The 72,089-nt window shown below is 47.0% G+C and overlaps 1 protein-coding gene across 1 annotated transcript; it reads right to left on the minus strand.

Annotated features, from left to right (window-relative positions):
• Window positions 1–16,303: 16,303 nt before the first annotated feature.
• si:ch1073-83n3.2 (uncharacterized) lies at window positions 16,304–51,777 on the minus strand. Its single transcript, XM_068019320.1, has 5 exons — window positions 51,587–51,777; window positions 36,255–36,513; window positions 26,421–26,454; window positions 20,139–20,250; window positions 16,304–19,106 (listed from the first exon to the last, which is right to left on the minus strand). The coding sequence occupies exons 2-5, from the start codon at window positions 36,464–36,466 to the stop codon at window positions 18,802–18,804; spliced, it is 663 nt and encodes a 220-aa protein (XP_067875421.1). The 5' UTR covers window positions 36,467–36,513; window positions 51,587–51,777; the 3' UTR covers window positions 16,304–18,801.
• Window positions 51,778–72,089: the final 20,312 nt, after the last annotated feature.

Genomic DNA, 72,089 nt, shown 5'->3' on the forward strand with positions numbered 1-72,089 from the left:
ACCACCCAGAAACGGACAAACTCACAACATCCCAGGTTGTGCTCCAAATCTGTGCTGAATTGGCTGATGTGGGTCAGAGGGGCAGTTGAGGTGCTATTGTTAGCCTCAGTGTCCTAGGCCAGGGCTCCCCCCACCCAAGCTCTGTGTGTGTATGTGTAATGTTGGGGTGCGGACAGGTTGGGACTCGACTCTGATGCTTCCCACAGTTGAATAATCTGTGGAAACGTACTGCTGAGGTTCAGACTTATGAATGGGCACTCGGGTGGGACTTGTGGGCCCAGAACCCAATTAGAAAGGATGGGAGAACCCAGTAACATCTGCATAAACCACCACCCCCCAACAGGAACTGACCCCCTCACTACACAAAGTGCTCCAATATATGTTCCAATAGATTCAAGGAAGGACAGATTAAGATAAAAGTATATACGTACCACACCCCAAACCACTCACATAAATGGAGCGCTTATATAAAGGAGACTCCTCAATAGGCTGTGGTGAAGTGAACACTGTTCTGCACAGCTTGTAGACACACCCAAAGATGCAACAAAGAAACTTCCATGAAATCTCAGTTTACCACTGAGTTAGTACAGACACATTGTCTCCTCAAGCTCCCTGTGGTGATGCCAGGCTTTATAAATCCCAGCCCTTCATTCTAGCTTCCTTTGTAGTTACTTACACCTCAAATTTAAAATTATTATTCCAGTGTTCAAATCCCTCTGTGGCCTTAATCCTCCCTACCTCTGTAACCTCCTCCAACCCCACAACCCTCAGATCGCTGCACTGCTCTAATTCTGGCTTCTTGAGCCTTCTTGATTTTAATCATTCCACCATTGGCAGCTGCGTCTTCAGCTGCCTAGGCCATAAGCTTTGGAATTCCCTCCGTAAACCTCTCGGCCTCTTTAACTCAGTTTGGTCATTGCCAGGGCCACTCAGCTCCTGACAAACATGGACACAAAAGCTGAACTCAAGAGGTGAGGTAAGAGCGACTGCCCTTGACATCAAGGCAGCATTTGACCGAGTATGGCATCAAGGAGCCCTAGAAAAACTGGAGTCAATGGGAATCAGGGGGAAAACTCTCTGCTGGTTGGAGTCGTACCTAGTGCAAAGGAAGATGGTTGTGGTTGTTGGAGGTCAATCATCTCAGTCCCAGGACATCACTGAAGGAGTTCCTCAGGGTAGTGTCGTAGGCACAACCATCTTCAGCTGCTTCACCAATGACCTTTCCTCCATCATAAGGTCAAATGTGGGATGTTCGCTGATGATTGCACAATGTTCAGCACCATTCGTGACTCCTCAGATACTGAAGCAGCCCATGTCCATATGCAGCAAAACCTGGACAACATCCAGGTTTGGGCTGATAAGTGGCAAGTAACATGCATGCCACACAAGTGTCAGGCAATGACCATGTCAAACAAGAGAGAATCTAATCACCAACCCCCCCCCGCCCCCCTTGACGTTCAATGGCATTACCATCACTGAATCCCCCACTATCAACATCCTGGTGGTCACCATTGACCAGAAACTGAACTGGAGTAGCCATATAAATACTGTGGCCACAAGAGCAGGTCAGAGGCTGGGAATTCTGCAGCGAGTAACTCACCTCCTGTCTCTTCAAAGCCTGTCCACCATCTACAAGGCACACGACAGCAGTGTGATTGAATACTTTCCACTTGCCTGGATGGGTGCAGCTCTAACAACACTGAATATGCTTGACACCATTCAGGACAAAGCAGCCTGTTTGATTGGCACCCCATCCACCACCTTCAAGATTCACTCCCTCCACCACTGACCATCTGCAAGATACACTGCAGCAACTCACCAAGGCTCCTCCAACAGCTCCTTCCAAACCTGTAACCTCTACCACCTAAAAAGACAAGAGCAGCAGATGCATGGGAGCACCACCACCTGCAAGGTCCCCTCCAAGTCACACACTCCTGACTTGGAACTATATTGCCGTTCCTTCACTGTCACTGGGTCAAAATCCTGGAACTCCCTTCCTAACAGCACTGTAGGTGTACCTACACCCCAAGGACTGCAGCAGTTCAAGAAGGCAGCTCACCACCATCTTCTCAAGGGCCCTTAGAGATGGGCAATAAATGCTGGCTTGGCCAGCGACGCCCACATCCCACAAACGAATAAAAAAAGCTCTCTCTCCTACTTTAAGATGTGCATTAAAAAGTACCTCTTTGACCAAGTTTTTGGTCATCTGCCCTAAGATCTCCTCCTGTGGCTCAGTGTCGGATATTGTCTGATAACATTCCGATGAAGCTAAGTTAAAGGTGCTACATGAATGCAAGTTGCTGTTGCGATCTACCAATGTAAAGCTTTGAAGGGGGGAGAGCTCGTTGCCTCTTTCCACCCAGGGTGGAGTGTGGTTTAGTATGAGACAGTCAGATACTGATTGAGGCTGGACTACGAGCCACTCCTCAAAATGTGATGGACTATTGCCAGCAAATGATGGACACTCTCCAGGTCGCCACAAACAAAAATGGAACAACAATGGCAGATAGAAATTCACCAGACCACAGGATGGAGTTCGCAAGGAATATTCAGAGCAGGCGGTAACACACTCCTACAGTGTACGCTAACACACCCACTGCTGCTGCAATATAGAATTCTCATTCATATAACCTCACAGAGTTCCATAGAATATGTCATTCACCATCACATACTACAACTGTAGGACATCTTAGAACAGAATACCTAGGGGTTTTGTTCACTCAGATAGTGCATTAATTAAAAGCTTTGTGTGAAAAGGTTATGATTGCATTAAATACTGCACAGAGTGTTACGACCGAGGCAGGAGGAGTGCACTATTTATTCTAGTCCCACTTCTCCACAGGCCACAACATATATTTCAATTTTTGCACTTAGTGGTACATGCAATCATATATCTATTTTTCTTCAGAATAATGCACGGCAACCAGGTTTCTTTAACAAATAACACAATTATCGGTTTATTATAAACCAAGTCTTAACCAATAATGAAGTAAAACATTCATACAAATTGAAATATTAAAGCCCCTTCTTTATCCTAGCCCTCTCATATACACACACACACATACACAGCAGTTAACCAGGAAAATAAAAGGATTTTTGTTTACAGCTGTTCGAAAGAAAACAGAAGAAGGAAAAATAAACTCTCAAGCTGAAAATAAGGTATGGAAAAATGTTCCTTGATGTGGTTCGGTGTCCCAAATGCGTACAGACGGCTGCCAGTGGGATCTTCCTAGAACGGTTCTTTCCAGGCGATGTTGATGATCAGTTTGGGTAGGCTTTCCAAGAGATGTAGCTACAGATCTCCAAATAGCTCTTACAGCAGGAAGGCAACAACAAGGTTTGAGTACCCACACATTCGATGCAAGGTTCCTTCTGAGATGCAAGCTTTCTCCAAATACAGGAGGAAATAGGAAGCTGCCACGTGAGAAATACAGGGTTTCTTTTCATGAGAGAGACTTTTCTCCTGGCAGGTCAAGAAGCAACTGGCTTTTTTCAACAGTTCAAATTGAAACCAAAGCTTTCCAGAAGTGAAGTCTCCTGATATCGATAAATCTTGGCCTGTCACTCCTTTGTGAACATTTCTCCAAGTCAAAAGCAACCTCTGCTGGGTGCCTTTCAGTAACTGTTCACAGTTCCAACTCAGTCCAAACCTTCTGGTGAACTCCTTTAAAAAAGAAAGTTCTAGCATCTATGGAATCCTTTTCAGTTTTAAAACACAAATTTTCAAAATTTAACAAAAAATGGAAACACTCCTAACAAGAGGAATTATGCAAGGATGTTAACCAATACAATCTCTCATAACTCACTTATATTACAGCATTGCATTCTGATGAAAGTTCATCATCCTGAAACGTCAACTCTGTTTCTTTCTCCACAGATACTGCAAGACATGCTGAGCATTTCCAGCGATAATATTTGCAGGAGGCCTCTGGGAGTGTGTTAATATTTGTAGAGCCTCCGTGGGAGGTGTGTTAACCATAGAATCATAGAAAACTTATGACACACTTATGTCTGTGCCAGTCGATGAAGAGCAACCCAACCTAATCCCACATTCCGGCACTTGGTCAATTGCCCTGCAGGTCACGGTTCTTCAAGTAGGCATCCAAGTACGTTTTAAATGTGGTAAGAGTTTCTGCCTCTACCACCCTTTCAGGCAGTGAGTTTCAGGTCCCTACCACCCTCTGGGGGAAAAAACATTTCCTCATCTTCCCTCTAATCCTTCTACCAATTGCGTTAAATCTATGCCCCCTGGCTTTTGATCCCTCTGCTAAGGTAAATAAGTCATCGCTATTTACTCCTCTAGGCCCCTCATTATTTTACACACCTCAGTTAAGTCACCCCTCAGCCTCCTCTGTTCCAATGAAAACGATTCCAGCTTATTCAATCTTTCCTTATTGCTAAAATCTTCCAGTCCTGGCAGCATCCTCGTAAATGCCCTCTGTACCCTCTCCAATCACAGAACTGTATTCAACACTAGTTAGACCACAGCTTGAGAACTGCATACAGTTCTGATCACGACATTACAGGAAAAATGTGATTGGTGTTATCCCATGCAAGTTTCACATGTTGGCCAAAGGTGGTGGCAGCTTTCCCTATACGGGTATCGAGCTCTGCATCAAGGGACAGATTGTCTGTTACCGTGGACCCAGGGTAGCAGAATTTGCTAACCACTTCCAGTGGGGTGTGATTTAGTGTGATCAGGGCATGTATGCAGCACCTTGTCCCATGACTATGGTTTTCTTGACGTTTATAGTCAAGGAGAACAAGGTACAGGCACGGGAGAGACAGTCCATGAGCCTTTGTAGTTGAACTTCCATGTGAGTGACTAGTGCAGCATCATCAGCGTTAGAGGACTTCTCTGGTCAGAATGTGATGTGTTTCTGTCTTCGCTTTCAGCCTTGATAAATTGTAGAGCTGACCTAGTGTGCAAGTGGACTCCTTCTATATCTGCAGGGAAGGTGAAGGTCAGGAGCATGGAGAAGAAGATACCAAACAGAATGGGGACTAGGACACAACCCTGTTTCACTCAATTCTTCAAGCTGGGTTGCTAAGTTGTCTAATTAGTCTTCGATCTATCTGATAACCTTCAAGCTATTTATCTTCGGTTAATTTAGACCAAACTCCTAACTCTGGAGAGAAGGAAACAAAGTCAAAATAATTACCAGCCCTGCTGCCAACTCTCTCTCCAGGTAAATGATAGGCCTTGCGCTGAAGTGGTTTATAATCTAAGCCCCGTTTTGGGACGATCCCGGATCAGGCGTACGCCCCAGATGATCACTCTCAGTTAAGGTTCAGAAAGACAGATCTCACAGACACTTGAATGGGTCTGAAGAACTGATCTAACTCTCCCCAAAGGAAAGGAACCAGCTGAGAATATTACCATCCTCTAGATAGGCTTTTTGACAAGTTTTAGCAAGATTATAACAAACCAGATATTACAAGGGTCTGGGCATCTATGCTCAATAATGTACCTCCCCGCTAAAGAGCATACAGAGATGGGTTCTCGAGTTAAGATACAGACGACTATATGAGGCAATATATTTTCTAACTTATATAAAAGTTTATTAAAGAACTGAACATGAAATCTACACTTTGATGAGTTAAATAATCACAACATTAATAGTTCTAGGAAAAGACAGTATAACCTTGTTCCTAGTAGAGAATCCAAGTTTTAAGTCTAAATAATGTTACAGTAAAATATTTAAGATTTCCATCAATATTTAAAGCAGCATTTTCCTTAAAGCCCTGAGTAGAAAGCTACAGAGTTTAGCGAGATGCGTCTATCCCAATCAAGGGATGAACTATCATCGCCGCACTGCAGTAGCTCGTACCTTTACTGTGAGAAAAGCTGGAATAAATTCAACAATTCTAAAGATCCACTGTGTGGTCCCAATATTTATACTGTTTCTAAGCTGCTTAACTAGTTTTTTTCAACGTATGGGGGTTGTTACCTCTCTTGCAAGTGTGTTGGTCCTCTTCTATTTCCCAAATAAGACTGCATAACTGTCAATTTCCAGTTGAAATCCACGTTATTTAATTTCTTAAACAAGGCTGAATTGGCAGGAAGCTGTGAGCACAGATGTTTGTCAATATCTCTCAAGCTGACAGGATAGTGAAGCTCTTAATGATGCTCTTCCTAATGACACAGAAGTGTTTTAAGATTCTAACTCATTTTCCCGGGTTCATTTAACAGGTGAATTAACTGCGGCTGTAGAAAATCATGTCATCCATTGTTCGGTTGTGTTAATTTTCAATGGTTATTTATGAGACTTGCATTGTCAGTACTTTTCCAAAGTAAATATGTTTATGTTTTTCAGAAGGAGTTCCTGTTTTTCAGAACCTGCAATCTTGACAACAATATCCTTGACTGCAGGGACATATTATAAGCATGCTTATGAAACCTTTTTTTTTAAACTTTCCAGGCAGATCAATCCTGCTTTTAATTTTTTTAAATCCCTATTTCATAGGAAAATAACTCTTTTAACTTTATAACCCCTTATTATGGCTGGAATCCTTCACAGAGCCTGGGCTTCAATTTGTCTTCTCCCAGTGCTCCCACTTCCTCTCACGTCTACTTCTGCTGCGGACTCTCTGTCCAGGTAATATTTGCAGAGAGTCTCTGGGAGTGTGTTAATATTTGCAGAGAGTCTCCGGTATTCCTGGGTGAATATCTCAGTTTTTTCAAGAGGTTCCTGGGAGTCTCTGACTGTCTTCTTTGTCTTCTTTGGGCCTCCTTATCTCGAGAGACAATGGATACGCGCCGGCGCATGCCTGGGCAAATTTATGGAGGTTGAGAGTTGCCCAGTCGTCAAAACCCCCCTCTCGGCCTTTCTGGTGGGGTCCAAAGGAGTGCAGGACACGACGTTTGGCACCAGTATGGCTGCAGGAACTGCCGGAAACATGCCAAAGGTGACACATGACCGCCTACGAGGTTCCGCTCCGGATTTTCTGTTAGGGTTTACTCCCTTAGCCTTGGTCTCTCCCGAGACGCCCACAAGGCAGTGGGGTTGTTGGGGCCCCTACACAGGTGTAGGATGGTGCCGGTGGGAGGAGGGGATGCAAGGGGGAGGGGTAGAGGGAGGAGGGGGGGGTGCAGGGGAAGGGGGTGCGGGGTGAAGATGGTGCGAGGGGGGGGCGGGCTGGGACGGGGTTGTGAGGGGGTGAGCTGAGAGGGTGGAGCAGGGAAGGGGACGGGGGTGGGGGGGGGGGTGGAAGGGGGGTAAAGGGGGGGGGAGGGGGGGTGGAATCTGGTGCAGGTAATAAGCCATTTCCTCAGTGCCCACCATCGACGTCCGGAAAGCTCAACCACGTCCTTCGGGAGGTGAAGCATCATTTGGCAGACTTAGAGGTGATTACATTTGCTAAGGGTTTTTTTTCTGCAGTGGTTTAAATAAAGGCATGCAGCATTGCCGACAGTGCGCTGCAGATGCTCTCCGAGCCATCTCCCGCGGGCGCTTTGAAGTTGCGGCCGGGGGGGCCGTTCGTGGATGTTTTGGGTGTTCGGGGCACCTTTTCACAGGACTTCTCTCGGGTCCCGCAGCTCCTTCTTCACCTCAATGGACTTACCGCACGCCGTGGCCGCAGACACTCTGGACAGTGAAGACAGCAGGATCGGAGATTGAAGTATCGGCAGCTGTTCTCGTCAGTTTCATCCGGATCAATTTCATTGAGAAAACAAAGAGCAGGTGTGGCTGGGGGAGGGCAGTGAGCCCAGGTAACATACACTAAACTAACTGTTAACTTTTAGATAGGGCTAAAATGAACTGATTTAAAGAGCCAGGGGAATTTAAACAGTTTAAGAGGGCAGATTGGGGGAGAAAACGTTAGGGATGGGAGCAGATGGCCATGGATAGAGTTGAACAGCAAGGGAGCTTCCTAGGGAGCTTCCAGCCCAGGAGCCATCTTGGAACCATCAGCTAAAACTATCATAACCCTCTATTCCCTTCTCTCTCATATGCTTGTATAGCTTCCCCTTAAATGCATCTGTACTATTCACTTCAACCACTCCCATGTTCCACATTCTCACCACTCTTTGGGTAAAGAATTTTCTTCTGAATTCCCTATTGGATTTATTGGTGACTAGCTTATATTGATGGCCTCTATTTATGCTCTTTCCTACAAGAGGAAACATTCTCTCCAAACGCACTTTATCAAAACCTTTCATTATTTTGAAAACTTCTGTTAGGTCAGCCCTTCACCTTTTTTCAAGAGAAAAAAAGGAGACCACCCCCCACCCCCACCTGCCTGCCTGTCAATCCCTTCCAGATATGTATACCCATGTCTTGTATTGTCCTTGTAAATCTTCTCTGCAGCCTCTCCAGTTCTTCTATATCCTTTCAATAATCTGGCGACCAGAACTGCACACAGTACTCTAAGTGTGGTCCAACCAAGGTTCAATACAGGTTTAGCATAACCTCTCTACTTTTCAATTCTATCCCTCTAGAAATGCAGCATAACTGCAAATCTTACCATCAGAAAGTTACTTGGTGTTTCTAGATTAGCTTCACTTCTATTTCTAGTTTACCCACACACAGAATTATCTGTAACATTCTTGCATTACACCAAATCCTTTGCATTACTTACTTGATTATCTGGGTCAATCACAGAATATGGCTCGGCCCCGCAACCGATTTCAGTTACTGGGTATCACTATTCAACTGTAGATGTAATCAGTTTCACGTTTCTGTGTTGTTCTGATTCTGTGATTCAATCAACGGGTTAATGAGAATCTTTGTCTGTAGATTTGCTTCCCTACTTCAGTCCACAGGCTGCGTCCTTGTCCCCTTTTTCCCTCCACACAGACTCGTGTAAGTTTACTGTTTATTAGTCAGGCAGCAGCTGACTGTGATTTATACATAAGAACATAAGAATTAGGAGCAGGAGTAGGCAATTCAGCCCCTCGAGCCTGCTCCGCCATTCAATACGATCATGGCTGATCTCATCTCGGCCTCAACTCCACTTTCCTGCCCGTTCTCCATAACCCTTCAACCTATTTCTAATTAAAAATCTGTCTATCTCCTCCTTAAATTTACTCAATGTCCCGGCATCCACCGCACTCTGGGGTAGTGAATTCCACAGACTCACGACCCTTTGAGAGAAGTAATTTCTCCTCATCTCTGTTTTAAATCTGCTACCCCTTATCCTAAAACTATTCTAGATTGTCCCACAAGAGGAAACATCCTCTCTACTTCTACTTTGTCAATCCCTTTAATCATCTTATATACCTCAATTAGATCTCCTCTCATTCGTCTAAACTCTAGAGAGTAAAGGCCTAAACTGCTCAATCTCTCTTCATAAGACAAACCCCTCATCTCTGGAATCAATCTAGTGAACCTCCTCTGAACTGCCTCCAATGCAACTACATCCCTCCTCAAGTAAGGGGACCAAAACTATACGCAGGTTCGGTCTCACTAATGCCTTGTACTTCCTTACTTTTATACTCTATTCCTTTAGCAATAAATGCCAAATTCCATTTGCCTTCCTTTAACCTGCTGTACCTGCACACGCGAGTGTGCTGTATGAACTAAATTTAGGGATTAGACTGCAATGAATTTTCGATTACAGCAGCCTCTACTGCTTCTAAATTGAGGCTGTGGCACCACACCCTGCCCTTACCAGTCATCTAGTCCTGGGAAACAATGGCAAAGCTCGCACGAGTTGACAAGCAGAGCCCAGGTCAAGCATGAGATTTAGCACCAATCAGTGGTCTGAAACTTTTCTGTATTGCGGGGGAAAGGGGACCCCCTACAAATGCTGAGTCTCTCCCAGCAAACCGTCTGGTAAAACTGACCCTCTCCCATGGACCCCGGTAAAAGCTGAATTTCCAGGAATCCCTGCAAAAACTGAGGCCCAAATAGTGCCGGGTGGAGGGGGGGTGGGGTGGGGGGGTGTTTACCGAGCTGTGGTGGGTGGAAACCGGATGCCTGAGTTTCCCCTCATGCTGGGGAGTTTTGACTCCACAGTGTGTTGTTTTTTTTGACAGGATTCCCCGCCTCAGTGTCAGCCTGATTGACAAGAACAGGCCAGAGCTGGCCAGAATGGGCTGGAGCGGGCCGAAACAGGCCAGAGCAAGGCAGGACAAGGCCGGAGCAGGCTGGAAAAGGCTGCAGTACCAGGTATGAAAATGCAGCTCTTAGTTGGAGCTTGGGTGGGGGTGCGGGTGGGCATCTGATCCCTGCTCCCAGGTGGGTGGGGGTGGAGATTGATTCCTGACCTTGGGAGCTTTCGGTCCCTGGCGCATGAACGGAGTGGGAGGGGGGTGTGGGTGTCTTTTGATGGGGTGGTTTAATAGTGGGAGTCGGGGGAGCCTGATCCCTGGAAAACAGGTATGATTTGAGGGCCAGGGCGGGTTAGAACTCCTGTTCCTCTTGGCCGACAAGTAGTGCTGCAAGGACACTTACCTTGTCCCCAAAGCTGAGTTTGTAAAGGCCTGGGAAACTCGGAGGGCCAGAGTTAAACCTGGAAGGGAAAGTCAATGTGATGCTCCCATTATAATATTTAAATGGACAATCCGCCTCCTCGGAGCAGGTTGACTGCCCACTCCCGATCCCGCCACCTCTTTCTGGGGGTTAAAATTCACCCCTAAGAATCATAGACTAGTGCAGCACAGAAGGGGGCCATTCAGCCCATCAGGTCTGTGCTGGCTCTTTCAAAGAGCAATCCTGTTAGTCCCACCCTGCCGCTCTTTCCCCATCCCCCTGCAATTTTTATCCTTCAAATATTTATCCAATTCCCTTTTGAAGGCTACGATTGAATCTGTATCCACCGCCCTATCAGGCAGCACATTCCAAATCTTAACCACTCGTCGTGTAAGAAAGTTTTTCCTCATGTCGCGTCTGGTTCCTTTGCCAAGCTCTTTAATTCTGTGCCCTCTAGTTCCGATCCCTCAGCCATTGGAAACAGGTTTTCATTATTTACCCTATCTAAGCTCTTCGTGATTTTAAATGACTTTATCAAATCTTTTAGCCTTATCTGCTCGAAGAGAACAACCCTAGCTTCTCCAGCAACAATAGTCCCACCATCAGTTACTCCTGGCTACAGAGCCGTGTCTGTCAAAGGAACAAAGGACTTGCATCTCGTGTAGACCTGACTTACATTTTCTCCCAAACTATAACTATCAAATTAAAACTGCTCCACAAAAAGCCCTCCAGGACAGACGTTACGTGGATCTTTGTCATTAAACGGGATGGTTTGATCGGTGCCAGATACTTTGAATGGACTGATAGATGGGTCCCCAGCAGGTACTCTCTGAGGAATCAAATCACATATAAAAGAAAGAAAGACTTGCATTTCTAAACCGATTTTCACCACCTCAGGATAGCCCAAACCACTTTACAGCCAATGAAGTACTTTTGAAGTGTACTTGCTGATGTAGTGTAGGAAACGCAGCAGGTAAAATTCACGCAGCAGGCTCCGACAAACAGTAATGAGTTATTGACCAGATAATTAGTTTCTAGTGACGCAGCTTAGCCAATTTCTTGCTGTGGTGGCATGACCGGGTTCCAATGCCACAGAGTTGTACCTGATTGGAACTATGCTGTCAACACAGAAGACAGTGTCACAACAGCTTGGAAGACGTATACGTACACCGTATATCTTGCTATATGACTACTGCTGTTGGTTACGTTTTAATTGTATATTCCTGCTGTACTTAATAAACCCTCTATCTTCATTAAAAGAAGTCAGAATTTGTACCTTGTGGGTAAAAGCTAATCAACATCCCACCTAAAATCTTACACAGCACGCAGTTTAAAGGCATCAGAATTAGCGACACTTGGAATGGAGAGGAAGCAAGAGTTGCTTTCAAGGAATGGCTACAGTTAGAGGCAGAGAGGCACCCAGGTTTATTGATGCCTCCCTGGAGATACTCCTCCAGGTGGCAGGAGAACAGCGAGAGGTGTTTTTCCCAGTCGACGAGTGGAAGAGGCGAGCAAGGCTCACAAAGAAGGCATGGCTGGAGCCTGCAGAGGAAGTTAACAGCTGTGGGGTGGTCACACGGACATGGCTGCAGTGCTGCAAGTGATTCAATGACCTGCTGAGATCTGGCAAGGTGAGTGGACCTCGTAATAGCAGCTTGTAGCCCCGAATGCCACAAAAGGCACCAATAAAATGTGAGGAGAAGCTGATGACCCAGGTACTAGGCCTGACTAGGCTCCAGTGCTCACAGCTCCTTACAGCAGGGGTCCCTGCTCGCTCAGTATTGATCACTGCATTGCCAATACTAAATGACCCTGAGCAGCAGATCTCCCAGTGATACCATGCTGGACATTGAACCTGGCACAGAGTGACCAGAGCAGCTGGGCAATGAGGGAACAGTGACACAGTGTATGTCTGCATTTGCAGCAGAAGCAAGCTTACAATGCCAGAGACAAACTGTATTGATGCCAATGGAGGAGGCGGCAATGGAGCTCAGCAGCGCAGCCTGTGGCCGAGGGTAAGGCGGATGTGGAGCCCATTGACAGTGAGTTACTCCATGGAAGTGGCCATTGAACTTAATGCCATGCACCAACCTATGGCACAGCTGTGGGCAGTGAAGGACACGGGGAGCTCCAGACATGCAGAAGGCGTTGGTGGGAAGTGCAGGGCCCTGACACCACTCATGTCTCTTGCGCAGGTCAAATAGCAGACGATCTACAATGACAGCAGAGCATGAGACATCAGAGGAGGAGCCACCATCTGAAGAGACAGCATCACATCATTGTAGGGCATCCTCCACCTCGCACATCGGTGGGCATTAGTGTGTGGTTAGAAGGATTGTCGCTGGCTAGCGAGCACAGCATAGAGGCGCATGAGCAGCTAATGGAGGCAGTGACAACTGCGGCCACTCCGCATTGAAGGACTTAGGCAGGGCTCTGCGATGCTTAGCTTCGAGCAGATGGTGAGGCTCAGGAGTCGTCAGCAAGGTGGCAGATGTTGGAGTAGCAGTGTGAAATGTGTGGACGTCTGCCGGACTCCCCAGAGGCTGTTTGCTCCCATGCATGGATGATGGAGGAGTCTATCCATGAGTGCTGCCATGTCTCTGCATTATGAGTGTGTGGATTCATCCACTGAGAGAGTGGCGATCATCATGGAGAGCCACAAGCAGCAGACCACCCAGTGGATGCAGGAGTATGTGATAATGTGCATACCATTGTTTCATCCATGAACTCCACGGAGCGATGGGTGGCTGAAATGGACCTGAGCTGCATGGACCTCTTACCAGAGGCCCAAGCACTCCAGGGAAGCACAGGCAGGAGCAGCAGTTGCCTGAAGCTCATGAAGGCTTCTCTCAGGGCCCTCTGGACCTTGACGGCAGTTCCTCGGCCCCTTTGATGATGACACCAACACTTAATGAAGCCGTGATGACAGAGGCAGCCACTGCACAAATACAGGTGCCCCCCCCCCCCGCCCCCCCCCCCCCCCCCAATGTACCAGGGCCCTCAAAGCCTCAGACACCCAGAGGACGCACGCCATGGTCACCGAATGCACCTGGACAGGACAACATAGGAGCACCCGCACGCATTCACGTAAAACCACCCAGTTACACTTGGGTCTCACTGGGTGATAGTTTATTGTGTATTAGCAAAGATTTAAATCAATGTGTAAAATGAAAGATGATGTTTTGCTTCAAAGAACATCTTGCGTGCTCATTTCTGCACCACTGGGTCATCACCAGGTAGTGTGCCCTTGAGAAGGAGATAAAGAGAAGGTCCAAACTGCGTGAGGTCAAAGGCGAATGTCTGCCTTAGCCTCCTGTCATGATGGGCCCACTGAGATGGTAAGGACAATCAAGGAAAGGCCAACAAGGCTGAGTGAGGGAGAGAAGTGAAGTGCTTACGTTGGTGTTTAAGGTAGGCTTAGGAGAGTGTTGGTATGAGTCATTCATGTCAATGCCAGTAGCCACTTGATCACTCAAGGAGATCCTCATCCTCCATGGCTATTCCTCTCTGGAGTGCCAGGTTGTGCAGAGCACAGAAAACTACAACAATATATGAGACTCTTGATGGAGCCTACTGCATGCTTCTCCAGATCTATCCAGGCACCGGAACCTCATTTTCGGATGACCCATGGCCTGCTCAATGGTTGCCATAGTAATCGCGTGGCTCCGGTTATTTGTGACCTCTGCCTCTGTGCTGGGGTGTCGCACAGCGTACGGAGCCATATCTTCAGAGCATAGCCCTTGTCACCGAGAATCCATCCCGAAGGCTTTTGGCTGGCATGAAAAGCTGAGACACCTGGGACTGCCTCAGGACATACCTGCAGGATCCGTTTGGTGTGGTCACACATAATCTGTACATTCAGCGATTGGAATCCTTCCTGTTGACGAAAGCTCCTGACACTTCTGTGGAAGTGTTGATGGCCACATACATGCAGTTGATTACCCCATGTACCTGAGGAATCCAGCGTTGTCCCTAAATCCAACTGCCCTCTCGGCCCGAAAGCCTATGTATTATCCTCTGGTACAAGGCATTCATTAGCAGCTTGATGCAGCGATGGGAGGCTGACTGGGAGATCCCACAGATATCTCCAGAGGATCCCTGGAATGATCCAGAGGATTAAAACTTGGGATTGCAGAGAAACTGCCATCGAGTGAAAGCCGTGTGTGCATGTTGGGGAGACGGGATCTGGAGATCTACTTCAAACATTCAAAGATATGAAGAACTTTGGACTGTTCAAAGGTACCTTGCTGTTAGAACTGTCAAAGAACTTGCAAGGACTACCTTTGTTTCACCTGATTGTTAACATGCAACTTTTAAGATACAGATGCATCGACTGTGAGTTAACTGTTAGTTCATGTTTAATTTATATTGGTTTTAGATCGAGCGTTAAAGTAAAATTTATAAAAATGAAATCTTGTCCGTTTGGTTTTTTTTGGTTTACTAAATTGTGGTCAGTCAGTGCATTTGATTATTTTTTGGTTTGTTGGTGGTCTCCACAGGGATTATAACAAAAGCATATGGAATCCTGAGCTTTATAAATTGGGGGAATGGAGTACAAGAACAAGGCTGTTATGATAAACAGATACAAAACACAAGTTCAGCTTCAACTGGAGTATTGTGTCCCGTTCTGGGCAGCACACTTTAGGAAGGATGTGAAGGCTTTAGAGAGGGTGCAGAAAAGATTCACCAGAGTGGTCCCAGGGATGAGGAACTTCAGTTACGTGGATAGATTGGGGAAGCTGGGGCTGTTCCCCTTGGAGGAGAGAAGGTTGAGAGGAGATTTGATAGAAGTGTTCAAAATGGTGAGGGGTCCGGACAGAGTCGATAGGGAGAAACTGATTACATTGGCGGAAGGATTGAGAACCAGAGAACACGGATTTAAGGTGATTGGTAAAACCAGAAAATGTGACATGAGGAAAAACTTAATCTGGCGGCAAGTGGAATGCGCTGCCTGAGAGTGTGCTGGAGGCAGGTTCAATCATGGCTTTCAAAAGAGAATAGAAAATTATCTGAAGGGAAAACATTTGCAGGGCTATTTTGAAAAGGCGGGGGAGTGGGACTGTCTGAATTGCTTTTGCAGAGAGCCAGCATGGACACGATGGACCGAATGGCCTCCTTCTGTGCTCTAACCAGTCTAAGATTCTATGCCTCTTACTCTTCCTGTTTCGAAACACTGCTTCTCTCAATGGCTTCACCTCCAGCCACCACTCACCTGCCACTGAGCTCTTCCATCCTTATAGCTGTCGAGCTGCTGAGGCTCCATGGCTTCCAAGAGCCCTCGGGTAAAATTCAAACTGTTGCTCAAAATAGCATTTAATTGGTTTCTGAACGGGCTTAATTGCCTGCCCGCCACCACTACACCTGCCCCTGACTGCACCGCCCAACCACCTCCTGTAAAATTGCCTGGCAGTGGGAACATGTTGGGGTTCCGTTCTGACGCAGTCCCCCACCATTTTACCAGCTTCCCCCACCCCCCACCCCCCCCCAACCCCACCTTGACTTGGCTCTCATGCCCAGAGGCTGATAATATTCAGCCTGATTTAACTAAGTGCAGTGTAAGAGTCCCGTAGGGTGGTCACCTCTGACCTCTTGGATCTGATGCTGCCTCTGTCTGGATTTGAAAGATGTTTGAAAGGGTGGCAAAACTATTTTAAACATTTCACGGATGCTCCTATCAGCGCTCAATGTATTCAGAATTTATTGGCTGGGTACGGGCAATATAAACAAGGTACTGGCAGGCTGCAGGTAATTCAGTATCCACTGATCACTCCTGAGAAGACTCTATCTGGATATAAGCCACCCCCATGCTGTTACAGTAAACAAAGTTTGACACAAAGGTGTAAGTTATTCAGCAGAGTTTGCACGGAGCAATTTTAATGGTCACACAGAGAAACTTCTAGGAACAAGAAAAAAAAATCAGTATTTATATACAAAGCAAGGTACCATTTAACACAATGTCTTCGTATGTGAATTGATCTCAGCTGGACAGTTGACAGTGACACAATTGGGCGCATTTGGTCTTGCTAACTCACAAGAAACGTAATAAACTACCAAGTCCCACCGTGCCATAGCTCATAACTATACAAAAAGAGAATTACCAGCACTTTTTCATTCATCATGGGATATGAGCGTCAATGGCAAGGCCAGATTTTATTGTCCATCCCTAATTGCCCTTGAGAAGGTGGTGGTGAGCTGCCTTCTTGAACCGCCGCAGTCCATCTGGTGTGAGTACACCCACAGTGCTGTTAGGAAGGGAGTTCAAGGATTCTGACCCAGCGACAGTGAAGGAATGGCGATTATAGTTACAAGTCAGGATGGTGTGTGGCTTGGAGGGGAACTTGCAGGTGGTGATCTTCCCATTGGTCTGATGCCCTTGTCCTTCTAGGTGGTAGAAGTCACAGGTTTGGAAAGTGTTGTGATCGGAAGCTTGGCGAGTTGCTGCAGTGCATCTTGTAGATGGTGTACACTGTTACCACTGTACGCCGGTGGCAGAGGGGGTGAATGTTGAAGGTGGTGGATGAGGTGCTGATCAGGCGGGCTGCTTTGTCCTGGATGATGTTGAGTTTCTTATGTGTTGTTGGAGCTGCACCCATCCAGGCACGTGGAGAGTATTCCATCATACTTGTGCCTTGTGGATGGTGGACGGGCTTTGGGGAGTCAGGAGGTGACTTACTCATTGCAGAATTCCCAGCCTCTGATCTGCTCTTGCAGCCACAGTATTTATATGACTGCTGCAGTTATGCTTCTGCTCAATGGTAACCCCCCAGGATGTTGATGGTGGGGGGGGATTCAGCGATGGTAATGCCATTGAATGTTAAGGAGAGATGGTTAAATTGTCTCCTGTTGGAGATGGTCATTGCCTGGCACTTGCGTGGCACGAATGTTACTTGCCACTTATCAGCCCGTGCCAGAATGTTGTCCCGGTCTTGCTGCATGTGGACATGGACTGGTTCAGTATCTGAGGAATTGCGAGTGGTACTGACACTGCAATCCACACTGCTGACCTTATGTTTGAGGAAAGGTCATTGATAAAGCAGCTGAAGATGGTTGGGCCTGGGACACTACCTTGAGCACCTCCTGCAGCAATGTCCTGGGGCTGAGATGATTGGCCTCCCACAATCACAATCATCTTCCTTTGCGCTAGGTATGACTCCAACCAGTGGAGACTTTTCCCCTTGACTCCCATTGACTTCAATTCTGTTATGGTCCTTGATGTCACACTTGCTCAAATAATGACTTAAAGTGAAGGGCAGTCACTCTCACCCCAACCTCTGGAATTCAGTTCTTTTGTCCATGTTTGGACCAAGGCTATATTGAGGTCTGGAACCAAGTGGCCCTGGCGGAACACAGATTTGCATCAATAGATTTATGCATGCTGGCTCGCAACATTATATCTTATCCCAGTCCCTTAGCTGCACCAATGGTGGCTATGCTTTCAGCTGTCTAGACCCTTAGCTCTGAAGTTCCTTCCCCAAAACGCTCTACCTCTCCCTCCTTCTTTAAAATACTGCTTAAAATAAACCTCTTTGACCAAGCTTTTGGATGCCTGTCCTAGTAGCTTCATCTTTAGCTCACTGTCAAGTTTTCTCTGAATACGCTCAAGTAAAGCACCTTGGGAGGTTTTCTCAAGTTAAAGGAGCTTCCAGAGATTGTTACTATTGCTGTTGATTCATAAGGGGAACAACATTCTACTTAATTCACTGTCAAAATACCCTCCCTAATTTTGTAGATCCAAAATGCATGGTTGCATTTATTTAGCATCTTATCATGTGTCTCAAACATCTAAAAGTGCTTCCTGAGTTAGTGTTGTGACTGTTGTTATGTACATTTGTGTGTCAGCCATTTTGTGCACGCCATAGTGAGCAATAGCATGTCTCCTGTGTTTGACTACATATGTTTGCTTTATGCTTTAGGAAGCTTTCAACTGGTTTCTTTACACTCCAGAGGATCACTGGTCATGTTTGTGTGATTTTCAGACGTTTACCGGGTATAATGGCCAAGACGACTGAATAACAGGCACTGCCACCAGCTCCCGCCAACTCTGGCGGGACACTTTCCTGGAGGTTTCATCACATGACCTCCTTCCTCCAACTGCTCGACCCAGTCAAATAATCTTTATTCCCCAATCTCCAACGTTCTTAAACCACTTAACGAAAATGTTAAAAGGAAAGGAAAAGAGAGAACAATTTTATTGACACTTCTTTTTTCTTCCGTAGCAGTGTGCAGGAGATTAAAACTTAATTCACGGAGGCGCCAGGGCAATCCTGGACCATTGATAATGTTAACCAGCAACCAGTCTGGTTATCTAGGCCTTTTCACGTGGGTTCCCGGGGTGGGGTAAGAGAACAGAGTGTCGAATAGGGTAGAAATGGCTCTGAACCACCTAGAAAGCAAAGCCCCCAAAGTCAAACGTATTAAAGTCCTGATCCAGAGCTTCGCAATCAAATGAGTTGTAGCCCGTGCAGTCGGCCTCCTGACAGCAATCGGCTGAGTGGATGCCAAGTTCTTTGAAGTCCAGGGGAGCGGTTGCGGGGGGTTGCGCTGAGGATGAGGTCATCATGTAGGCGAGGGTGGGGCCGCCGGCAGCTGCGCCCCCCAGCAGGCAGGCAGCTCTGACAACCTTGTTGGACTGGGAGCCGTGTCGCAGGCACCCGCTCGGCTGCCGCCCTTTACTTCTGTATGCTTTAGCTGCAGATAGAATTGGAACAAAAAAATCTCACTGGAAAGAAATTAGATACTTTAATAAACGGATATGAATGTCAAGGTGAATCAAATTAACACACAGGCAGCGTGTCAGGGACAATTTAAAGCCCTCTCTGCCCCAGTAAAGGAAGACTTGCATTTGTATAGGACGTCCCAAAGAAAGTTACAGCCAATGAAGTACGTTTTGAAGTGTACTCACTATTGTAATGCAAGTAGCATGGCTGCCAATTTGCACACAGCACTGTGATAGTGATTATATAATCCTTTTAGTGAAAGGATAAATATTGACCAGGACACCAGGGAAAACTCCCCTACTCTTCTTTGAATAGCACCATGGGATCGTTTACACCCACCTAAGAGGCTAACAAAGGCCTCAGTTTCCTGCCTCATCTGAAAAACAGTGCGATGCTCTCTCATTACGGCACTGAATGATCAGCTCGATTTTGTGCACAAATCTTTGGAGTGGGATTTGAAATCCCAATCTTCTGACTCAGAGGTAGGAATGCCTCCCACTGAGGTACAGCTGACACTGTGGGATAGGGGTATACGTGTGGGGTCTAGTACGGGCATTGCAATTTGCCACCTTGACTGGACAATCTGTTTTCGTGATATTGGTTGAGGGATAAATGTTGTCCAGGGCACCGATGAGAACTCCCCTGCTCTTCTCCAAAAGAGAGCCATGTGATCTTTTACATCAACCTGAGAGATCAGACAGGGCCTTTTTTTAACATCTCATCCGAAAGGCAGCACCTCAGACAGTGCAGCACTCCCTCAGGAAGAAATTGCAATGTCCATCGAGATTATACACCAGAACGGGGCTTGAACTCACAACTTTCTAACTCAGAAGTACCAACTGAGCCATGGCTGACATTTCAAATGCCTTAATAGCATCTGTAGTTTGCCAAAGTAATGGTCATCTAGGTCAAGAGCAGAGGAGAGGATGCAGTGCCCACAGAACGTTCACTGTCAGGGGCAGAGGGAAGAAGTAGCAGAGAATGAACAATCACAAAGCTGTACCTTCATGGTGATGACAAGACCTCTCCATTGCTGCATGCTCTTGCTCTCGGTCATATATACTGTGTTGTTTATCAATGTGGATCCTGCACAAGGGCACATTGGGTGAAAAGGACTTGGAAGGAAAAGAAAGACAAAATAAATCAAGTAACAATGCTCAGGTTAAATATGTCACTGGCAAAGAAAGCACAGAATCAGTGACAAAGATGGGATAAAAGATCGATAAAGAGGATGTACTTAAAGGGTTGGTCGTCCTCAAAGTGGAGAAGTCACCCATTCTGGATCAGATGCATCCTAGTTTACTGAGGAAAACTCAGATGGACATTGCAGAGGATCTGGCCAGCATTCTCCTTTGCTATGGGGATGATGCCAGAGAACTAGAAGATTATAAATGTTACACCCCTGTTTAAAAAATGGGGAGAGGGATAAACCGGGCAATTACAGGTCAGTCAGCCTAATGTCGGTGATGGTGAAACTCTTACAAACAATAATCCAGGACAAAATTAATTGGCACTTGAAAAAGTATGGACCAATAAATGAAGGTCAGCACAGACTGTTATAGGCAAATGGTGTTTGACTAATGTGATCCTTGAAGTAATGGAAAGGGTTGATGAGGGTAGTGCGGTTGATATTGTGTATATGGACTTTCAAAAAAGGTCTTTGATGAAGAACCGTATCAAAGACGTGTTAGCAAAATTAAAGCCCATTGGATTAATGGGACAGTGGCAGCATGAATATGTGATTGGTTGAGGGAAAGTAGCAAAGAGTGGTGAACAGTTGTTTTTCAGACTGGGGGTGGGGTGGGGGTGAAGTATACAGTGGTTTTCCTCAGGGGTTGTTATTAGGGCCACTGTTCTTATTGATATAAGTGATCTGGACTTGGATATACAGGACATCATTTCAAAGTTTGCAGATGCCATGAAACTTTCAGAACACACGCTTAAGTAAAGATGTGGACAGAACTTACAATGCAGTAAACAATGAGGAGGATAATGGCATTGAGGGAGCAGATCAGCCATGGTCTAGTTGGATGGTGGAGCAGGCTCGAGGGGCTGAATGGCCTACTCCTGCTCCTATTTCCCAAGTTCCTGTGATAGTAACAGATGTCAGGAGGACATAGACAGACTGGTGAAATGGGCAGACACGTGACAGATGAAAGTTAACGCAGAGAAGTGTGAGATAATTCATTTTGGTAGGTAGACTGAGGAGAGGCAATATGAACGAAATAGTATAATTTTAAAAGGGGCTGTAGGAACAGAGAGACCTGGGGCGGATGTCCACAGATACCTGAACAAGTTGAGAAGGCTGTTAAAAAAGCATGTGCGATCCTTGGTTTTATTAATAGAGGAATTGAATACAGAAACAAGGAAGTTATACTGAACCTTTATAGAATACTGGTCAGACCTCAGTATTGTGTTTAATTGTGGGCATCACACTTTCGGAATGATGTTAAGGTGCAGAAAAGATTTACTAGAAAGTTGCAGGCATGAGTTACTTCAGCTATGTGGAGAGGTTGGAGAGCCTGGGGTTGCTCGCCTTCAAGAAATAAACACTTTATAGTGTCTTTCACAACCTCAGGATTTCCTCAAACACTTTACAGCCAATGAACTACTTTTGACATGCAATCACTGCTGTAACGTAGGAAGTGCTGCAACCAATTTGCACACAGCAAGCTCCCACAAACAGCAATGTGATAATAAACAGGAAATCTGGGGGTTAAATTGAAGGTTAAATATTGGCCAGGACACCAGGGAGAACTCCCCTGCTCTTCTTTCAAATAGTGCCATGGGATCTTTTACATCCACCTTAGTGGGCAGAAGGTTTATTATCTCATTCAAAAGATGGGACTTCTGATAGTGCAGTGCTCCCTCAATACTGCACTGGAACATCAGTACAGAATTTAGGATCAATTCCCTGGAGCAGGATTAAACCCCCAACCTTCAGAATCAGCAGTAGAGTTGCTCTCCACTGAGCCACAGGTGCCATGCCAATACTGTCCTGAACAAAGGTTAAGGGAGGATTTGATACAAATGTTCAAAATCATGAATAGTTTTGATAGAATTAATAAGGAGAAACTGTTTCCAGTGGATAAAGGATGGATACAGAACTGGCTTGGTCATAGAAGACAGAGGGTAGCAGTGGATGGGTGTTTTTCTGAATGGAGGGCTGTGACTAGTGGTGTTCCGCAGAGATCACTGCTGGGACCTTTGCTGTTTGTTGTATATATAAATGATTTGGAGGAAAATGTAGCTGGTCTGATTAGTAAGTTTGCGGACGACACAAAGGTTGGTGGAGTTGCGGATAATGATGCGGATTGTCAGAGGATACAGCAGGATATAGATCGGTTGGCGATTTCGGCGGAGAAATGGCAGATGGAGTTTAATGCGGATAAATGTGAGGTAATGCATTTTGGAAGGTCTAATGCAGGTGGGAGGTATACAGTAAATGGCAGAACCCTGAGGAGTATTGACAGGCAGAGAGATCTGGGCGTACAGGTCCACAGGTCACTGAAAGTGGCAACGCAGGTGGATAAGGTAGTCAAGAAGGCATACGGCATGCTTGCCTTCATCGGTCGAGGCATAGAGTATAAAAATTGGCAAGTCATGTTGCAGCTGTACAGAACCTTAGTTAGGCCACACTTAGAATATTGCGTGCAATTCTGGTCGCCACACTACCAGAAGGACGTGGAGGCTTTGGAGAGGATACAGAGGAGGTTTACCAGGATGTTGCCTGGTCTGGAGGGCATTAGCTATGAGGAGCGGTTGGAAAAACTCGGATCGTTTTCACTGGAACGACAGAGGTGGAGTGGCGACATGATAGAGGTTTACAAAGTTATGAGCGGCATGGACAGAGTGGATAGTCAGAAGCTTTTCCCAGGGTGGAAGAATCAGTTACTAGGGGACATGGGTTTAACGTGCGAGGGGCAAAGTTTAGAGGGGATGTGCGAGGCAGGTTTTTTACACAGAGGGTGGTGAGTGCCTGGAACTTGCTGCCAGGGGAGGTGGTGGAAGCAGATACGATAGCGACGTTTAAGAGACATCTTGACAAATACATGAATAGGATGGGAATAGAGGGATATGGGCCCCGGAAGTGCAGAAGGTGTTAGTTTAGGCAGGCATCAAGATCGGCGCAGGCTTGGAGGGCCGAATGGCCTGTTCCTGTGCTGTACTGTTCTTCTTTGTTCTTTGGAAACAAGGTAACCAGACGACATAAATTTAATAAACCAGCAGCGACATTAAGCAACATTGTTTTACACAGCAAATTGTTGTGATGTGGAATGTGCGGCCTGAAATGGTGTTGGAAGCAGATTCGATCGTGATTTTCAAAAGATAATTGGATAAATACTTGACGGGAAAAAGTTTACAGGGCAACGATGAAAGAGCAGGGGTCTGGGATTAATTGGATGGCGCCACCAAAGAGCCAGCACAGGTACGATGGGCCAAATGGCCTCCTTCTGTGCTGCAAGAATCTATGATTCTATGATCAGAAACAGGTCCGACGTCCATGCTAAAACTCATGATTAAGAAAGTTCAATGTACATCCTCTGTGAATCTTGAGGGAGAATAACTGGGGCATTTAAATTGTTTTTTAAATTTATTTTTTTATTTTTCAGTGTAGAGGGAGCTTTACTCTATATATAACCTGTTCCTTTGTATGCATTTTAAATCAATAACTTTATTAAAAGCAGATAAATAAAGCAAAAGTCAAATACAGATAAGATGCACTTCAGCCTCTGCAGTGCCAACCGGTCGTGGAAGGCCTCAAGCGCACTAGTGTGCACCTGGGCACGAACATAACCTCGGAAGAGGGGCAGGCAATCGGTGTGACGGACCCCCTCCCCCCCCTCCAGCACCAGACGGCCCACTGCCTGGACCTTTGAATTACCACCTTGACCAGGCCCTGGAGCAGACCGATGAAGAGATCCTCCTCCCAGCCCACACCCCTCCACACTGGGTGCCCAAAGATCAGGAGTGTGGGGCTGAAGTGCAACCAAAACTTGAGAAGCAGCCCCCTTAAATACTCAAAGAGGGGTTGCAACCTCGCACACTCCATATATACATGGAACATGGACTCGTCCAGGCTGCAGAAATTACAGGCGGCCTGGGAGTCTATGAACCTACTTGAAAGTCGATCGCACAGGACTGCCCTGTGCAGCACCCTCCACCCAAGGTCCCTGATGTAAAGTGGGAGGATTCCTGCGTTGAGAGGCCTCCACCGGGGTTTCCCCTCACCGCCAGATGGCAACTCAAAAGACAGACAACTCCCTCAGAAAGGTACGGTTAACATTCGCTGCTGGGAGCTGTGTGTCGTCTTGAAGGCAGTGCCCCTGGCGAGAAAAAACATCACCAGTGCACACCGTCTGGGAGGACACTTGACAGACAGGTATTTCAGCAGGGTCCAAAGGTGGATAGTCGCAGCCTGGGTATAGCCGTACACCAGCGACTGGCCGTCCTCCTCAATTGGGAGACTCAGGACCGCGACAGAGACCCAGTGTTTCCTCTTGCCCCAGAAGAGATCAACAAGCCTCTCCTGGATTTTGGTGGCAAATGTAGGAGTGGGACCAAAGTGACCAACCGGTCCCACAGCATCAAAGCCATCAGTTGGTTTATGACCAGCACTTGGCCCCGTAGGAAAGCACTCAGAGCAGTCCCATCCAGCGTCCCAGCCGAGTAGTGACTTTTGCCTCCAACTCCTGCCAGTTTGCTGGCCAGGCTTCCTCAGCAGGGCTCAGGTGGACTCCCAGATAGAGGAAGTGCATGGTGCTCCACACAAATGGCATTAAGTCCTCTGGCAGGGAGTCCACCTGCCACTGACCCACCAAGAGTCCAGAACATTTCTCCCAATTGATCCTCATGGAGAACACGGGAGAAAAGATCTGCGTGCACTCGCGCATCCTCCGGAAGTCAATGGGATCTGTGACCATGAGGAGCATGTCATCAGCGTAAGTCGAGAACATGACCCACATGCTCGGCCAATGCAGAGCCAAACCTGCCAACCTCCTGCAGAGCAGGCACAGGAATGGCTCCACGCAAATGGTATATCATTGGTCAGACATGGGGCATTCCTGGCGCACTCCTCTTCAAAAGCGAAGGGGCGCCATCAAGGACCCGTTAACTTTGACCAGACACTCTGTGGTGGCATATAAAAGTGGGACCCGGGCTGCAAAATGCGGCCCCAGTCTGAACGCGTGCAGAGTCTTGAAAAGATATTCATGATCCACCCTGTCAAAAGCCTTCTCTTGCTCGAGGGAGAGAAAGGCGACTGACAGACCTGGGAAAAATGGATCAGGTCCTGGAGGTTCAGCTCCAAGATTCTCAATCACCGGTATACTAAAAAATAAACATCGCTGAGCCCAACTTTGGAGCAGGCAGACTTTCAGTAAGTCCTAGTGGTATACAGCTAGGAGGAGAGTGGCCTTGGGAGTCCTCAACATTGACTCCAGTCCCCATGAAGTCTCATGTTAGCAGGCTAAGCATGGGCAGAGAAACTGCCTGCTGATTACCACCTACTGCCGCCCCCTCCCCTTCAGCTGATGAATCAGTATTCCACCATGTTGAATGCTACTTGGAAGAAGTACTGAGAGTGGCAAGGACACAGAATGTACTCTGGGTGGGCGATTTCATTGTCCATCACCAAGAGTTGCTCGGTAGCACCACTACTGACCGAGTTGGCCGAGTCTTGAAGGACATATCTACCAGACGGGGCCTGCAGAAGGTGGTGAGAGACACAACATGAGGGAAAAACCTGCTTGACCTCGCCCTCACCAGTTTTACCTATCGCAGATGCATCTGTCCATGACAGTTAAAAAAAGTCCCACAAACCTACCTGAGCTGCAGCCTCAGGCTTAGGCCTCAGGCTCCTGGCTGTCATCACTATCTGATCGGTGAGACCTGCCAGGCTCTGAGATCCAAAGCAGTTAGGATTTCCAATACAGAAGAGGGGACGGGATGGGGTTGTGGTGGTGGGCGGGATGCAGAAAGAGTGGGGAATTCATTGCTTAAATTCTGAGAGTTTGGTTTCTGGTAATGGACGTTCCTTGGAAACCTTAAAGCTTTTAATAAATACTGCCTCAATTTCAGAAAACATTGAAGTTATTGAAAAATTGATTCTACTTTTAAAACAATTCGACTTTTGCTGTTTACTTTTGTTGTTGCTTTATATTTTATAAGTTTTTGGGACATCCAACATAATATCCCAACCATCTAAACCACCTCTGAATCCAAGTGGATTTCTGCCTGGAACTCTGGATGTGAGGGTATTCAATGGATGAATGCAGGATCTTACCTCTTTCGTCTTCCGAAGTACCTTCAACCAATGACTGCATTGAGAGAACAGATAAAAGAGAGTATTAATGCAAGAGGCTGAGAACATGAAAGGATCCAATTGTACAATGGGCCAGTAGATTGTGGGTTTACTTGAAACTTGAACTTGCAGCGATACAGCATCAGATATTTCCCAATACGGAGAAGCCTGATTAAAAGCTTGGGAAAAATAACCATCAGCTTATCAGTTGGACAAGTTGGATAGTGTGATGCAGTGGGAGGCCACAAGTCACTTTGAAGACCAATTCTACAGCATGTGGATTCAGAAAACCTACCTCCGAAAGGGTGCAGATACACAGGGAAGAGTTCAGAAAGGAGGGACCAGGATGATTCCAGGTCTTAAGGAACGAAATTATGACTATAAATTCAGATAGTCGCACCTATTTTTTACTGGTAACAAGGAGATTCAAGTGAAGACATCGTAGAAATGTTTGAAACAAATAAATGCATCGATGAGGTCGAGGTACATTGACTATCGAACCAGAACAGAACCCAATTCTCAAGCCTGGAGCAAGATTAGCGATTTCCCCTTCACCCACCAGGCCTCCCCAGCTCCACCGAGAAGTGGATGGGGATAAAAAAAAAAGTAGTCTGTTTTGGGTTAATTTATATCGTTAGAAATGACCTGGATCACTAGCTATTGGGAAAGGGGCCGGGGAGATATCGATGACGATATTAGCAGATCCGTGTTTCACACGAGTGGAGACGAGAGGATTGAAATTTTAGGCTGAAAATCGCTGTTGGGGTAAAGCATCAGAACAGTGGCGGTTGTGCAAGATTGGACGGCAGTTCTGGGGACCCGGAGTTCACACCCTTCACCCCCACTGACACTCTCGCCTGTCACATTATTGCCACAGGCGTTAGGAGCAGTGGGTGAACTTTAGCACTCAGGCACTTCACCTTATTCCTCAGTCAGGTTTGGGGATTAACATGCATTAAGCAGGTGCTGTATTCACACAATGTGTTAACCTCACCCTTATGAAATGTGTGTTAGAGCTTGGGTAAGTTCTGAGATGTTGAGGATCAGAGACATCCATCAGCGGGGTTCACTGCCAGTGCTTCCCTGTTGTTTGATTTAGTTAAGAGGATGAGAAGGAGCAAAGATTGGGTCCGGTGGACCAACCTCTACTGAGCAGAGACCATGACCCCGCCACCAAGTCATTGCCTCCAGGACTGTCACTGACTTCATCTCCTCTGGAGATCTTCTCTCCACAGCCTCCAACCTCATAGTCCTCGAAGCCCAGACAGCCCACATCTACCTCCTTCCCAAGATCCACAAACAGGACTGCCCTGGTAGATCCATCGTTTCAGCCTGTTCCTGCCGCACTGAACTGATTTCTTTCTATTCGACTGTATTTTTACTCCCCTTGTTCAGTCTCTTCCCACCTGCATCCGTGACACTTCTGATGCCCTCCACCACTTCAACAGTTTCCAGTTTCCTGGCCCTAACCGTCTCCTATTCACCATGGATGTCCAATCTCTCTACACCTCCAGCCCCTACCAGGCTCTCCGCTTCTTCCTTGAACAGTGGCCCAACCAGTCCCCATCCATCACTCTCCTCTGTCTGGCTGGTCTTGTTCTTACATTGAACAACTTCGCCTTCAACTCCACTCACTTCCTACAAATAAAAGGTGTTGCTCTGGGTACCCACATGGGTCCGAGCTGTGCCTGCCTTTTTGTGGGATATGCGGAACATTCCTTGTTTCAGTCAGACTTGGGCCCCCTCCCTCACCTCTTTTTCTGGTACATTGATGACTGTATCGGTGCTGTTTCCTGATCTCGTCCTGAAATGGAAAACTTCATCAACTTTCTTTCCAATTTCCACCCTTCTCTCACCTTCACATGATCCATCTTCAACTCTTCCCTTCTCTTCCTTAACTTCGCTGGGGATAGGCTTTTAACCAATATTCACAATAAGCCCATGGACTCCCACAGCTACCTGGACTACATTTCCTCACATCCTACGTCCTGCAAGGACTCAATTCCATTCTCCCAGTTTCTCCTGTTTCTGTCACATCTAGCGCTTCGTATATCTCTTCCTTTTTCCTCAACCGAGGATGCTCCCACCATGGTTGACAGGGCCCTCAACCGTGTCCCATTTATTTCACGCACTTCTGCTCTCACCTCCTCCCCTTGGCCTCACCTTCAAATACCAGCCTCCGTATTCATCGGATCATTCTCTGTCATTTCCTCCACCTCCTGCATGATGGCACCACCAAACACATCTTCCCCTCCCCTTTTAGCATTTCGAAGGGACCATTTTCTCCGTCACTCCCTGGTCCAGTCGTCAGTCACCACAACACCTCCCGCCCCTTTCCTATGGCAGCTTTCCATGCAAGCACAAGAAATACATCACCTACCCTTTTACCTCCTCTCTTCCCACCTTCCAGGGTCCCAAACATTCCTTCAAAGTGCTCCGGTTTCCTCCCACATGCCAAAGACTTGCAGGTTGATAGGTAAATTGGCCATTAACAATTGCCCCTAGTATAGGTAGGTGGTAGGGAAATATAGGGACATGTGGGGATGTGGTAGGAATATGGAATTAGTGTAGGATTAGTATAAATGGGTGGTTGATGGTCGGCACAGACTCGGTGGGCCGAAGGGCCTGTTTCAGTGCTGTATCTCTAAAAACTAAAAAAAAAACTAAAAAAAACAAGGGCTGCCACACTGGCTGGAAAGATATAGAAACAGAAAATAGGAACAGGAGTAGGCCATTCGGCTCTTCGAGCCTGCTCCTCCATTCATTATGATCATCCAACTCAGTAACCTGTTCCCGCTTTCGGCCCATACCCTTTGATCCGTTTAGACCCAAGAGCTATATCTAACTCCTTCTTGAAAACATACAATGTTTTGTCCTCAACTGCTTTCTGTGGTAGCGAATTCCACAGGCTCACCACTCTCTGGGTGAAGAAATTTCTCCTCATCCCAGTCCTGAAAGGTTTACTCCGTATCCTTAGACTATGACCCCTGGTTCTGTACTCCCCCACCATCGGCAACATCCTTCCTGCATCTACCCTGTCAAGTTCTGTTAGAATTTTATAGGTTTCTATGAGATCCCCCCTCACTCTTCTGAACTCCAGTGAATATAACTCTAACCGACTCAATCTCTCCTCATACGTCAGTCCCGCCATCCCAGGAATCAGTCTGGTAAACCTTCACTGCACTCCCTCTATCGCAAGAACATCCTTCCTCAGATAAGGAGACCAAAACTGCACACAATATTCCAGGTGTGGCCTCACCAAGGCCCTGTATAATTGCAGCAAGACATCCCTGCTCCTGTACTCGAATCCTCTCGCTATGAAGGCCAACATACCATTTGCCTTTTTTTACCGCCTGTTGGACCTGCATGCTTACTTTCAGTGACTGGTGTACGAGAACACCCAGGTCGTGCTGCATATTCCCCTCTCTCAGTTTATAGCCTTTCAGATAATAATCTGCCTTCCTGTTTTTGCTACCAAAGTGGATAACCTCACATTTATCGACATTATACTGCATCTGCCATGCATTAGCCCACTCACTCAACTGGTCCAAAGCACCCTGAAGCCTCTCTGCATCCTCCTCACAACTCACCCTCCCATCCAGTTTTGAGTCATCTGCAAATCTGGAGATATTACATTAAGACATTTTTGCATATTGACAGACAGTACTTGAAAGGACAAAGGGGATATTCCCTGCTCCAATTTAACCCACAACAGACCTTTGATCACCAGGTATTGTGTGTAGAGGAGACATTCCAAGGTCTGCTCGGACAAGACAATCTACAAGGGCCAGGTCTGATTAGGCCAGCTGGTCACATGACTAACTGTCTGTTGCAGGATTTTTTGAACTCGCCATAGAGAATTTGAACTCAAAGCTGTTTGCTCCTGGACTGAAAAGAACTCGTGGCTGGCTCACCACAGCCTCTCCTGTCTGGCCCCATCTCTTTCTTACGGAACTGAAAACTACTGAGGACATATGAACCCCAAGAGAGAAAAGTCTCCTACAGTGAACAAGGTTTAAGAAGAATACTGGGCCCCAGTGAAAAGCAAGATCTACCTTTCAACTCTACAGTGATCTCGAAGAACCATAACAAACCCTTCAGATATTGCCTCAAACCTTTCCACTATTTTCTTCTGCTCTTTTCTGTCTCTATTTACATGTGCGTATCGCGTGTGCATGCTAGCGTGAGTACGGCATGTATCCGGAGGCGTTAACCGAATTAGAGTTTAAGTTTAAGTTTTAATAAATTTCACCTTTCTTCTTTAAACCTAAGAAAGCCTGTTTGTGCTCATTTCTTTGTCTTATAATTGAAAAGCAGTGAACAAGGATTCACCAAGGGGGAGCTCAAAACATGGTATGTTTATAAACTAAACCCTGTTACAATAAGACCAGGTGAAGGCTGACACGGACCCCTAGAGACCTTTCTTACCTGGTCATAACATTCCCCAACATGAATCTATGCTGCAGTTTGAGAGGAGAAAACTGGAACAATGGAACTAAACCATGAACTGAACGTATTTCACTGGACTGGGCTCTGACTGTGTGAGAGAGCTTTAATAGAAAGTAGTAGTAGTTGTACATTAGTGGAAGGTATCAATAGTCCCATGCCTCAATTGCATGAACTAATTTGGCTCCCTCACACTATCAGACTCAGTAAAGGTGCAGTAAATGGCTCTAAACCCACCAGGCTCTGCCACTTGAGCTCCTGCCAGGTTTCCAGCCAAATACATCATTGGTGAGGACTTGCGAAGCCTCTTGGCTGGAAGGTGTGATGAAGATGTGTTCTCCCAGAAGTTGATCTTCACTAATTCCAGTGGTTTCACATTGGGATGCAATTGGCTGCGTGAAACTTGAACTGGGGGAAATTCAGTAGTTCCGGGCTCAGACCCGCGTATTAGGAGATCATCACGACTTCAACTGTAAGGCCTTCGATATTGGATGTTTTTAAATTCATTATTGAATCGAAGGATTACCACTTAGATGATGTACTCTAGGGGGCAACAGATGTGATTGAAGTTAATGGGGACAATTTTAATGTATCACACCAGGCAGGAATCGCATGGGATCAGATGGAACTAGCACTGGTTTTAACCCGCCCAGTATTCCTGTGCATTGATTTAATGGGGAGTAACGTCAGGTGATATGTTGCAGGCCATTCTGTATCTGTGAGGCAGTTCCTGGTGATTTGTGCTGTTAAATGCACTTTCCTCAAGTTTACAGAAAGTGGATTTAACCCTGTAAATGCTGGGAACTGGCTCTCGGACTCTCGGCTCCCACAATTCAAACTAAAACTGGCCAATGTCATCACAACTCCCGAAGTATTAAGCAAAGTAAACAACATGCATGGTTCTGCGTGTGTGTATCTTTTTAAAATCTGTTCTCAGAATGTGGGTGGCACTGGCTAGGCCCGTTTTATTGCTGATTCCTTATTGCCCCGAGAATGTGATGGTGGGCCTAGTAGTATGGAGTAGAGACAAGTGTAGGTCAGACTGGGCAGGCATGCTCGGCTTCTGTTGCTGAAGGATATTAGTTGGGTTTTAAGACAATCCGCCAGCTTTTATGGTCATTATATTTGCTGCTATTTGAGGGCTATTTTTACCTCACCCATCAGTCAGGAATCTGACGGGATCGGATGCAATGCTGCTTTCACACCCCACTCAGATTTGCTCTGCTGAAGTCAGTGAAGAGTGATATTGGATGGGGTATAAAACTAGTGTCCCACCTGATCCTGTGGCTTTCAATCCTGCCACCTTACATGAAAGGTGCCCCCCTCCTGAATTGGATCACATCACTTTCACAGAACATGTGGAGTCAGGGGACAAGTAGCAGAATGGAGAGCAAGCTGGCTACTAAATGGAAAACAGGGAGTAGGGGGTTAAAGGTATTTACTGAGAGTGACCAAAGGCAGGATGTGGTGTTCTATAAGGATCATCACTGGGATCACTGGGTTCACGATTTGCATAACTGTTTTGGGCTCAGGAATTGGAAGTACAATTTCAAAATTTGCTGACGACACCAAATTGGGGGGGGGGGGAGGGGTTGGGGGGGTGTAGTTAATATAGAGAAGGACTGTGACAAAATAGAGGAACCATTGATAAACTTGCAGAAGGGACGTGTAATTGACAAAATGAACTTCAATAGTGCGAGCTGGTGCATTCTAGTTGGGGATGGTAGAATAGTGGTAATGTTACTGGGCTAGTGATTCAGAGACCCAGACTAAAGCTGCAGAGGCAAGAGTTCAAATCCCACCACGGCAGCTGGTAGCATTTAAATTCAATTAATTAATAAATAAATCTGGAACAAAAAGCTAGTTTCAGTAATGGTGACCATGAAACTACTGGATTGTCGTAAAAACCCATCTGGTTCACTAATGCCCTTTAGGGAAGGAAATCTGCTGTTCTCACCCAGTCTGGCCTACATGTGACTTCAGACCCAAAGAAATGTGGTTGACTCTTAACTGTCCTCTGAAGTGGCCTAGCAAGACACTCATTTGTATCAAATCGCCACAGAAAAGTTGAGAGAGAAGAAACCAGACTTGTCGTTGACCTCAGCACTGCAAGCGACAAAGACAAACCCCACAAAGTCCTCCTCACTAACACTTGGGGACTTGTGCCAAAATTGGGAGAGCTTTCCCACAGACTAGTCAAACAACAGCCTGATGTAGTCATACTTACTGAATCATACTTTTACAGTGGTATACAAATCAGGAGGGACTCCTCAACATTGACTCTGGATCCCATGGCATCAAGTGGGCAGGAATGTGGAGCTGAGGTTACAATCAGATCAACCATGATCTTGTTGAATGGTGGAGCAGGCTCGAGGGCCGGGTTGCCTACTCCTCCTCCTAATTTGTAATTTTGTATGCCAAACCTCCTGCCGATTACCACCTATCACCCTGCTTCAGCTGATGAATCAGTACTTCTCCATGTTGAACACCACTTGTAGCAGGGGCACAGAATGTACTCTGGTTGGGGGAACTCCAATGTCCCTCACTAAGAGTGGCTCAGTGGCACCATTACTGGCTGAGTCCTGAAGGACATACCTACCAGACTGGGCCTGCATCAGGCGGTGAGAGAACCAACACGAGGCATAAACCTGCTTCTCCTCAACCTTACCAATGAACCTATCACAGGTGCATCTGTCTATGACAGTATAGGTAGGAGCAACCGCCACACAGTCCTTGTGGAGATGAAGTCCTGTCTTCATGATGAGTACAACCTGTATTGTGTTGTGTGGCACTACCACTATAATAACCGGGATAGATTCAGAACAGATCTAGCAGCTCAAAACTGGGCATCCATGAGGCACTGTGGGTCATCAGCAGCAGCAGAATTATATTCAATCACAATCTGTAACCTCATGGCCCGGCATATCCCTTTAAGCCAGGAGATTAATCTTGGTTCAATAAAGAGTGCAGGACAGCATGCCAAGGGCAACACCAGGCATACCTAAAAATGAGGTGCCAACCTGGTGAAACTGCAACACAGGACTACATACATGCTAAACAGCATACATTAGATAGAGCTAAGCAATCCTGAAACATCCAGTCAGGAATAGCAGTGGACAATTAAATAACTAACCGGAGGAGGAGGACGCTTCACAAATATCCCCATCCTCAATGAGCTGAATTCCAGAGGTCAGGCGAGAGTGAGTGCCCTTGACATCAAGGCAGCATATGACCGAGTATGGCATCAAGGAGCCCTAGCAAAATTAAAGTCAATGGGAATCAGGGAAAACTCTCCACTGGTTGGAATCATACAGAGCACAAAGGAAGATGGTTGTGGTTGTTGGAGGACAATCATCTCAGTCCCAGGACATCAGTACAAGAGTTCCTCAGGGTAGTATCCTAGGCCCAACCATTTGCAGCTGCTTCATCAACGACCTCCACTCCAGCATAAGGTCAGAAATGGGAATATGTTTCCATTTGCAGAGGAGTCCCACAACTAGGCAGCCGTAAATGTAAGATAGTCACCGATAAATCGGATGGGGAATTCGAATATACAAACATACAAATTAGGAGCGGGAGTAGGCCACTCGGCCCCTCGAGCCTGCTCCGCCATTCAGTCAGTTCATGGCTGAACTGATTACTCCACATTTTCAGGAGAAACGTCTTTACCCAGAGTTTGGTGATAATGTGGAACTAATATCAGAGGGAGTGGTTGAGGCAAATGGATTAGATGCATTTAAAGGGAAGCTAGATGAGTACATGAGGGGGAAAGGAGTAGAGGATTTGCTGATAGGGTGTGGAATGGCCTGTTTCTGTGCTGTACATACTTGTCCTCCAGTACATCATCCAAGTGGCAATACTGCAACTGATGATATCAAGAGACTATTTGACTATGGAAGGCAACCTGGCTGAGCCCGCACCTGTCCTTACACAGTGTCCATACATGCACCTTTTCCAGCAGGGCGGTGACTGAATACTGAAAACCTCTGAGATCTCTGTGTTCCTCTAATTCTGGCCTCTTGAGCAACCCCGATTTTAATCCCTCCACCGCCGGCAGCCGGGCCTTCAGCTGCCAAGGCCCTGGAATTCCCTCCCTTAATTTCTCAACCTCGCTACCTCTCTCTTCTCCTTGGAGCTATTCCTTAAAGCCTACCTCTTTCACCCTTCCTTACGTGGCTTGGTGTCAGATTTTATCTATGCTCCTTGTGAATCACCTTACTGCATTCAAGGTGCTATATAAATGCAAGTTGTTGTTGATGAGGAGTACCTTGGCAAATTCTTACTTTTGCCTCCATCGCCCAGGGTCACGAATCCCACTCTTACAAAAGCCCAACCTCACACGGAACCGGGGGATTGAAATCGAGTGCTGGCCTGCTCTGGTACATCTCTGTTCCACTCGAAGCAGGGCGATGGTTTCATAAACTAAGGAGAGCACAGAAATCAGGATCACCTTGATGGAATCTTTGCTGCACAGCCTTGTTTCAGCTCCTGCCTGTTCTATCCTGGGCAGAACTGTAGTCTTGCCACCCATTTATCATGAGTGAGTGCACGTGGCAGCTATTCAACCAAGAACGTCATAGATTCCATTGGCAAGGCTGTGCTGGAATCATTCGGGATTTAACGATAGGTCTGCAACCAGGGAGGGGAAAATGGACTTGGGTTCCTGCTTGTGGCCCCAATCCAGTGATGTTTTCCCAACCACAGGTGACAACTGGATGGGGGTTGGGTGTGGCCGAACAGTTGCCATGCGCACTCATTCATGATAAATGACTGGGCGAATGCCATTGGGGAGGCCCACTCCAGCGAGGATCAGGAAGGGCGGGGAGGTGGGGGTGCGGAGAATCAGCGAGAAATTCAAACCATTAGTAAGGATTTGCGACAGGTCCCCGGATGCTGCAACGCCGCTAATGTAACGGAGACGGTAACCGGTTTGTTTTACACAGCCTGTGGAAAATCACCGTACGAACCTCTGAAGTGCTCGACCACTGTCATCATCCACAGTCCTTTCTCACCTTTACTCCGAGAACGTGCCTGAGTTGATTCGCCCCCACCACTGGCGGCCGTGCCTTCAGCTGCCTCGCCCCGAAGCTCTGGAAATCCCTCCCTAAACCTCTCCACCTCTCTTCCCCTCTCTCCTCCTTTCAGATGCTCCTTAAGAACTAACTCAAGCTGCTGCCTAGCTTTCAGGCTCAGAAGCCACATCTGGGCCGAGGTTTATCTGTTATCCTCTCTTGAATTAAAGGAACATTGGTAGGGCAACACAAGCCCGCACTGAGTTTCCAGGGTAACGTGGGCCAGAACGCCAGGGTTCAGGGGGGTCACAGGTGGTCGCCTGGCTTGAGGTTGGGCACCTCCCTACTCTCAATGTACCTGCAGTCCTCGCTGTCCGTGGCCAGTAGCAGCAGCAGTTTGCCCTCCGTGAGTATCAGGGCCAAGCAGCAATCTTTCTCTGCTCCCAGGGGAAGCCGGGGCAGGTCACTGATCTGGCTGCCCTTGACGATGGCTTTGCAGCTGCTCTGGAGTGGGATTTCAGTCTCAGGTGGCGCATCCTGGTCGCGGCAGATTGCCAAGGACCCCTTCATCGATAAAAAGAAGAATTTCTCCTTCCATTGTTTGAAGACAAACCCACCTGCAGTTAAAAAAATAGAACAAAGTACCATCAGAGGCAGTTGTGCTGAACCCAGTGTGTGCGTTAACCCATCTACTGTGCAGCATTCTATCAACCCAGACAAAAACAGGAGCCAATTTCATCCAGTACCAGTGTCATAGCACATTTATGCTGCAGAACTATTCATGATGCTTCAGGGTTGTGGGTCAGAGGTTATTTTCATTTGAGGCCCTTAATAAAAAAAAAGAGAAATATTTGCATTTCTATAGCACCTTTCATGACCTCAGGACCTCCCAAAATGCTTTACAGTCCAGGAAGTATATTTGAAGTGCAGGCACTGTTTTAATTTAGGAAACTCGACAGTTAATTTGCACACAGCAAGATCCTACAAACAGTAATGTGGTTTTGAGCTGATGATGTTTGTTTTAGATATTGGTTGAGGGATATTGGCCATGACACTGGGGAGAACTCCCCTGCTCTCCTTCAAAGTTGTACTGTGGGTTAATTTCTGTCCATCTGAGAGGGAAGACAGTGCTTCAGTTTAACCTCTCATCCAAAAGACAGCACCTCCAACAGCGCAGCATTGCCTCAGTACTGCATCAGGAGTGTCAGCATAGGTTACGTACCCAAGTCTCTGGAGTATAGCTTGAACGCACAATCACTTGAACCCACAACCTACTGACTCAGAGGTGAGAGTGCTACCCGCTGACAGTAGTTGACACTATCCACAGAATCACAGAATTGTTACAGTACAGGAGGAGGCCATTCAGCCCTTCATGTCTGCACTGGCTCTCTGAAAGAGCAATTCACTCAGTTCCATTCCTCCGCCTTCTCCCCGTAACCCTGAACATTCCTCCTTCTCATGTAACTGTCTAATTCCCTTTTGAATGCTTCAGTTGAACCTCAGCCACCACACTCTCAGGCAGTGCATTCCAGACCTTAACCACTTGCTGTGTGAATATGTTTTTCCTCATGTCACTTGTGCTTCTCTTACCAATTACTTTAAATCGGAGTCCTCTCGTTCTCGATCGTTTCATGAGTGGGAACAGTTTCTCTCTATCTACTCTGTCCAGACCCCTCATGATTTTGAATACCTCGATCAAATCACCTCTCAGCCTTCTTTTCTCCAAGGAAAACAGTCCGAACTTCTCCGATCTATCTTCATAACTGAAATTCCTCATCCCTGGAATCACTCTCCTGAATCTTTCCTGTACTCTCTCCAATGCCCTCACATCTCTCCTAAAGTGTGGCGCCCAGAACTGGATGCAATACTCCAGCTGAGGCTGATCTAGTGTCTTATACAAGTTCAACATAACTTTTTTTTTTAATTCATTCATGGGATGTGGGCGTCACTGGCCAGGCCAGCATTTATTGCCCATCCCTAATTTCCCTTGAGAAGGTGGTGGTGAGCTGCCTTCTTGAACCATTGCAGTCTGTGTGGGCTAGGTAGCTGTTAGGAAGGGAGTTCCAGGAATTTGACCCAGCGACAGTAAAGGAACAGCGATATAGTTCCAAGTCAGGATGGTGTGTGGCTTTTAGGGGAACTTGCAGATGGTGGTGCTCCCATGCATCTGCTGCCCTTGTACTTCTAGTTGGTAGAGGTGGTAGAGGTCATGGGTTTGGAAGGTGCTGTCTAAGGAGCCTTGGTGTGTTGCTGCAGTGCATCTTGTAGATGGCACACGCTGCTGCCACTGTGTGTCGGTGGTGGAGGGAGTGAATGTTAGTGGATGGGGTGCCAATCAAGTGGGCTTCTTTGTCCTGGATGGTGTCAAGCTTCTTGAGTGTTCTTGGAGCTGCACCCATCCAGGCAAGTAGAGAGTATTCCATCACACTCCTGACTTGTGCCTTGTGGATGGGGGACAGGCTTTGGGGAGTCAGGAGGTGAGTTGCTCACCACAGAATTCCTAGCTTCTGACCTGGTCTTGCAGCTATGGTATTTATATGGCTACTGCAGTTCAGTTTCTGGTCAATGGTAACCCCCAGAAAGTTGATAGTGGGGGAATTCAGCGATTGTAATGCCATTGAATGTCAAGCGGAGATAGTTCGATTCTCTTGTTAGAGATGGTCATTGCCTGGCACTTGTGTGGTGCGAATGTTACTTGCTACTTATCAGCCCAAGTCTGGATATTGTCCAGGTCTTGTTGCATTTCTACACGAACTGCTTCAGTATCTGAGGAGTCACGAATGGTGCTGAACATTGTGCAATCATCAGCGAACATCCCCACTTCTGACCTTATGATTGAAGGAAGGTCATTGATGAAGCAGCTGAAGATGGTTGGGCCTAGGACACTACCCTGAGAAACTCCTGCAGTGATGTCCTGGAGCTGAGATGATTGACCTCCAACAACCACAACCATCTTCCTTTGTGCTAGGTATGACTCCAACCAGCAGAGAGTTTTCCCCCTGATTCCCATTGACTTCAGTTTTGCTAGGGCTCCTTGATGCCATACTCGGTCAAATGCTGCCTTGATGTCAAGGGCAGTCACTCTCACCTTACCGCTTGAGTTCAGCTCTTTTGTCCATGTTTGAACCAAGGCTCTAATGAGGTCAGCAGCTGCGTTGCCCTGGCAGAACCCAAACTGAGCATAATTGAGTAGGTTATTGCTAAGCAACTGCTGCTTGATAGCACTGTTGACGACACCTTCCATCATTTTACTGATGATTGAGTAGACTGATGGGGTGGTAATTGGCTGGGTTGGACTTTCCCTGCTTTGTGTGTACAGGACATACCTGGGCAATTTTTCCACATTGCTAAGTAGATGCTGTAGCTGTACTGGAACAGCTGTACTGTACTGGGCAGCACAGTGGTGCAGTGGTTAGCACTGCAGCCTGACAGCTCCAGCGACCCGGGTTCAATTCTGGGTACTGCCTGTGCGGAGTTTGCAAGTTCTCCCTGTGACTGCGTGGGTTTTCGCCGGGTGCTCCGGTTTCCTCCCACAGCCAAAGACTTGCAGGTTGATAGGTAAATTGGCTGTTATAAATTGCCCCTAGTATAGGTCGGGGAATTGTGGGGATGTGGTAGGAATATGGGATTAATGTAGGATTATTATAAATGGGTGGTTGATGGTCAGCACAGACTCGGTTGGCTGAAGGGCCAGTTTCAGTGCTGTATCTTTAAATAAAACAGCTTGGCTAGGGGCGCGGCAAGCTCTGGAGTACCTTCCTTGCTCTTGTTCCTATTAATACAGCCCAGGACACCGTATGTTTCATTGACTGCTCACTCAATCTGTCCTGCCCTCTTCAAATGATTTATATATGTGTATACCCCTCTGCTTCTGCACCCCCTTTAGAATTGTACCCTTTATTTTATATTGTCTCTTCATGTTCTTCCTGCCAAAATAAATCACTTCACATTTCTCTGCATTGCTCTTTATCTGCCAACTGTCTGCCCATTCCACCAACTTGCCTATGTTCTTTTGTAGTTTTACCCTTTCCTCCTCACAGTTCACAATGCTTCCAAGTTTCGTATTATCCGCAAACTTTGAAATTGTGCCCGTACACCAAGATCTAGGTCATTAATATGTATCAGGAAAAGCAAGGGTTCCAACACCGACCCCTGGGGAACTCCACTACAAACCATCCTCCAGCCCGAAAAATATCCATTCACCACTACTCTTTGTTTCCTGTCATTCAGCCAATCCCGTATCCATGTTGCTACCATCCCTTTTATTCCATGAGCTGTAACTTTGCTCACAAGTCGGTATCAAATGCCTTTTGAAAGTCCATGTACACCACATCAACAGCATTGCCCTCATCAACCCACTCTGATACCTCCTCAAAAAACTCCAGAAAGTTAGTTAAGCATGATTTTCCCTTAAGAAATTCATGCTGGCTTTCCTTAATTAACCCGCATTTGTCCATGTGACTATTAATTTTATCCCAAATTATTCTTTCTAGAAGTTTCCCCACCACCGAAGTTAAACTGATTGACCTGTAGTTGCTGGGCTTATCTTTACACCTTTTTTGAACAAAGGTGTAACTTTTGCAATTGTCCAGTCCCCTGGCACCTTCTCCGAGTGTAAGGAAAACTGAAAAATTATGGCCAGTGACTCCACAGTTTCCACCCTCACTTCCCTCTGTATCATTGGATGCATCTCATCTGGTCCAGACAGACAAACAGACAGCAGACTGTAATCCTGATGTGGACAGATGGGAAATCAAATGGGGGCCGAGGTCTAACATATTACAATGAAGTTCTCACACACAGGCTGGGATTTTATCGTGGCAACGGGGGTCTTGACTACCGGCTAAAATGCTGGCAAGAGTCCCGTGTTGCCTCCTCTGGGGGGGGGGGCCCGCTGGATCAAGTGCCAATTAGGCACTTAAGTAGACAGAGGTGGGTCTTCCCTGGGATTGAGGACCCCGGTAATCGAGGTCCCGCCCTCTGAGAGCTGTCAGCCAATCAGAGGCCGGCAGCTCTCTAACTAAGCAGCGGAATCAGGCCACAGGTAGGTCAGGGCAAGAAGGGTTTCATGGGGTGGGTGTCATGGGGGAGGGGGTGTAGGGGGATCTGCAGCAAGGGCAAGGGGTGGCTGTCAGTGGCCCCCCCCCTCCACTTTCCGATGATGGGTCCCTCAGTGAGGCACTTCTGATGAGGGACCAATCACAGGCCTTCCTGCCCCGGACTTAATTTGGGTGGAGGTGGGAAAGTGGCAGGATCCCTATTCCCCTCCCCCCCCCCCCCCCCCCCCACCAACCTGCCCGATTTTATGCGCTCTCAGCCTCCAAACCCGAGGCAGGGGAGGGCATAAAATTCCCCTCACAATGTGTGAGGAACATTTCATTGGAGGCCCAAAGGGCTGCCTGGAAGATTGTGCTCAGCATGAATTGAAGGAAGATGGGATCTCCTGGCCTTTGATTACCCAGTCTATGATGCCAGGACAGATCTTACCCTTCTGCTCAGACAGGTTGTCCGCTTGACTCAGTATTTCAGTTGACGATTCGCTCTGGTCCAACCCAATGCATCTGGGTCCATTTTGAAGTTGGGTGGCTCAAACCTGACTCGTGCCATCGTAAAATAAACTGCTGACGGCCAATCAAGATTGCTTCTAGCTATTGCCCTTGACAGCGAGCCTGTGGTGACTCTGAAAATAAGGGGCATGATCCACAATGTATGGCACGGTGACCAGCAGATCTTAGGTGTCAGCTGTGACTCAGTGGGTCGCTCTCTGGCCTTTGAGTCAGAAGGTTATGGGTGCAAGTCACATTCCAGAAATTTCAGCACCAAAATCTAGGACTGACATTGTCCTGCATCATTGGAGGCCCTGCCTTCAGTTAAAATGTTAAACCAAGGCCTCATGTGCGCTTTCAGATGGAACCTGTGATACGAGTCAACGAAGGGAAGGGGAGTTTTACTGGCCAATACTTATCCCTCAACCAACACTGAAAACAGATTATCTGGGTATTATCACATTGCTGTTTGTGGGAGCTTCCTGTGCACCAATTGGCTGCTGTGCCTCCTACATTACAAGAATAACTACACTTCAAAAGTACTTCATTGGCTATAAAGTGCTTTGGGACATCCTGAGGTCATGAAAGGAGTTATATAAATGCAAGTCTTTCTTTCCATGTCACCCTGCTGTGCGGTTAGGTTGATTTTAAAGAAACTTGTACCTCAGTTTCTCTTGACATTTTTGCCATATTTTGTTTCTGCCCTGCTCTCTCCAAGGCCAGCCACAGACCTATGAAGACCTAGGCCTCCAGTGCTGGTCCAGACAACCATATAGACTTCGCGTCTGCAGGCTTTTGGGAGCACAACTCATAAAGAGGGCTCGGTACTTGCAGGGACCCTACACCATCAACAATTACTGGAATTTATATCAGAAAAAAAATTATCATGCTAGGCCCTCGCCTGCCAAGAGGGAGGCACATTAATTTTGTCATGAACATTGATCTTAAACTGTTACTGGAGTGAAAAAAAAGGACTTGTTAAACAGATCAGCCGCGGTTGGAAAAGACATTTGCATATTAACAGACAGTGTTTGGAAGGACAAAGCAGCCATCCCCTGACATATTCAACCCACAATGGACTTTTGATCACCAGACGTTGAAGGTGGGGGAGCTCACATTCCAGGTCAACTGCTAAGATGGCTGAATACACAAACGGACATGGTCAAAGCAGCTAGTCACATGACTAACCTGCTGGGCAACCTGAGTCTTTTGAATTTGTACAAGCAGTTTGGGCAGAACAGTCTGTTTGGTCCTGGACTGAGAAGATCTCTCTCCTGTCTACTCCCATCTCATTTACACAAGGCTCTGAGTCCACTGAAGACACATAAACCCCAAGAGAGAAAAGTCTCCCGCAGCGAACTAGGCTTAAGAAGAATACCAGGCCCCACTGAAAAGCAAGATCAACCTGCAATCAAGTGAGCTCGAACAGTAACAAAAACTCTTCAGATATTGCTTCAAACTTTTCCACTTTATTTTTCTTCTGCTCTTTTCTGTCTCTATTTGCACGTGTGTATCACATATGCATGTTAGCATGGGCGCGTCGTGTATCCGTAGGCGTTAACCAAATTAGGGTTGAATAATTTTTAGTTTAATAATTTTTTTTAATTTTTTTTTTATTTAGAGATACAGCACTGAAACAGGCCCTTCGACCCACCAAGTCTGATAAATGTTAACTTTTCTTCTTTAAACCTAAGAAAGCCTGTTTGTGCTGGTTTCTTTGCCTTATAATTGGAAAGCGGTGAACAAGGATTCACCAAGGGGGAGCTAAAAACACGGTGTGTTTAAAATTGAACCCTGTTACGGTAAGATCAGGTGAAGGCTGAAAGGGAACCCTAGACCCCTTTCTCACCTGGTCATAACAGCATCTTTAGAGAGTGACAGAAATGTTAAGAAACTTGGATGCCAAACCAAAGAAAATGAGGTTAGGAAGGGTGGCGAGTTTGTTTAAAGAAGTCAGTTTTAAGGAGGACACTAAAGGAGGGGAACGAAGTGGCGAGGCAGAAGAATTTTGGTGCATGGCTGCGTAGGGTAAAAGGACAGCTGCCTCCTTCATGATACAGAGTAGGTTTCAAAGACAGGAGGATTTTCATTACGGAGACGGGAAACAGGAACTGGGTCTGGTTTTGGGTCAGAAACCTACCTCCAGTGGGAAACGGATTCGGGTTCAGACTTTCAAATGGGTAAGCCCTTAATTACTATGGAGGTGGGTTTCCAGTTCACTTAGAGCCAGTGGGGCTGGGAATGGAGGTGAGTCAGATCAAGTGCGGGGCTCATATAGATGTCCCATGACATCACTGAGGCTTCTGGTTGTCCTGCGGGAGAGATCTGCAGTGTGTGCCGAAACCTTTCACTGCAGCAGAAGGAAGGGAGATGTCACAGGGGAGATGGAGGCCTGGCACTAGGGGCAGGGGAGACCCCTAGAGAGAGAGAGAGGGTGTCAAGAGGAGGCCACCTTGTTATGCGGCAGGGGCACCTCTTTGTTCAGTGTTACCCCCTCCATCCCCTCTTCCTCCTCTCTCTCTGACCTCCTGCTCCTCCCCCGATGAGCTGTCTCCTTTCAGGGCCTCACTGTCCTCAAGTCAAATTTGGGCTACGGACCAAATGCTGGAAGGTGGGATTAGAATAGGTGGATCGTTTTTCAGCCAGCACAGACACGATCGGCCAAGTGGCTTCTTTCTGTGTCTTAAAATTTCTATGATTCTATTCTAAGTCCCATGCCACTCTGGAGGCCAGGTTGTGGAGAGTGCAGCAGACCACCACAATGACAGAGATCCTTGCAGGAGGGTATTGGAGGGTCCCACCCGAATGGTCCAGGCACCAGAATCGCTTTTTCAGAAGCCTGATGACCTGCTGAGCAGGTGGCATTGGTTGTATCTCCTCTGTGCCTCTGTCTGGGGCTAACGTAGTGAAGTCAATATCCATCTCTTCAAGGGATTTCCCTTGTCCCATTGGATGCATCCATGCACTTTGTGGGATGGAGTGAATCCAAGGCAGCCTGGACTGGTGGAGGATGAAGGAGTCATGGCAACAGCAAGGAGAGTGAGTGCACACATGGAGGAAACTCTTGTTGTGGTCACAAACCAGTTGGACATTGAGGGAGTGGAAGCCCTTCCTGTTGATGGACCTCACAGGCTGGTCACTGGGCGCCTTGATGGCCACATGGGTGCAATCGATGATGCCCTGCACCTGGAGAAATCCAGTGATGGAGGTGAAACCAATGCCTTCTGTGCCTATGCAAGCTCATCTCTGTCAAAGTGGATGTAGTTCCCCCCGCCCGCCTGATTATGGCATCCATGACCTGCCTGATGATGTAATGAGCAGCCGACTGCGAGATGCCACCCAGGTCCGCAGTTGATCCCTGGAATAACCCAGTTGCATAGAAATTCAGGGCGATGGAGACTTGACAGATGCACATAAGGGACTGCCATGGGGGCCACGAGGCCTCAGGTCATTGTGGTTCAGAGTACACAGGTCTGAGACCATCTACAGCACTGGCACTCTGCCATTTGCAGCTAGATGACTTTTGGGCGGTAAACCCAATGTTTTGGTAGCGTCTTCTTTCCCTTGCAGCCCCTCGCTGTCCTCCTCTGACCTCCTGCTGTCCAGGAAGTTGCATCTGCTGCAGCTCATCCTGGCTGCTCTGTCCAATGTGAAAGTAACCTGCTCCCATCTAAACTTCCTCAGATGGGGTTTGTGTGTTCACCAGGCCTTCCCCTGCCACCCCCAGCTGCCCCAGTGATGCCAGAGGCCTCACGACCCTCTCCAGATTCCTACCACTCACCACTGAGAAAAACAAGTCTTGCAGCTCCAGCAGTGTGGCACTTTTGGAGCAGCTGAGTTTTATTTTGGATCTCTGCATCATGTTACTCAGCCCTTCCTATAGCCCTCAGGGCCCTCTGCATTGTTCACGTCTTCTAAACCCTGCTGTAGTCAGGACATGGCGTTCTCACCATGCCCTTCCATTGAATAACCCAAAGTGCTGCTGACAAGCCTGTTAGTGAACTCTACAATGAGCTCAACAGGCATTGAATTTGATAAAAATTGGAGGCGTGTGGGACTTCCGTTCCCTGCCTCCCGGCATCCCTTTAAAAATGGCTTCGCGTTCCAGAGGCAGTGGGACCCAGTGCTGAGCTCCGAGAATGCAACCTTCAAATCACTCCTGCCCGCGATGGGGTTTAAAAATGCGGCCCAGTGTGGCCACTTTCTGGACAAGTGTTAGAAGCAGCTTTCAGAATGAATGCAACATAAAACTAGCTGATGTCGACAGCTTTGGATCAACCTTCACCTGATTTCATCTTTAAGCCGCATCACCCACTTCCTATTGGGGAAGCAGTCTGTTCTGCTGTAAACAGGACTCTACTCGATGTGAATTGATTCAGGTCCAATTACAGACCCCAATCCTTCCTCAGTGACCTGGGGGATTAGTTTAACTTCTCACTGTACAATAACACTGCCTGCATGTCTTTATACAACTCTTTAGCCTCTGAGATTTACTGAGCTTCCTCTGTGCATTAGTATTTCTAAACCGCCCCCCCCGGCCCCCTCCCCCGAAGGTGATGAACACGGACCTGCCTTTAGTGACCTCAGTGTCGCACTCTGGAATTCCTTCCATAAACCCCTCTGCCTTTCCACCTCCCTCTCCGGAACCTCGATCAAATGTCCAGTTTTTACGTGGGAGCTAAACTCTACCTCCTCTTCCTCTCTGAATCATTTCCATTTCATTGCCCCAAAGACAAACATTTCCAGTTGGCCACGGTCCTGGAGAATGTATCACATGATTTTCCATCTCCACCCACCCTGCCCAGTCAAACAGCCTTGTATCCCAGCTTCAATAACGTCATAACTAATAAGCAAAAGTGTTCAAAGGAGCAGAAAAATAAAACATACCGTCTTTTTCAACATTCCTTTGATTTTACCCTGGTTGTTCACATCAGTATCAGGAAAAAAATTTCATTTATATAACACCTTTCACCACCTACAGGACGTCCCAAAATGCTTTACAGCCAATGTAACACTTTTGAAGTGTAATCACTATTGTGATGGGAATGCAGTGCACAGCAAGCTCCCACAAACAGCAATGTGGTAATAACCAGATAATCTGTTTTTGTAATGTTAATTGAGCAGGACACAGGGATAACTTCGAAATAGTGCCGTGGGATTTTTTTTTACATCCACCTGAGAGGGCAGGCAGAGCCTCAGTTTAGCGTCTCATCAGAAAGATGGCACCTCCGACAGTGTGGCACTCCCTCAGCGCTGCACGGGGGAGTGTCAGCCTGGATTTCTGTGCTCAAGTCCTGAGGGTGGGAGTTAAACCCACAACCTTCTGGCTCAGAGGTGAGAGGAAATTAATATTTAACTCCTGCAGCCTCCTGGACAACCCTGGAGAGTTGGCAACTTTACTGAAGATCCAACACACAATTGTGGTCCGCCAGCCAGAGGCTGGAAGCCAGCCATTAAAATCTCCTGATGCCTCAGTGAGTATATCCAGAGTAGCTGAGCCATACTGATTAGGAAGGTCTGGGTTCAGTCCCAGACATGCCAACTCTTCATCATTTATAACAAGAGATGCCATTTCAAAGTAGCCTGCGCTATCTTGGGCTTTTTCATAGGGAAGTTGCATCGAAACCTTCTGCATCTGTATCCAGACTCCAGGAGCCGACTGTACAGGAAATGACCTTGCTTTGCTGAGCCTGGAGCTGTCTTGCTGCCTGGGCCTCAGGCCCCGCAGCTATGCCTGACCACACCGCCCCCCACCGACCCCCACTCCATGCCAGCTCGCTGAGGGGAGGGAGAAGGTTTTGGGTAGCTCTGTGTCGGTGTTGAGACTCCCCGGTGGGGCTTGGCCCGTATTTCTCATTCCAGCTCCAACTTTGCTGCCTCCACCGTTCCCCGATGCTGCAGTCGCCTGGCAACCAGTGAGCCAGACGTACTGCCAGTGAACACTGCTTCAACTGACTGATGTTAGTAGCACAAGTTGTTGTTGTTGTCTCACAGCTGGAGCGAATGGGTGGGGACTTGAATTACCAGAGAAATCCATTTATAAGCAGCACACACGCAGGTCAAATTAAATGCTTACCAATTAATAACCAGATGTACACATCTACATTTATAAATAACAGATGTAAGGATGTTGAGAACGAACACATAAAGTGAGTGTTGCTGAAAATAGAGGCATTTTGTCGAAGCTTTTCACCTTGCACTCATCAGGACAAGTCGCAAGAATACCAACGTAAGGGAAAGCAACGAATTTATACTGGATGAGAAGAGAGTGGTGATTGGTTGGCGAGTGAACTCTGATTGGCAGAGGCATTGCCATGGAGAATGCACCAGTTTATGGTGACTAACAGTTAACTGCCGAGCTTTGTTTGAAATTTAAACCAGGCAGCATGACTCTGATTGGTCAAGGCATTGCCCTGAGGAATGAATCAGCGAATGGCTGTCACATATTTTGTTTAGCTGAAACAGGCCCAATGTGTGTAAATAAACTCAGTCATGAGGTTTATAAAGCAACTATCAATCTGTATTAGTTAATGTTAAAAAATAAAGCCTATGATTTCTATACCAAATCTTTTGATTTTAAAAGTTTGTCTCCTGATCTAGAAGATGGCTGGTTTGGCATTACTGCAGTCCCCAGTTAGCGGCCGTCAGTAAAATCATAGAATCACACAGAACGGAAGGAGGCCACTCGGCCCATCGTGCCTGTGCCAGCTCTCTGAAACTTACCAATCAGTCCCACTTCCCTGCTCTTGCCCTGTGTCTGTGCAAATATTTCCTTTAACTCCACCAGGAATTAATACTTTAAGCGTGTTTTCATTGCCTGAAAATGTCCATATCTGGTTCTTTTCTTTAGACCAATCAACATTCAGTTTATGAGGTAGCGTATTGAATATTCTAAGGAAGTGAATGCTCATTGGTCCTCGCGCAGACAAAGCTCATTGGACGCGATGTTCCATCAATGGTCCGGGTTGGAAAGGGAAAAGCAGCCAGTGTTGTGAGGGTTAAGTTGGGAGTTCCATAGCACCCTTACTTGGATTAGCTTTCAATTCCAGATTTTGTTTTATTAATGAATTTAATTTAAAATCCACCAACCCCGTAGTGGGATTTGAACCTGTGTTCTCAGGGCAATAGCCTGGACCTCTAGGTTACTAGTTCAGCACCATTACCACCATCTCCCCTGACGTACGTGGCGAAGCTTTTGTGGCTTCCCTGCCAGACCGAACTTGCAGGGAAGGGAAGCTGGGGACAGAAGCGTCCCAGAAATGTAAGTTTCTTTTCACTTTTCCTCGTGGGTCAGAAGGAGCAGGAATGCTCTCTGCCAAGCCCCACAAGAAAATCTTTGGCCTCCGCTGTGTGTCTGATAAAGAATCTTGCACTGGGAGAGCGGGAATCTGCAGATTGGAATCCCACCCATGATGTGCCAGCACTAGCTTGGCAAACCCATTCAGTCCCTGAATTTACACAGGGGCAGGGAGGAGACACGGACTTGGTGGATCATCCCCGGCTCAGTTATTTATTTATTGGCTGCCCCAGCTCCTGGCTTTAGGTCTCACTCTGTTCCCCCACAGTGAGAGAGCCACCTTCTAGCCTGTCGAGCGTATACCAAGGCAGCTCCCCCTTTGAGCTCTCCCTACCTCCCTCGTAGTGAGACTCAGGCCTTGATCTGGCACCTTCTCCCACTGCCAGGACTGAGGGCAACAGCTCACAAGTGGAATGAATGGTGGGCAAAGGAAATATATGTTTAAAATCTGTTCTCAGGAATGTGGATGTCACTGGCAAGGCTGGCATTTATTGCCCATCCCTAAGTGCGTTGAGAAGGTGGTGAATGGGCTGCATGGTCGGGGGCCTGTTGGCATGGCAATAGACAGTCCAACTGCAGAATTCGATTCCGGGATCCCCTCTAAGTAGACATTATAGTCTGAGTTATGGCTCTGCGGGTAACTGAGTCAGAAACTTATGGGTTTAAGTCCCAAGCCGAAACATGGAATTCCCTTCCTAACAGCACTATGGGGTGTACCTACACCGCACGGACTGCAGCGGTTCAAGAAGGCAGCTCACCACCACCTTCTCAAGGGCAATTAGAGATGGGCAATAAACCTATGAGTTAATAAAATAATTTCTATTTAATTAAATGAAATCAGCAGCACAGTATTATTACTCTTCCCATTGTCCAAATCTGCCAGCCCCAAATAATCCCCACCCATTCCATTCCAGCAATGAATTCTGACCCATCTTTCATATTAAAATAGCTTAGCAGCGTGTGACCCAGTATGATTTAATAACATTGGAAGGCTGCGCTTGCCCAGAGAGAACTGGGGCAGATTAAAGATTGATTAAATTATGTTTTATGGGGCAACAGTACTTGCTCGGATTAGGAAGCAATCATCTTTATGTTGCGTTAATCCTTAATTCATTCAGAGCCACGTGTGGGCTGGAGTTTGGCTGGGACAGCAATGGTGTGATGTTTGATTGGAGCTGTTTAATCGGGAACAGAATTCAATTCCTGCCCGTTTTTTTCTCCTTACTCTCTGATTGCTCGCCATGCATTTGTATCTTACGATAGATCCTGTCTCCCTCCCTCTCACTGTGCCTGCTTTAACCTGCTGCTGGAGAGGTGCTAACATTGCTGTCTCAACTGTAACAAATTACTCCATCTAATTCGCGATTTGTTCAGACGTTTAAGGGCAAATTTTACGAACGATAATGGAAAGACTTGCATTTATATAGCACCTTTCACAGTCTCAGGTCAGCCCAAAGCACTTCACAGTACCATTTGAAGTGTAGTCACTATTGTAATGTAGGAAACGCGGCAGCCAAATTGTGCACAGCAAGCTCCCACACACAGCCATGTGATAAATGAGCAAATCATCTGTTTCAGGTGTTGGCTGAGGGTTAAATATTGACCAGGACACTGGGGAAAACTCCCCTGGCTAAATATTTGAATGGAAAATATTTACAGGGTTTTGGGGAAAGAGGGTGGGGATTAATGGGATAGCTCTAACAAAGGGCCAGCACAGGCACGATGGGCCGAAAAGCCTCCTTCTGTGTTGTAAGATTCTTTGACGAGACATGTGAATCCTGACAACACCATTTTCCCAGGGCTGTTCTATGAAATCCCTGGTGGAAATTCACTTCCAATAAAATCTGTTTGGACGAAATTGAAGGATCTTGTGCCAGGGAGAGATGTTCGTGTTGGAGTAAAGAATGCCTTCTCATTTCAGGTACCAAGCACCCCTCGGACACCTGAATGCAATATTCTAATCCAGGACCGACCATCACTGAGTTATCAATCAGCTCCCCCCCGTCTGATTATGAAATGAAATACAATTTGAAGAAATCAAACTGGTTGGGGTCAAGGCTGGGCGGAATATCAAATTTCTGTTAACGACTTTTCAAGGCATCACACAGTGTGAATCTTTCCATGATATTGATGCAAAAAGATTTCGATTACTTAGGCATTTATATAGACCCTGTGCAACTTTAAAGGTTAAGAACTTTGGATGTATGCATAATAGAAACTTTTTCATCCAGTTGTTAATTGAGTTCCTATGTGCCGCTTTTTTCCTGGAAAGAACAGTATATTTTCTTCTCCCAGCTGTTCGGGACTTCAGTTGTGCTTGCTGTAAAACCCTTTTCGTCCCCTGTCACTAGTTCCAACAGGAAAACATTATCACAGCATTCACAACAACATTAATAATATGAACAAAAACTTTATGAATTATGCTTTCATATGCTGTTTATAGAGTGTTTCTCTTGCATGTACATCCAAAGTTATTAAAGGTTAAAGTTGCACAGGAACTTTATAAACACCCTGTAAACACAATTACTAAAGAAAAGCTTTAAATATACAAATAGACTGAGGAATTTCACCAGAAGAATAAAGGGGATGGTTAGAAAAGAGGTTTTCACACAAAGAGGTTGTTAGAGCAATGGGATATTTTACCACAAGGGTCTATTGAGGCAGAGATTGAAAGATCATTTAAAAGGGAATAGCGTGAAGAGGAAGGATGGGTAAGGAAATGGGTTTAGAGTAATGCTCCAGTTGAAGAGCTAGCACATGCATGATGGACTGAATGGCCTTCTTCTGTACTGTAATTTTCTGCAATTAAACGGATGTTTTAAAAAATATTTAATAACCGTGACTTACCCAGTAAATCATTGTTTAAACTTGTCTCTGGTCTAGTTCCCTGGGGTATTAGGAGGCTCTTGTAATCTTGTGCTGTGTCTCCTAGCTGTCAGCAAAAAGACCACGGCATGTTTTGCAACCTTACCGTATTTCTTCAGGTATCCCTGGTGAATCCCACGGGAGCACATTCTAAAACATCTCCGTCGCCAGTTCTGTGATTCCCACAGCTGATACTAACAGAACCTGTCAATTTCAGGCAGGTCCCTTGGGGTTGAGAGCAAACTTGTGCTGATGTCATCATCAGAAGCAACCAATTGTGGCAGGGACCAAGGATTTTCACCATCACCACGAGAGGGATATCTGATTGATTGTAACCCTTTGCTCAATGCACAGAAACTGACAGAGCAGAGATCAGAGAGGAGGCAGCAAAGATGGAAGGAAGGGCCCAGAGGAGATTGGATTCTGTTTCTCTCTACAGATTTCTATCTCAGCACTTTAAATAAGCTCAGAGGAGGGATTTGCGGAGACTCACCAATAGTTTACTTCATAACTTTACTGAAATAAAAACAGAGAAAATGCTGGAAATACTCAGCAGGTCAGGCAGCAACTGTGGAGACAGAAACAGGATTAACAGGGAAAATTTTATCCTGGCAGTACGGGTCTCGCCTCCAGAGAAACCGTCGCCAAGATCCCCATTCTACAGAAGACCCGCTGAATTTAGTGCCAGTTAGGCACTTAACTGGACAACGCTGGGCCTTCCATGGGATCAAGTCCCGCCCTTGCATAGCTGCCAGCCAATGGTGGTGGCTGCTGTGGCAAGTGCACCTACTGGAGGTCGAGGAGTGTCGCTGGAACCATGTCTCAGGTAGGTCAGGGTGGGAGGGGTCTCGCGGGTTGGGGGATGTGGGGCAGAAGGGGAGGGGGGGGTCGGCAACAAGGGCAGTGGGGTGGTTCACAGTGGTGCCTTTTAATGAGGGACGCTCTCCCCCACCCCGGATCCGCTAAGTCGCCCGATCGGCTTTCTGTGCCGTGCTTCCCATGTGGCGACAGTGTCACCCACCACACGACTAATTGTGGCGGGAAGAGGCCCTCAATTGGGGCTTAATTGCCCAGTTAAGGGCCTCAATTGGCAGCAGGGAGGGAAGGCCATTCACGGGCCTTCCTGACCTGGACTAAATTTTGGCGGAGGCTTGATGGTGGTGGGAACACCTGCCCTCCCCACACCCCCCCACCCCACCACCATCACACCCGATTTTATGCCCTTTCCACCTCCAGACCTGCTGCGGGAGAGAGCATAAAATTTCCCCCAACATTTCAGGTCAATGACCTTTCAGAAAAACTCACGGATGCTGCCCGACCTGCTGAATATTTCCGGTATGTTTTGTTTTTATTTTGGATTTCCAGCGTCTGCGGTATTTCGCTCTTGTAATAATTTTGTTGCCTGGTTAGCGGAGGTGTTATTAGCTTGGCCTGAGGATTCCTGGGGAAAGGCGGTGGGGACCAGTCTGGCTTCCTGTTAATGTCATCCCTGCCGGAGAGCTCAGGTGTATGAATGTGCAGTGAGGACACAATGGGTATAATGTGATGCCCTGCACAATCAAAGAACCAGCTTTCACTCAGGCTCCCCCTGAGTCACAATGGGCATTTGAAACCAACTTTCACTGCCCGACATCACCAGTGGAACATGGCCAAAGTGGGAATTGGTCTCAGGAGGCAGTTGGTCTCGACAGAACTGTTACTCAGTGAGAGGAACAACCTTCTAGAAAGGGGGGAGGGGAAATTGGAGGGAGTGAGTGCACGTCACCAGGCACTGTGCAGGAGCGATGAGCCACTGCACCCACTCCAAAGTGGAAATGATCCCAAATGAGGCTTTCCCAAAAATTTCTGCATGTTCAGATTGACTCAAGTTGGTGGAAATTCCGGCAGCAGCAAAACCGCACAAACTCTGGTGTTCGGGGAAACACAAGCCCACGGTGCAGTCTGGAGGCTTCACGAATGGAGACCTCAATCAGCTCTTCCCCACAGCACACAGGAAAGAAGAATAAAAGCACTCGGATTTCTACAGTGCCGTGAAGTGTTGTTGCCGATGTGTTGTAGGAAACACGGCAGCCAGTTCATGCACAGCAAGATCCCATAGACAGCAATATGGTAATGACCGGATAATCTGTTTAGGGTTATTGATTGAGAGATAAATATTGGCCCTCAGACTCTTCTTTGAAATAGTGCCAAGTGCCATCCTCCTGAAAGGCCGGAAGGGGCCTCTGTTTAATATCTCATTGGAAGAATAGCTGGAGAGTCATCCTAGATTTTGTTCTCAAGGGCAGAATCTTAGCCCCCAGTGAGGCGGGCGGGAATTAGAGTTAGCGCCGCTGGTGGTTGGGCTGGTTTGTCGTTGCCGATCTGACTGTCGGCGGTTTTGCTCAAGGGGGCGGAAGGCGAGACCCGGAAACCCACCTGATTGAGCTTATTGGCCGGTTGAGCTTGCTCATGAGTTTGTTGTCAGCTCATTAAGGGCCGGTTTGCAATATTTGTGGGGGAGGCACGTGTTACACAAAGTGGCAGAGAGCCGAGGCCATCGTGTCTATCCGAGAACTGAGCGGTTCTCTGGGGTTAATTTCACTTGTAAATGAGTCCTTTGCAATTTATGAATAACATTGGAAATGTTGAGCCACGATCCCAGACATGTGACCTTCCATTTTTTAATGACAAGTCTGCAAAGGCGAAGACGTGGTCTTTGAATGCCAACACTGAGAACGCTGCACCATGTCAACGGTGAGATTAGATCTATTCAAGGTTGTGTTTTCAATGGATGAGTTCTCAAATGCAGAGCAAAGTGAGTGCCGGGGAATGCAGTCCTGCTGGTTGCATAGTGCTCAGGTGAAACGTTCTTGCATCAGATGTGCCCTAACGCTGATGCTATCTGGATGAGAGCAGAGTGATAATGTTACTGGATTAGTGATCCAGAGGCCCAGACTAATGCTCCAGAGACAGGAGTTCAAATCCCACTGTGGCAGGTGGTGGAAATTAAATTCAATTCATTTATAAAATCTGGAATAAAATGCTAGTCTCGTTAATAATAATCATGAAACTACTGGATTGCAAAAAAACACATCAGGTTCACTAATGTCAGCCATCCTTACCTGGTCTGGTCTACATGAGACTCCAGACCCACAGCAATGTGGTTGTCTCTTAACTGTCCTCTGAAATAGCCGAGCGAGCCACTCAGTTGTATCGAATCGCAACAGAAAAGTCAATTAAGAATAAAACTGCATAGGCCATGCGACATCAACCTAGGCACCGGGAACGACAGTGGCACACCCTGCCCAGTCAATCCTACAAAGTCTTTCTCATTAACAGCTGGGGGCTTGTGCCAAAATTGGGAGAGCTGTCACACAAACTAGTCAAGCAACAGCCTGACATAGTCATACTCACCGTGTCATACCTTACAGCCAATGTCCCAGACTCCTCCATCGCCATTCCTGGGAACGCCCTGTACCACCGGCAGGACAGACTCACCAGAGGTGGCAGCACAGTGGTATACACCTGGGAGGGAGTTGCCCTGGGAGTCCGCAAAATTGACTCCGGACCCCATGAGGTTTCATAGCATCAGGTCAAACATGGGCAAGGAAACCTCCTGCAGATTACCACCTACTGCACCCCCCTCAGCTGATAAATCAGTACTCCTCCATGTTGAACACCAATTGGAAGAAGCACTGAGGGTAGCAAAGGCAAAGGGGGACTTCAATATCCATCACCAAGAGAGGCTCAGTAACACCAATAGCTGGCTGAGCCAGGCTGCCTGCAGAAGGTGGTGAGAGAACTAACACGAGGGAAAAACCGACTTGACCTCATCCTCATCAATCTACCTGTTGCAGAGGCATCTGTCTGTGACAGTATTGGTCAGAGTGACCACTGCACAGTCCTTGTGGAGACAAAGTCCTGTCTTCACACTGAGGATACCCTCCATTGTGTTGTGTGGCACTACCACAGTGCTAAACGGGATAGATTTCAAACAGATCTGGCAGCTCAAAACTGGACATACATGAGGTGCTGTGGACGATCAGCAGCAGCAGAATTCAACCACAATCTGTAACCCCAAGGCCCAGCATATCCCCCACTCTACCATTACCATCAAGCCAGGGGACCAATCCTGGTTCGATGAAGAGTGCAGGAGGGCATGCCAGGAGCAGCATCAGGCATATCTAAAAGTGAGGTGACAGTCTGGTGAAGCTACAACACAAGACTACTTACATGCTAAACAGCAGAAGCAGCATGCGATAGACAGAGCGAAGAAATCCCACAACCAGCAGATCAAATCAAAGCTCTGCAGTCCTGCCACATCCAGTCATGAATGGTGGTGGACAAATTAAACAACTAACCAGAGGAGGAGGCTCCATAAATATCCCCATCCTCAACAATGGGGGGGCCAGCAAATCAGTACAAAAGACAAGGCTGAAGTATTTGCATCCATCTGCAGCTAGAAGTGCCCAGTTGATGATCCATCTCGGCCTCCTCCTGAAGTGCCCAGCATCACAGATGCCAGACCTCAGCCAATTCGATTCCACGTGATATCAAGAAACAGCTGAAGGCACTGGATACTGCAAAGGCTATAGGCCTTGACAACATCCTGGCTGTAGTACTGAAGACTTGTTGCTGCAGAACCAACTGTGCCCCCAGCCAAGCTGCAACACTGGCATCTACCCAGCAATGGGGAAAATTGCCCAGATATATCCTGTCCACAAAAAGCAGGACAATGAAATCCGGCCAATTACCATCCCATCAGTCTACTGCCAATCATCAGTAAAGTGATGGAAGGGGTCTTTGAAAGTTGTTACGGACAAATGGGACTCGGTATGGGTGACTTCCACTTTTCACCTCTTAACTGACCACAGACAGTGCTTAAAATAGTGTTTTAGCCCCTGAGTGTTTTAAGGGTTAAATAAATAGACAAACAACAGGGTTTTTCATAGGTTAAAAAAGAAAGATGAATATTTATTTTACATAATAACCAAAAAATGTTCGCGACTTCACCCACGTATACACATACACACAAACACACACACACATGAGAAGATAGAGAGTAGAGTGGTAGCATGCAGTTAGAGTCCAATTGTGGTAAAAGAGTTTGTTGTTTTAAGAAAAACTTTTGAAGCTTTTCGAGAGGAAATCTTTCAATGGTGCAGGCCTGAATGTTGGTGTCTAGAAAAGGATGAAATGACACAGGTAGCTTATGGTTAAGCCTAAATTTGAAGTCAATGTGGTTCACTTTCACAAATGTGAGTTTCAAAGTCACCTTGCAATTCCTCTGCTGCAGTAGTTAAAAGATGTTATCAGCAGGGTTCCTGCTTAGTTAACCTGTGTTACAACTGTTCTGTCTGGAAAAGACCTTCTCTGGCTGTTCTGCCCACAGAGAGATACCTTTTAAGGTAGCAACCTGTCAGGTTGGGGTGTCAGACACATGACTAAGGGCTTTCTCCCCTGGGCTGTTTCTTACAATGTTTCAGGATATGGGAACCATTGTTAGATAGTGGCATATGAATGTGGTCCATTCTGATAAATAGGTATGACTTCACACCTGTTATTTTGGCCTTGGCTTCAGAATTAGTCTATCTGCAAAGGTCTTTCTTAGCTGCATTCCTGCAGGTAGGAGTTGTTAGCATGGAATGTGATGTTCTCCATTTCAATGTGTTTTGCCCAAATTTAATTCAAATGTAGATAATGTGTTTCTTCTTCAACAGACACATGTTTATTGAACAGTATAGAAGGGGGTCACCTGACCTCTACTCAATTTTGTCTGTGGCACAAAGTGTCCATTTTCTTGTAGTTCAGTTCAACAGTTGACTTTTATTTCATAATTCCTCCACTTCATTTCATATTTAATCACTGTGTGAGCGTGACACAGTGCTATCAACCAGCACTTACTCAGCAATAACCTGCTCACCGATGCTCAGTTTAGGCTCCACAAGGTCCACTTGGATCCAGACCACATTACAGTCTTGGTCCAAACATGGGCAAAAGAGTTGAACTCCAGAGGTGAGGTGAGAGTGACTGTCCTTGACATCAAGGCAGCATTTGACCAAGTATGGCATTAAGGAGCCTGAGCAAAATTGAAGTCAATAGGAATCAGGGGGAAATCTCTCCACTGGTTGGAGTCATACCCAGCACAAAAGAAGATGGCTGCGGTTGTTGGAGGCCAATCACCTCAACCCCAGGACATCACTGCAGGAGTTCCTCAGGGTAGTGTCCTAGGCCCAATATATTCCTGCTGTTCTTTTGCTTAAAATTAGCTTTAAGCCTGGCTCTATGACTCTGTGCTTTAAGAAACTCTCTTAGACTAGCTGCTTGGATTGAGAGCAGCAGGTGTTTTGCAGTGCTCTGTGTTTATCTTGCTTGCAGCACTTAATTCCATCTGTTTACATAGCTGTTTGCTAGGCAATTTAAATGCTTTTTTTGAAGAGTTTTTTTTGCAGTATTTAAGCTGGTCTATTTACACAGCTGTTCACTTGGCAGTTCAATAGCTTTTTATTTTGCTAAGAGTTTGTTTATGTTCTTCCCCTCAAGTGGTTTAATGGTATTTTTATAGCTGTGTCTTTGTGAATGGAAGCTCCTCTTCATGCTCAAGTGGTTTAATGAGTTTTTAAAAACTTTGCTGCGTGGATGAGGCTCTGCAGTAATTGGGTTTTTCTGTACTTGTTCTAATGGACGCCTCCTGTATTGGTGCCGACCTTGATCAGCCTGGGAGAGAAGTCAGGTTTCCATGTTTTTTTTTTATGGAGTCTTTGGGAAAAAAATCAATCTTTCAGGCACTTCCAGGCTTGTTTTTTTTTTAAACAATGACTTACCCAATTTACTTGCAGCCTGTCATTCTGTGTTCTGTCTTCTACAGCTTGAGGTAAGGTCCTTTTTTCTTTCTACTGTTTGGGCCAATATTTCTGTGGAACTTTCTCTCTTTTTGCTGTAGGAAGGGTAGTTTATGCAACTGTTTGGACCTGTGGTCTTCAACTTAGACTTTGTCTTTGCACCACAGCTGCCACCATGTAATGGGTTCTTTATGTTGTCTGATGTAACATACATGAGACGCGTGGAGTCCAGTTGGTTGAAGATCTCTAACAGGTTTATTACAGTTAAGCTATTATACAGTAGAGAGCTAACTATTTACAGAATCTTACTCTGAGTGTTACACTTGCAGAGTGACTCTGGCTTTGATCACATGACTACATCATGATGCTTAGCTCATTTTTTTTTTTATTCATTCATGGGATGTGCGCGTCGCTGGCCAGGCCAGCATTTATTGCCCATCCCTAATTGCCCTTGAGAAGGTGGTAGTGAGCTGCCTCCTTGAACCGCTGCAGTCCATTTGGGATAGGTACACCCACAGTGCTGTTAGGAAGGGAGATCCAGGATTTTGACCCAGTGACAGTGAAGGAACGGTGATATAGCTCCAAGTCAGGATGGTGTGTGACTTGGAGGGAAACTTGCAGGTGGTGGTGTTCCCATGTATTTGCTGCCCTTGTCCTTCTAGTTGGTAGAGGTCGCGGGATTGGAAGGTGCTGTCTGAGGAGCCTTGGTGCATTGCTGCAGTGCATCTTGTAGATGGTACACACTGCTGCCACTGTGAGTCAGTGCTGGAGGGAGTGAATGTTTGTGGATGGGGTGCCAATCAAGTGGGCTGCTTTGTCCTGGATGGTGTCGAGCTTCTTGAGTGTTGTTAGAGCTGCACCCATCCAGGCAAGTGGAGAGTATTCCATCACACTCCTGACTTGTGCCTTGTAGATGGTGGACAGGCTTTGAGGAGTCAGGAGGTGAGTTACTCGCCTCAGGATTCCTAGCCTCTGACCTGCTCTTGTAGCCATGGTATTTATATGGCTACTCCAGTTCAGTTTCTGGTCAATGGTAGCCCCTAGGATGTCGATAGTGGGGGATTCAACGCTGGTAATGCCGTTGAATGTCAAGGGGAGATGGTTAGATTCTCTCTTGTTGGAGATGGTCATTGCCTGGCACTTGTGTGGCGCGAATGTTACTTGCCACTTATCAGCCCAAGCCTGGATATTGTCCAGGTTATTGTCCTGGATATTTGCATACTAAGATCTTAAAGGGACATCACTTTTAAAGGCAATCATACAACAGAACCCACAATAACAATAACAAAAACAACATGCATTTATGTAGCATCTTTAATGTAGTAAATCATCCCAAGGTGCTTCACAGATGCAGTATCAAACAAAACTGGACACCGAGCCACATAGAGAGATGCAACTTTATGACTCAGAGGTGAGTGTGCTGCCAATTGAACCACAGCTGGTAACAGATCAACATTCCCCAGGGAGAAATCATGGCACTTCCAGGTCCAGCTTTGTCCCGGAGCTGTGCTTTCCCATGAACACTGTCTGCACAGTGGTACATCCAGGGGCTTTAAGCCGAGGGATACAACCAGAATGAACTCTCACTTTAAACAGAAGTTAAACCATATTTCCCTGTGAACCAAAGAACAAACTATTTTCCGTGGAATACAAGTCCCACTCAGCAAAAAGTCAGAGCCACAGAGTGGGCAGCTGCTATTTTCTGGGCTCCTTTCCCTTCCTGTGAGGCAGTTAAGTGTTCTTAAAGGGGACAAGTCAGCGAATAAGCAGAAGCTGTACGATATGTGACAGTCTCCTCTATAATTTTACCCCTCCCCCCCACTAGTCTCCTAAAGGCTTGAGGTGCTATGTGCAGCTGTCATAGATGACACTGATGGCTACTTGGGTGACCACTGGAGAGAGAGAGGGTGGTCATTCTTCCCCAGTGATTGTAAGAAGGCTATTCGCACATGGCAGGCATCAGTGTCCAGCCCAATCCAGTCCTGGTGGTATTTTTGCCTCTGAGTCAGAAGGTTGTGGGTTCAAGTCCCACTCCAGAGACTTGAGCACAAAATTCTAGGCTGATGCTGCAGTGCAGTACTGTGAGAGTGCTGCACTGTCAGTGGTACTGTTTGGATGAAACGTTAAACTGCGGCCCTATCTGCTTTCTCAGGTGGATGCAAAACATCCTGCGGCACCATTGAAAGAAGAGCAGGGGAGTTGTCCTTAGTGTCCTGAGCAATATTTATTCCTCAATCAGCAATTATACAGAGTATCTGGTCATTAACACATTGCTGTTTGTGGGATCTTGCTGTGCACAAATTGGCTGCTGCTTTTTGTACATTACAACAGTGACTAAGCTTCAAATTACTGCATTGGCTGTAAAGTGCTTTCAGATGTCCTGATGTTGTGAATGGGTCTAAAGGAATCATAGGTTATGGGGCGAAAGCGGGAACAGGTTACTGAGTTGGATGATCAGCCGTGATCATAATGAATGGCGGAGCAGGCCCGAAGGGCCGAATGGCCTACTCCTGCTCCTATTTTCTATGTTTCTATAAATGCAAGTCTCCCTTTTCCTTTTTCTCATTTGCACATCCCATCAAGGGGTCACTGGATACTGATCAGGAGCAGGATCTATTACTGGTTGAGTTTCCTCTCCCCTAGCCCAGGGGGTGCTGATACCCATTGTACTTACAGCTCCCCCACCAGCACAAAGCAGGGGATTGAACCTGGGACCTCTGTGGGTCTGTAATGCCCTCCCATCTCCCTTTCCTATTTTAAGACCCTCCCTCGAGCCCACCTCTTTGATCAAGCTCAAACAAACACGGGAAATGCTGGAAATACTCGGCAGGTCAGGCAGCATCTGTGGAGAGAAAACGTTTTAGGTCTCTGTGACCTTTCATCAAGCTTTTGGTTACCTCTCCTAAACTCTCCTTCTGTGGCTCCATGCCGTTTCTTTGCTCAGACTCTTGTGAAGCACCTTGGGATGTTTTCTGTGTTAAAGCCGCCTCCTTTTAAATTAAATGTTAATGTAAGTGTGCTGGTTAAACTGAGAATATTGAAAATCAGATTAAGGTCGATGGCAGGGGATAAGATTGAACCACACAGCAACTCTAAATTTACAAAGCTCAATTTATTCATATTTTGTTACGCGTATTGGGCAGGGGGTTTGTGTTTGAAGAACCTGATGTTTTTGGTGTCCAGGCCCCCAAGAATTCTTAATCTAGCTCTGGGCACCTCCTGTACATTTTCTACTCATTTCCTCACTGTCTGGGAAACTACGAGAGGTGACTGCTTGATATCACTGCCACTGTGTTTTCACTGCTTCCCATTTTCCATGTATTTCCGTTGTCAAATCCAAGGATTTAACGGACTCTTTGCTTGGGGAATCTTGCTTCCTGCTTCATTCCCCCGTATAAATATACTCAAATACATTTTTCTGGGGATGATTGTGTGAGAAATGCTTGAACTTTGACCCGTGCTGAGGAAAGCTCGAGCCGGGAGATATGTTGAGGCCCAGGTTCCTCTGTCTAACTGCTGTAAAGAGCAGGCCGAGAACGGCTCTGGCCCTCGGGAATGTGTGAGCCTGTAAATAGGGTCGTTCGCATTCCTGAACACAGTGTGGAGGACAGAGAGAAGCCAATCATGATATGAACCAGCAAATAGCCTTGAGATCAGGTTTCCTAAAAATAGGATTCATTTTCTATCCGGCTGCGAAGCCAGGACTTTGAATACATCGACAACCTGCCTCCTAATGTTGCATATCATACATCAATGGTTCTGTTAAACTGGTAAAACCAGGGGTGTGGGGAGCTGGGGATTAGTACAAGGGATTCTGTGTTGAACTGTAGCAAAGCAGACCTGCCCTACACCAGCACACGGCTAATGTTTCACTGCCTCTCCGCAAAGTGGGCACACTTTATTCAGACACTCAGAAGCTCCAAGAGCCCTGGGGGCGCGGGTTGGGGGCAGGGGGAGCAGGATTGGGTCAAAGCTAAGATGAGTGTTAAAGTGGCAATCTCGCTATCAGCAGGGTATTTGGCGATCAAAGTGTTCCAGAGAAATTGGATGACGGTTAACATTGTTCACTTTGTTTATTCAACAGTCAGTACTGATTTACTCAGAAGGGGTTGGCGGGAGACAGTGCCTGAGCCGGAAAGTAATGGAGTGTGGGTGGGGGGATGGGGTTGCCAACTCTGGTTGGAAATATTCCTGGAGGTTTCGTCACATGACCTCCCGCAACTCGCTATTCCGCCCCCCCCCCCACCACCGCCCTCGCTATCCTCACAGCGCACCACCTCCCCTGACCAACTGCAAAGCTAATAGACTTTTCCTTATTCAACGGAATGATTATTGACAGGCAGTCTTTTCCTCAACTCCAATATGTTCACAGCTAATAAAGAAAAGTGTCAGTGAAAATGACAAAAAAGCCACACTATACAAAAGGATTGTCTCCTGGCTGTTGCTCACAGCATTGTCCAGGAGATTAATCATCAGTTCCTAGGTGGGGGAAATGGGGGAGAAGGGTGGGTTTTCCTCTTTAACTGGTCGATAGGGAAATGCTTTATTTCCTGAGAATTTGTTATGCCCTCTCCTGCATTCCTCAGTAGGGAATGGTTCCATAGTTACATCTTGGTACCTTGTCCAAAATGGCCACTAAACATGAGCGTGTCTTGCCAGTGTGAGTGGTAGGCCTGTTTTCCAGCACTGTGGATCACACACCCATTCTCACCCGAAGAAACCAAGACATTGTTGTTGCAACCAGAGGCTCCCACCGAAAGGGCTTCCAAAGTCTCCTCCTCCCATTCCCACCTAAAGAGGACCCAAGGCTCCTCTGAAGGAGACACCTGAAGTCCACCCACATGCCCTTCCACTGGTAGTCGATGGACAGTGATTAGGAGCAGGCCCCATCAGGGACAGTGCCTTTGCCGAACCGGCAGTGCCTTGCATTGAAAATTCTTATCCTTGCTTTTAAATCCTTCCATGGCATTGCCCTTCTCTATCTTTGTAACCTCCTTCAGCCCCACAACCCTCCGAGATATCTGCACTCCTCTAGTTCTGGCATCTTGAGCATTCCTGATTTTAATCGCTCCACCATTGGCGGCCGTGCCTTCAGCTCCCTGAACCCTAAGCTCTGGAATTCCATCCCTAAACCTTTCCACCTCTCTACCTCTCTTTCTTCCTTTTCGATGCTCCTTACAACCTATCTCTTTGACCAAGCCTTTGGCCATCAGCCGTAATATCTCCATACGTGGTTCGCTGTCAAATTTTGTCTGGTAACACTCCTGTGAAGTACCTTGGGATGTTGCATAAGAACACAAGAAATAGGATCAGGAGTAGACCATGTGGCCCATTGAGCCTGTTCTACTATTCAATATGATCATGGCTGATCTTAGGCTTCAATTCTACTTTCCGGCCCACTTGCCTTATCCCTCGATTCCCTGAGACACCAAAAATCTCTCTATCCCAGCCTTAAATATATTCAACGATGGAGAATCCACAACCCTCTGGGATAGAGCATTGCAAAGATTCACAACCCTTTGAATGAAGAAATTTTTCCTCATCTCAGTTCTAAATGATCGACACCTTATCCTGAGACTATGCCCCTGTGTGCAGCCAGGGGAAATGATGTTTCAGTATCTTACCCTGTGTGGCCCCTTCAGAATCTTGTATGTCTCAGTGACATCACCTCCCATTCTTCTGAATCCCAGAGAATATAAAGAGAACAAAGAACAAAGAACATTACAGCACAGGAACAGGCCATTCGGCCCTCCAAGCCTGCGCCGATCTTGATGCCTGTCTAAACTAAAACCTTCTGCACATCCGGGGACTGTATCCATCTATTCCCATCCTATTCATGTATTTGTCAAGATGCCTCTTAAACGTCACTATTGTACCTGCTTCCAGCACCTCCCCCCCGGCAGCAAGTTCCAGGCACTCACCACCCTCTGTGTAAAGAACTTGCCTCGCACATCCCCTCTAAACTTTGCCCCTTGCACCTTAAACCTATGTTCCCTTGTAACTGACTCTTCCACCCTGGGAAAAAGCTTCTGACTATCCACTCTGTCCATGCCACTCGTAACTTTGTAAACCCCTATCATGTCGCCCCTCCACCTCCGTCGTTCCAGTGAAAACAATCCCAGTTTATCCAACCTCTCCTCATAGTTAATACCCTCCAGACCAGGCAACATCCTGGTAAACCTCTTCTGTACCCTTTCCAAAGCCTCCAGATCCTTCTGGTAGTGTGGCGACCAGAATTGCACGCAATATTCTAAGTGTGGCCTAACTAAGGTTCTGTACAGCTGCAACATGACTTGCCAATTTTTATACTCTCTGCCCCGACCGATGAAGGCAAGCATGCCGTATGCCTTCTTGACTACCTTATCCACCTGCGTTGCCACTTTCGGTGACCTGTGGACCTGTACGCACAGATCTCTCTGCCTGTCAATACTCCTAAGGGTTCTGCCACTTACTGTATACTTCCCACCTGTATTAGATCTTCAAAAATGCATTACCTCACATTTGTCCGGATTAAATTCCATCTGCCATTTCTCCAACCGATCTATATCCTGCTGTATCCTCTGATAATCCTCATCACTATCCGCAACTCCACCAACCTTTAGACCCCATTTACTCAGCCTCTCATCATAGGTCAACCTTCTCATCCCGGGGACCATTCTAGTGAACCTTCACTGCACTGCCTCCAATGCAAAAATATTCTTCCTTAAATATGGAGACCAAAATTGCACACAGTATTCTGTGTGGTCTCACCAAAACCCCATACAATTGTAACATGACCTCTTTATTCCTGTACTCCAATCCTCTTGCAATAAAGGCCAACATACCATTTGCTTTCTAATTGCTTGCTGTACCTGCTTGCTAACTTTTTGCATTCCTTGTACAAACACACCTGTCTCTCTGAATATTAACATTTACAAGTTTCACGCCTTTTAAAAAATATTCCGCTTTTCTATTCTTACGACCAAAGTGAATAACCTCACACTTCCCCACAGGATACTCCATCTGCCATCTTGTTGCCCACTCACCTCACCTGACTATATCTCTTTGAAGCCTCTCTGTGTCCTCCACCTACCTTTGTATTGTCAGAAAACTTAGATACTTAACTCAAGTTGTCGAAGTCATTAATATCGATGTAACTTTACCTTGTTAAAGTTGTTTTATAAATAGAAGTTGTAGGTGTTGTCATGCAGCCACTTTGGGGCGCTGTTTCCCTCAGAGGAGACTCTGGAACCTCTTTAGGTTGGACTGGGAGCTGCTGGTTGCACTGGTGCCGTCTCGGTTACTTTACCGAGCTGCTGCTGCTGCTGACACTGTTGCTGCCATTGCTATGAGGTGAACATGGTCCCAAATGGTTCAATCAGCACCTGTAGCTGCTCTCTACCAGCTGATCTTCTAACTTACTGTTTGATGAAAATCTTCCACCGGTGACAGGATATCACACACATACACGATGGACGTGCTCTCCAAAATGGGGTTTGGGGAGGGAATCCGCAATTGGATCAAACTGCTCTACATGAACATCAGTAGCGCAGTCTCAATCAATGGGTGGGAATCAGAAAGTTTCCCGATCCAATCTGGAGTCAGACAGGGCTGTCCTGTCTCCCCTGTCTTGTTTGTTTGCTGTATCGAACCCTTTGCTGAGTCCATTAGGAAGGATGCGGGCATAAGAGGGGTGACAATCCCAGGCAGTGGAGGCACTCAGGTCAAAGCCTCCCTGTACATGGACGATGTTGCCGTCTTCTGCTTGGATCCGCTGTCCGTTCGCAGACTGATGAGCATCTGTGACCAGTTCGAACTGGCCTCGGGAGCCAAAGTAAATCATGGCAAGAGTGAGGTCACCTTTGTCCCCTTCATCGTCAGGTCAGACTACCTGAAGGTGTTGGGGATATGGTGTGTCCCAAAACCTGGAAGGAGCGAGTAGCCATGGTACACCATAAGCTGAGCATGTGGGAGCAGCGATCTCTCTTCATTGTGGGTAAGAACCTGGTCATCAGGTGCGAGGCGTTCATGTTGTTGATGTGTGTGGTGCAGGTCTGGCCCATACCCCACTCCTGCGCTGTGACGGTCTCCTGAGCCATTTTCCGCTTCATCTGGAGATGCAAAATGGATCGGGTCCACAGGGACACAATGTTCAAAGTTCTGGATAAGGGTGGGAAAAAACGTACCCAATGTCGCCGTCATCCTGATGATCACCTTTGTGTGCGGCTGCATCAAGCTGAGCGTAAAGCCCCAGTACTCAAACACCAAGTGCCACTGCGCGTTGAGGTTCTATCTGTCCCCGGTGTGGTGAAGGATAGGTCTGGTCACATTGTCGCAGAAAGCTCCATCCAGTTGGACTGTGCCGTACCACCTGTCATTCGTGGAAAAGTTTGTACAGAAAAACATCTTTGACCACCAATCCATCAGGCAGAGGTCCGCATGGAATGTCCTCAAGGCCCTACGGGAAAAGGAGATGGTGGATCCTGGCGGATGGTTCCCCAAGCAGACTGCCAAAGTCATTTGGCAGAATGCCTCATCACCAGAACTTTTCAACAAGCACCAAGACGTAGCTTGGCTGGTGGTGAGAAGAGCCCTCCCCCTCAGATCCTTCCTGCACGCCCGGAATCTCACCACCTCTGCACGCTGCCTTCGAGGTGGCTGCGGTGGGGAAGAGTCTGTTGCCCACCTCCTTCTGGAATGTGTCTTTGCAAAGCAGTTGTGGAAAGAGATGCAGTGGTTTTTGTCGAGGTTCATCCCAAGCAGCTCCGTAACACAGGAGTCTGTGCTCGACCGGCTGTTCCCAGGGACGCACACCGAGGTAAACATCAACTGCTGCTGGGGGACCATCAATTCGGTGAAAGACACTCTGGTCTCCCCGAAACCTGCTGGTCTTCCAGCGAAAAGAGGTGTCCATGACCGAATGTTGCAGACTGGCACATTTCCAAGATCCAGTACTACTTGCTGAGGGACGCACTAAAGCTTGGGGCAGCCGCCGCAAAGGCTCAACGGGGAAAGACCCACAGTGTAAGGTCCTCCCACCAAAGTGAACTGAATGGCTGGACCCATGGAAAACCCCTCGGGCTATGTACACGAAATATGGGTTTGGTGTAAAATGTACATGGCATGTAAAATTGAATGGAAGGGTTGTGTGGCAACTCACTCCTGTATTTCAGTTGCACTTTCTGGAATGTCAACTTGGTGCTGTTTTGAACTGTTTTGTAACTTTTTTTTACAGATTTTTATGAATAAAGTATATTTTTGGAAAAAAAATCTTCCCCCAGTGGTTTCCTGGACCCCATTGAACTATTGTTTTACCTCCTCCTAAGTCCTTGTGTATCCTCGTGCAAGCCTCCCACGTGGTGCTTGGGTTTGGGGGAAGGGGTGGGGAGGGGGTGCGGGAAGAAGGGGTGGGGGGGGCGCAGGGAGAAGGGGTGGGGGGGGCGCAGGGAGAAGGGGTGGGGGGGGCGCAGGGAGAAGGGGTGGTACCCGAGGCCTCTTCCAAATATGGCCGGCTTTCACGAATCGGCCCTGCCTCTTATTGAAGCTGCAGTTCTTCATTTCAGGTCAGGCACCATTGTTCTAATACGACACTGCGACTTCTTCGACAGCACCTCCCAAACCCGCGACCTCTAACACCCAGAAGGACCAGGGCTGCATGTGCAAGGGAACACCACCATCTGCAGGTTTACCCTGTCGGCTTGACTATATATCATCACTGGGTCAAAATCCTGGAACTCCCCCCTAACAGCACTGTGGGTGTACCTACCCCACATGGACTGCAGCGGTTCAAGAAGGCAGCTCACCACCACCTTCTCCAGGGCAATTAGGGATGGGCAATAAATGCTAGCCTAGCCAGCGACGCCCACATCCCATGAATGAATTTGAAAAATGGAAACTCCATTTGCTCCTTGTTTTAGATGCCTCACTATAATGTTGCGTCCGTACAATGATCAGGAATCCTAGCACTGACAGTGAGTTCACCAGGATCCAGGCTGCTTGCTAAGCGACAGCCCAAGTAACGAACAGCCTCAAACTCCTTCCTCATGCACCTAGACATATGTGAAAGAAAAATAACTTTCATTTCTATAGTGCCTTTCACAACTTCAGGATATCTCAAAGTGCTTTCCAGCCAATAAATCAATTTCTGAAATGTAGTCACTGGTAATATGGGAAATTCGACAGCCAATTTGTGCACAGCAAGCTCCCACAAATAGCAATGTGATAATGACCAGATAATCTGTTGAAGAGATGTCGTTGAGAGATCAATATTGGCCAGGACACTGGAGACCTGTGCAGAAAATACTGCAGCAAAACACACGTGTTTGAAGTAGCAGTCAATATTTAACATTGAGTATTGAAGGCAAAGGTTTCAACACCTTTTCAGAGCTCTAATCGTCTTTCACAAGCCCAGACAAGCAGCAGAAACCGTTGGGTTATTCAGCCTGAAAGCATTTTCCTCGCTCCATGCTGATTTGCTCTTAGGTTAATCAGGGTTGAAAGGAACTGCATTCCTGAAATAAAATCAATTGCGTCAGCTGTTTTGTTCAGTTCCCTGTTCTTGAATGCTTGTTTGTGTGACGACCTTTTCGAAATTGCTTCCACAGACATCGAATGGTTTACCACCCATCGCAATTGCCAGTTTCGGATCCCAACTCGTTTCCGCTTATTTTAAAATCTAACCTTCCTTCGCCCTCAGTACAGCAGGATTCCAATAAAGAAACAGAGTACAGTCTCCGTGTGCCCCTGGTACTCTCCCGTGGCAGCTGGGTGTGAGTCCAAATGCTGAGCATAGCAGACTATGCAACCAGGCAAGGCATCACAGTCCAATCCAGGAGCTCACCCAGTGTCTGCACATATTCACTTTCCATTGGTTGGGCAGGTACGGACCAGCCATGATCGAAATAAATGGTGGAACAGGCTCGAGGGGCTGAATGGCCTCCTCCTGTTCCCATGGTCCCAGGATCATTTAGATCATGGCTGGTCTGTACTTTGTGGATCAAAACTTGGTCCTTTCTAGTCTGAGCAGTGTGTTTCGCAACGAGGCAGATTTCCAGTCCATGCTTCCAACCCCAAACCCTCTCCATCACTAAGACCGCCAACCACCACCTTTGTAATATCTTCTGCCTCCGTCCTCGCCTCAGTTGAAACCCTTATTACCTCTGGCCTCAACTGTTCCACTGCACTCCTGGCCAGTCTCCCACCTTCTACCCTCTGAAAACTTGAGATTGTCCAAAGCTCTGCTGCCTGTATCCAAACTCACACCAAATCTCGTTCACCCATCATCCCTCTGCTCGCTGACCTACATAGGCTCCCGGTCAAACAGCACCTGAACTGGAACATTCTCATCCTGGATTTCAAATCCCTCCAAGCCTTCGCCGCTCACTATCGCTATATCACCTCCAGCCCCACACCCCTCCAGGATATCTGTCCTCATCTAATTCTAGCCACTTGAGTATCCCCAGTTTTAACCATTGGTGGTCGTGCCTTCAGCTGCTGAGCCCCCAACTCTGGAATTCCCTCTCTAAACCTCTCCATCCCTTTAACATAGTTCTGAAGAGTGTGCAGGGACAGAGGGATCTGGGGGTTCATGTGGCAGGGCATATTGAGAGAATAGTCAGAAAAGCATTTTTAAAAATTATTCATTCATGGGATTTGGACGTCGCTGGCTAGGCCAGCATTTATTGCCCATCCCTAATTGCCCTTGAGAAGGTGGTGGTGAGCTGCCTTCTTGAACCACTGCAGTCCATGTGAGGTAGGTATACCCACAGTGCTGTTAGGAAGGGAGTTCCAGGATTTTGACCCAGTGACAGTGAAGGAACGGTGATATAGTTCCAAGTCAGGATGGTGTGTGACTTGGAGTGGAAACTTGCAGGTGGTGCTGTTCCCATGCATTTGCTGCCCTTGTCCTTCTAGTTGGTAGAGGTCGCGGGATTGGAAGGTGCTGTCTAAGGAGCCTTGGTGCGTTGCTGCAGTGCATCTTGTAGATGGTACACACTGCTGCCGCTGTGTGTTGGTGGTGGAGGGAGTGCCCTCAAGCGGGCTGCTTTGTCCTGGATGGTGTTGAGCTTCTTGAGTGTTGTTGGAGCTGCACCCATCCAGGCAAGTGGAGAGTATTCCATCACACTCCTGACTTGTGCCTTGTAGATGGTGGACAGGCTTTGGGGGTCAGGAGGTGAGTTAATCGCTGCAGGATTCCTAGCCTCTGACCTGCTCTTGTAGCCACGGTATATATATGGCTACTCCAGTTCAGTTTCTGGTCAATGGTAGCCCCTAGGATGTTGATAGTGGGGGATTCAGTGATAATAATGCCATTGAATGTCAAGCGGAGATGGTTAGATTCTCTCTTGCTGGAGATGGTCATTGCCTGGCACTTGTGTGACATGAATGTTTCTTGCCAATTATCAGCCCAAGCCTGGATATTGTCCATGTCTTTCTGCATTTCTACAGAGACTGCTTCAGTATCTGAGGAGTCACGAATGGTGCTGAACATTGTGCAATCATCAGCGAACATCCCCACTTCTGACCTTATGATTGAAGAAAGGTCATTGATGAAGCAGCTGAAGATGGTTGGGCCTAGGGCACCACCCTGAGGAACTCCTGCAGTGATGTCCTGGAGTTCAGATGATTGACCTCCAACAACCTGGGTGGCACCGTGGCGCAGTGGTTAGCACCATAGCCTCACAGCTCCAGCGACCCAGCTTTGGTTCTGGGTACTGCCTGGGCAGAGTTTGCATGTTCTCCCTGTGACCGTGTGGGTTTCTGCTGGGTGCTCTGGTTTCCTCCCACAGCCAAAGACTTGCAGTTTGATATGTAAATTGGCCAATGTAAATTGCCCCTAGTATAGGTAGGTGAATTGAGGGAGGGTGGGAATATGGAATTAATTTCGGATTAGTATAAGTGGGTGGTTGATGGTCGGCACAGACTCAGTGGGCCAAAGGGCCTGTTACAGTGCTGTATCTCTCTACGACTCTAACCACAACCATCTTCCTTTGTGCTAGGTATGACACCAACCAGCAGAGAGTTTCCCCCCTGATTCCCATTGACTTCAGTTTCTGCTAGGGCTTCTTGATGCCATACTCGGTCAAATGCTGCCTTGATGTCAAGGGCAGTCACTCTCACCTCACCTCTTGAGTTCAGCTCTTTTGTCCATGTTTGAACCGAGTGGACCTGGTGGAACCCAAACTGAGGGTCACTGAGCAGGTTATTGCTAAGCAAGTGCCGCTTGATGGCACTGTTGATGACACCTTCTATCACTTTACTGATGGTTGAGACTGGACTGATGGGGCGGTAATTGGCCGGGTTGGACTGCTTTTTGTGTACAGGACATACCTGGACAATTTTCCACATTGCAGGGTAGATGCCAGTGTTGTAGCTGTACTGGAACAGCTTGGCTAGGGGTGCTGCAAGTTCTGGAACACAGGTCTTCAGTACTTTTGCTGGAATATTGTCAGGGCCCATAGCTTTTGCAGTATCCTGTGCCTTCAGTCATTTCTTGATATCAAGCGTAGTGAATAGAATTGGCTGAATTCTGGCATCTGTGATGCTGTGGACTTCAGGAGGAGGCCTAGATTGATCATCAACTCGGCAATTCTGGCTGAAGATTGCTGCAAATGCTCCAGCCTTATCTTTCACACTGATGTGCTGGGCTCCCCCATCATTGAGGTTGGGGATATTTGTGGAGCCAC

This window comes from Heterodontus francisci, chromosome 40 (assembly GCF_036365525.1).
Source record: "Heterodontus francisci isolate sHetFra1 chromosome 40, sHetFra1.hap1, whole genome shotgun sequence".
Classification (NCBI taxonomy): domain Eukaryota; kingdom Metazoa; phylum Chordata; class Chondrichthyes; order Heterodontiformes; family Heterodontidae; genus Heterodontus; species Heterodontus francisci.

Coding starts and splice junctions, on each gene's coding strand:
- si:ch1073-83n3.2 (XM_068019320.1), bottom strand. CDS start 36,466: ATGAAGGGGTCCTTGGCAATCTGCCGCGACCAGGATGCGCCACCTGAG. Junction 26,455..36,254: donor ACGGACAGCGAGGACTGCAG/GTACATTGAGAG, acceptor CTCTCAATGCAG/TCATTGGTTGAAGGTACTTC. Junction 20,251..26,420: donor TACTTCGGAAGACGAAAGAG/GTAAGATCCTGC, acceptor TTTCCTTCCAAG/TCCTTTTCACCCAATGTGCC.